The sequence below is a fragment of the Hemicordylus capensis genome, chromosome 2 (genome assembly GCF_027244095.1).
Source record: "Hemicordylus capensis ecotype Gifberg chromosome 2, rHemCap1.1.pri, whole genome shotgun sequence".
NCBI classification, from domain to species: domain Eukaryota; kingdom Metazoa; phylum Chordata; class Lepidosauria; order Squamata; family Cordylidae; genus Hemicordylus; species Hemicordylus capensis.
This window is the reverse complement of record NC_069658.1, coordinates 221,745,886-221,817,274: the sequence shown is the minus strand read 5'-3', so window position 1 is coordinate 221,817,274 and position 71,389 is coordinate 221,745,886. Positions and strand designations below refer to the sequence as shown.

Genomic DNA, 71,389 nt, shown 5'->3' with positions numbered 1-71,389 from the left:
CTCTGGAATGGAGCTGCCGCATTCACATATTGGGCAGATTTACCTCCAAGTCCCTGCGAGCTATCAGAGAGCACTTCACACATGATTCAGGTTTTTCACTGCTTCTGCAACCCGGGGGTTAAAAATAAATAAATCACTTTTTGCATTGTTTGTTTTTTAATAATATAGAGATTATATTAGGTGGTATAGAAATTAAATACATACATACATACATACATACATACATACATACGTAAGTCAGTAAATGAATGAATGAATGAATAAAGTTGAGTTCACAGTAAAGCCTCACAGCCTGCTGTGAGGAGAACTCCCAGCTGTTCCTCACAGGCACACAGTCCAGCCCAAATTCACTGGAAGTAACCTGCCTAGAGAGCAGGAGGCTGTTGGTTCGAATCCCCCTGGTGTGTTCCCCAGAATATGGGAAACTCCTATATCGGGCAGCAGTGATATAGGAAGGTGCTGAAAGGCATCATCTCATACTGCACAGGAGATGGCAATGGTAAACCCCTCCTGTATTATTCCAAGGAAACCACATGGCTCTGTGGTCGCCAGGAATCGACATCGATTTGACGGCACAACCTTTCCTTTCTCTAAATGAAACAAGGAAGTGTAGAATACAAGCTCCAGCAGCTTAACATATTTGAAGAGAAAATCCAGTGTCCTCCTGGAGTAGCAATATGAATCTGTATTGATAATTTTTAATCTGTGCTGGCAGGGGTGCATCTAGGTCATTTTAGCACCGGGACCACCTCAGGTGGGAGGGCCCCCCCCCGACACAAGCCCCCCCCCCCCCCAGCGCGAGGGCTACCAAACCTATTTTGGGGGGCCTCCTGTGCACACCCCACGCACCGAACATTCCTTTTTTAAAAAATTCCAGGCCCCGCATGGCCGAGGGGTGGCTGCCGGGTGGGGAGAGGTCTTTGCCCAGCAGTCCTTGTTTTTCAGTATGAAGACAGGAGAGCAATGCTGGACCTGCCGTTCGGCCCCGCTTCTCTTAATGAACTGCAAGCTGCACCTGCACAGTTGTGAGAACGTGTCGCAAGCCTATGGTGTCACAGGCTTCTGATAAGCTCTCACAACTGCGCAGGCAAGCCTTGCATTTTTTTAGAGATGCTGGGCCGGATGGAAAGCCCAGCGTCACTCTCCATCACTGGCAGGGGGTGTGGGAAGAAAGACTGCTGGGGGTCTGCTGCAGGCGGCTGCAGCCTGCTGCCACAATGGAGGGAGAGAGGAAGCATTCGGAGGCCCTCCCAGGCAGCAAGGACCGGGCCAGATCCCCATGGACCAGTCCTAAGAGTGCCTCTGCATGCTAGTTTTAATGTCCTGAGACTGTGCAAAACAAGGCTACCTCTTCCCTTCACGAAAAGGGGGGTGGGATGGTGATGTTATCCATCCTTTCTTAAATACATAAAATAGAATCTTGGAATTATGATTTTAGAAAGAAGCATGAAGGTTTAATTAATCCAGTCCTGTTCTCAGTGTACGGACGTTCCAAAGTATCCCTGAGAAGTGACAATCTAGCCTCTGTCTGAAAACCACCGGTGAAGGAGCAACCTCCATGGCATGAGGCAAAGAGTTCCACTGTCATACAGTGCTTGTAGTTAGTAATTCCTTCCTAACATCCTCTTTTCCTTTCCTGTAAATTCAATCCATTGGTTCTAATCCTGCCCTCAGGAGCAACAGAGAACTAGTCTGTTCCTTCTTCTATGTGGCAGTCGTTCAGAAATCTGAACAGAACTAGACTGTCTCCTCTTCTCTTCTCCAGCTGCACACATCCAACTCTTTCCACCATTTCTCATACGACTAGGTTTTCAAGCTCTTCACTATCTTTCTTGTTGTTCTCTGATCGCATCTGTTTGATCAATGCCCTTCTTAAAAGAAGGTGCCCAGAACTGAACACAGGTTTGCAAGTAAGGACTGTCCAGCATAAAATGATTATTTTCTTTTGAGCTGAATACTATGTTTATGTTAATGGAGCCCAAGATCGATTTAGCCTTTTTAGCAGCTGCATCACATTGCTGGCTCATGCTCAACTTCTTGTCCACAAAGACACCTAGGTCCCTTTCATACGTCTCCCCAATCCTAGATATTTATTTTCCCTACCTAAATTAAGGATGTTACACTTATCTTTAACTTCACCTTGTTGGCACACGACTGCCAGCTCCGTTATGGAGCTGGTGGGGGCTGGGGAGTTCGGGGGCTGTGTGGCCCCCGAAAGCTCCAGCATGCCCTGCACAAGAGCACAGGGCATGCTGGAGAAACACCTGAGCTGGGAGGCTGCATTTAGCATCCCCTCGGGGGTCTCCTCATGCTGCACCGCGGCAACTCACGATTTTAAAAAACAGGTTAGCGGAGCACTTGCTCTGCTAACCTCAGCTAAGGGGAGGGGGAATTAGTGGGTTTTGCTGCTGCAAGCAGTGTGGCTCCCGTGGCAGCACACGATCCACTAAAAGTGGGCTAGCCTCCCTTAGCCCACTTTTAGTGTATCATGAGAATCTCATTGTGTGGAAGCAAACTAGGAGGAAAAGCTACCCATGTTTCCCTCCAACTTTGCTTCCACACAATCACTGCTATCCAGGTTTTCCTCCAACCTTGCTTCCACACAACCAAAAATTGATAGGACACACAGCTCCCAAACATGGGATGAGCATAATGAGGCTATTCAACAACCCTCCAACAAGTAAGTCAGGATATACAAACACTTAGTAAGAGAACATCAAATATTGAGGAGACAGTGAAAAAATTGGCAGAACACAACAAATAATTTAAAAGAAGGGTGGAAAGCTTGGAGCAAGACGTGGGATCACTAAAAGATGACAGGGAAAAATTATTAGATCAGATGGCTTTGTTGGAACTGAGGCAAAAAGAGTGTTTCCTGAGGTTTAGAGGAATCCCAGAAAAAACTGGTCAAGATATCAAAAAAGTGCTTAGGGAGGAACTCACACTACTTTTGGGGATTTCAAGTGAAGAGATGGAACAGCAGATAGATGCAGCTTTTCGAGTGAATTCTGAATATGCCACAATAAACAAATTATCTAGGGATTGCAAGGTTCAATTCAACTCCAAATCAATTACAGAGCAGATACTGCAAGCACATTTTGCCAAAGCCTTTACCATTGAAGCTCAACAGATAAAAGTTCTGAAAGAAATACCATCCAGGATTTTAAGGAAACGTAAGGATTACAAATTTTTAACAGATGCTTGAAACGCCAATGGAATACGTTTTAGATGGGAAGTACCTGAAGGGGTCTACTTTTTCTACAAGGGGAAGAGGAATAGATTCACAGAGCTCCTCAAAGCGCAAGAATTTTGGCAGAAATACAAAAAAACTTTAACTTCTGAGCATCCAGTGCCTTCAACACATAATTCTAACTAGCCAAGATGGATTATAAAATAGCTTCATGGAATGTAATTGGATTAAATAACAAAACCAAAAGGGTAAAAGTTTTTCATTTTCTTAAAAAACAAAGCTTGGACATTGTATGCTTACAAGAGACACATATTAGAAAATAAGACAGAAAATATTTGGTTAATAAGGCCTTGGGACAAGAATTCATTTCCTCCGACAAGAAAAAAAAAGAGGGGTAGTGCTTTATGTGAAACAACAATTTGAACCCAAGTTGATTTTTAAAGATGAAGAAGGTAGGGGGCTGGCTTTGGAAATCTTAGTTTCCGGAATCAAAACGGTGATAATTGGAATTTATGCACCCAATGAAAAAAAAAGTAGAATTTTATAAATATTTAGAACAGAAGATGGCTGAGTTATCGAATGCTAATTTAGTTTTACTGGGTGATTTTAATGGGGTTTTCTCTACATCCATGGATAGAAAATCTGATACGTCTGAAAGGAATCTGCAAGGCAGGCTACCTAAAGCTTTTTTTTATTTAGTAGAACATATGGATCTCTATGACTTGTGGAGAATTAAAAACTCAAATGCAAAGGAGTATACTTATTTCTCTGAAAGATACAAATCTCATTCAAGGATAGATATGGTCTGGACATCTAAATCCATAACGCCATGTATGAAAAGAATGGATATCTTGCCCAGAATCTTTTCAGATCATAATGCAATTTGCTTTACATGGAAGAAGAAGGGAACGGTTTCCTTTCGCTGGAGACTGAATGAATACTTGCTGAAAAAAGTGGAAGTTGTGGAGAAAGCCAAAACGAAGTTAAAGGACTATTTTGAACTGAATTTAAATCAAGGAATGGACAAAAAGATAGTTTGGGATGCAGGAAAAGCGGTTATGAGAGGTTTTTTTATACAACAAAATGCATACTTTAAAAAACAAAGTAGACTGAAAAAAAGGGGATTATTGATGGAGATTTCTAAAAAAGAAAGAGAACTTCTATGGGCTAAGGACAAGAAGAAGACTATTCAAGTGATTAAAGTGCTTCAGCAGCAGCTCTCTATGTTACTATTAAATGAAGTTGAACGGAACTTAAAATATGTGAAGCAAAAGTCATTTGAATTTGCAAACAAACCAGGCAAGTTGTTGGCTTGGAAAATTAGAAGTGAGAAAAAGAATAAGTATATACCCAAGATATCAACAAAAAATGGGCTTTCCTATGATGAAAGGGAAATAAAAAGGGAATTCTTTAGATACTATTCTGAATTATATAAAGGAAACAAAGTAGAAGATATAAAAATCGACAAATTTCTCAAGACACAAAATATTCCAAAACTTTCTAAGGATCATATAGAAATTATGAATGCACCGATATCAATAATGGAAATAACAGAAGTAATAAATCAAAGCAAAGCTAATAAGGTGCCGATGGGTTACCAGCTTCATACTACAAATCTTTTAAAGATCAAATATTACAGCCTTTGCAATGGACAATGAATGATATTTTGTAAAGTGGAATTATTCCGGAGTCTTGGAAGTATGCCAATATTGCAGTAATTCTGAAACCGGATCAAGATTTAATGCAAGTCAAGAACTACAGGCCAATCTCACTCTTAAATAATGATTATAAACTTTTTGCTGCCATTTTGGCAAGGAGAATGAAGGTTGTATTAAGACTTTTTATTCATGAAGATCAAGCAGGCTTTCTGCCAAAACGGCAATTAAGAGATAATGTGAGAACAGTTCTGAATTTATTGGAGTATTACGAAAAACACAATGATAAACAGATAGCTATTATCTTTCTGGATGCAGAGAAAGCATTTGATAATGTCTCCTGGCAGTTTATGTGGAGGATACTGGATGTAATGGGAGTTGGCAATAATTTTATTAGGGCTATTAAGACAATATATTTGGAGCAATACGCTAAAATTATTATAAATTGGGAACTATCAGATAATTGTAAAATACAAAAAGGAACTAGACAAGGCTGTCCACTTTCCCCATTACTTTTTATATTAGTACTGGAAGTGCTTTGTAGAAATATTAGAGAAGATGATCAAATACAAGGCCCCAAAGTTGGAAAACAGGAGTATAAACTCAGAGCCTTTGCAGATGATGTGGGGTTTTTTCTAGAAAATTCATTAGAGAAGATCGGAAGACTCTTGCAAAAAATACAATTTGGCCAACTGGCCGGGTTTTATATAAATAAGACTAAAACGAAGGCGTTGACAAAAAATATGGACCAGAAATCTAGTGATAGATTTTTTTTAAAAAAAGTGAACTGAAAGTGGAGAAGAAAATTAAATACTTGGGTGTCTGGTTGAAAAACAAAAACTCTTTGTTGTTTTTAAATAATTATATCAAAATATGGAATACAGTAAAAACTGACTTGCAAAGATGGACTAGAATGAACTTATCTTTAATGGGAAGAATTTCAGTTGTGAAGATGAAAGTTCTACCTAAAATGTTGTTTCTTTTTCAGACTATTCCTATAATTAACACGTTAACTTGTTTCAAGCAATGGCAAAAGGACATAACCAAATTTGTTTGGCAAGGGAAAAGACCAAGAATTAAATTTAAAAATTTAACAGATGCTAAAGAAAGAGGTGGTCTTACCCTGCCTGATTTAAGGTTGTATTTTGATGCTGTTTGTTTGACATGGTTAAAAGAATGGATAACATTAAGAAATCCCAGAATACTTGATCTGGAAGGATTCGATAGAAGGTTTGGATGGCATTCATATCTGTGGTACAATAAAAGTAAAGTGCATAAAGGTTTTCTTAATCACTATGTAAGAAGGAGTCTAATGAGAGTGTGGGTAAAATATAAAAAATGATTGGAATCTAAAATTCCATTATGGCTATCCCTGATTGAAGCTTTAGCATGTAAAGAGATAAATATGCAATCTGAATGGGGTACCTACAGGGATTTGTTATGTTTCCAAGAAAAGGGCTGTAAATTAAAAAACCTAATCGAAGTACAAAATTTGGTTAGTAACTGGTTTCAGTATCATCAGTTAAATGAAATCCATAAGAAGGATCTTAAAGCTGGATTTGAGGATCAAATGTCGAGATTTGAGAAGGAGCTGTGTGAAAACGATGAAAAATTAGTTTCTAAGATGTATAAGCTGTTGCTTTTGGAGGAGACAAGAGATGAAGTGGTTAAAACAACTATGATAAAATGGGCTCAAGATGTGGGTCATAATATAGATATGGCAGCTTGGGAAAAATTATGGAAAATGGATTTAAAGTTCACTGCATGTTATACTTTAAAATAAAATTATTATAAGATGATGTACAGGTGGTATTTGACACCCAAAAAATTAGCATTAATGTATTAAAATGTTTCAAACAAATGATGGAAATGTGGACATTGTGAAGGAACTTTTTTTCATATGTGGTGGTCTTGTGGAAAGGCAAAGGCCTTTTGGGATATGATATATAATGAGTTGAAGAAAAAAATTTAAATGACATTTCCTAAGAGGCCAGAATCCTTCCTGCTGGGAATAACGCAAGGAGAGTTTTCCAGAAGAAACTTAACATTTTTTATGTATGCAACCACGGCGGCCAGAATAGTATATGCACAGAAATGGAAAGACAATAAAATGCCCTCAAAAGAAGATTGGTTGATAAAAATTTTGGAATATGCTGAGATGGCAAAACTTACAGTACTGATAAGGGATGAAAACCTGGAATGCTTTAAAGAAGATTGGAAACCATTCTTACTATACCTAAAGAACTATTTTTCTAATGTGGACCTTTCAGCAGGTTTGAAATTTAGTAATAATAGCAGGTTGGGTAGAGTAAAATTGAGTTTGCAATGTGTAGGATATATTTTTTGAATTACTGTAGCAATGGTTGATTTGTATAGTTAATGAATTGTGCAGATTGGTGAGTGGGAAGTCAATATTTACTTAATTAGATGTAACAGGATTGTTAAGATATTGTAAAAACCAATTAAAAATTTAAAAATCAAAAAGAGGCTATTCATATGTATGTGCAAAACCGGGCAAAGGGAGCCCAGCTTGGTTTTCCAAGTGTGTGGGAACCGGTGGGATGGCGCCGATCCTGGTGGCTAGACGGCAGCAAACCCAACTATTTAGCCATCCTTAAAAATGAGGAGGGAGCACTCCCTTAACCTCATATTGTTGCTTGCGTGTCAGCCACAGCTGCTTGCTAGCACACTTGGGGAGGAAGGGGGATTCCCAAAATGCACTGCACACTTGTGTGGTGCATTATCAGAGCTCCTGAGTGGGGGAGGGCTGAGTGTCGTACGGTGGTGGTGTGTCCTGGTATCCCAACACTCAGAGATGCTGGGAGAGCCATCCTTTGTCTGAGCGGGCAATCCACCCACCCAGGGAAGGGAAGACGATCATCTGTGGGGAAGGTATGTTTAACCTGTTTTCCCCGCAACCTAACAGATTGTGAGAAGAGGTTCAATTTTTGATTGTGTGGATTACCTCACTATATAGGTAAATTGCTTGTGTGTATTAACAGCACTCGATTAATTTGTACGGCATTGGCAATGACAGCATGCTGATTCGTAACACCTGCTGATTCGTAACACCTCAGAAATTGTTGCCACTGGTTGTGATTTTGCTCCATCACAGATCTATGGTAATGTGCACTTTCTATGGGCTGATAGTCTCTGTCCTTAAATTCATGCCAAATGCATTCAGTATTCCAAACCCTTTCATTCCAGATCCACGCTTCCTTGAGGAACATCCACTTCAACAACAGTGCTGGAGAGGAAGTGGGCTTTTTTGAAAAGGGGCTGAAGTATACTGGATTTGATATTCTCAACTGGGTCATCTTCCCAAATGATACTCTGACTTGATTGAAAGTTGGGAGAGTACATTTTGGGGCTTCTGCACATGAAGACTTCTCCATTAACCCAGATGCCATCATGTGGGCAAACCAGGTGGGGACCAAGTGTGGATTCCAGAGTCAGAAGTGAATGAGAGTTCCTTGAAAGCTCTTGCCATCATGCCAAGGGGATCCCCTTTGAGCAACACTGAGTCCTAAGCATCACAGAAGTTGCAGGAAAAACAACCAACCTCCAGTATTACCCCGATCACTGAATATTCTTTTCCATTTCAGACATTGCCTTTTTCTCGCTGTGTGAAGAGGTGCCTTCCAGGACAGAGCAGAATAGTACGAGAGGGAGAGGATTTATGCTGCTATGACTGTGCTGGTTGTCCAGAAGGAACCATTTCTAACCAAAAAGGCAAGTTGCACCAGAAAAAGATCCCAATCCAAAATAAAATGTGGGGGTAAGAGGAAAGTGCAGTGTGGGGGTTGGGGATGTCAGCAGGTTATGTGTAAGATAAGAGTTCACAGATTTATTGCAGAACTTGCATATGTGCTTTGCAAGTCTCTTTAGTTTTCATTTCTGACAAAATATGTAGGAGTATATGGCATTTTTAAAAATAATGATTCAACCAGGCAACTCAATGAGCCAGGTCTCACAATCCGTGAGACCCAGTTTGGGGTGGTGAGCGGGGAGGGAGCCCTGGGCGGCCGGATCGGCCGCCCACACGATTCCTGGCTCCGTGACGGAGCCGGTGGGGGCTGTGGGGAGGCCCCCGCATGCTGGCAAGACCCCCAGAGCTGGGAGGCAGCTTTTCACCTCCCCTCCAGGGGTCTCTTCTTGAGTAGGCGCGGTACGAAGCTGCACCGCGGCTACTCACGATTCTTAAAACCAGGTTTGCGGAGCGCTCGCTCTGCAAACCTGGTTTTGGGGCAAGGGTTCTTGAGCGGGTAACCCACTCTAGAACCACTGGGCTCTCCTAGCCCAATTTTTGCAGATCGTCAGAATAGCCCCTATGTAAACATGGATTTTCTGGTCAAGGAAATGGTCCTTTTAAAAAAATTGGCATTGTAACAAAAAGGGTGCACAAATATCATTTCTAAAAGCTTTTCTGAGATGTGTTTCTAGACTGAGAGAGAACCATGCCCAGGCTTAATGCAGAACCAGAAAACTGCAAAGTGAGTTGCAGAAGCTGAGAGGACAGTTTTGCCTTTGGTAATTAGTATAACCAAGTTTGCAATACGGAGCCTTCCATTTTCTTGGGTATGGGTTGAACTGGCCAAAACAGTTCTGCCATACTTGAGATGTTTGAAGGATGTTTGTTCATTCTAGATGCAGTTCACTGTATACAGTGCCCAGAAGATCAATACCCAAAGCAGAACCAAGATGAGTGTATACCCAAGAACATTCACTTCCTCTCCTATCAAGACACTTGCGGGGCAGTTTTAGTGTCTCTTGCACTTTTTCTCTTTCTGATCACATCTCTTGTGCTCACGACATTAATTAAATACAAGGACACGCCAATTGTCAAAGCCAACAACCAAGACCTCACCTACATCCTCCTCATCTCCCTCTTGCTTTGCTTCCTCTGCTCCTTCTTGTTCATTGGCTTGGGGGAGGGAACTGGGGCAGAAGGCTTGGGGGGGAGAATGGACTGGGGCAGAAGGCTTGGGGAGAGAATGGACTGGGGCAGAAGGCTTGGGGGGAGAACGGACTGGGGCTGAAGGCAGGGGGGAGAGCAGACTGGGGCTGAAGGCTGGGGGGAGTGTACTGCGGAATATAGGCTGTTCCCAGTAAAGCTGCTTTTTGTAATTGGCTGATGGTGATTTCTGTGGCCCCTATGGTGTTGAGGTGCTCTTCAAGGTCTTTTGGAACAGCACCCAGGGCGCCAATTACCACTGGGATTATTTTGGTCTTCTTCTGCCACAGCCTTTCAATTTCAATTTGTAGATCTTTGTATTTGGTGATTTTTTCTATTTCTTTTTCTTCTATTCTGCTATCCCCTGGTATTGCTATGTCGATTATTTTGACTTGTTTTTCTTTCTTCTCGACTACAGTGATATCTGGTGTATTGTGTGGCAGATGTTTGTCTGTTTGTAGTCGGAAGTCCCATAATATTTTTACATCTTCATTTTCAACTTTTTCAATTTTATGGTCCCACCAATTCTTGGCTACAAGTAGCTTGTATTTTTTGCAGATGTTCCAGTGTATCATCCCTGCTACCTTGTCATGCCTTTGTTTGTAGTCAGTCTGTGCGATCTTCTTACAACAGCTGATTAGGTGGTCCACGGTTTCATCTGCTTCTTTACAAAGGCGGCACTTGCTGTTTGTTGTGGATTTTTCTACTTTTGCTCTTATTGCATTTGTTCTTAGTGCCTGTTCTTGTGCAGCCAGTATTAAGCCCTCTGTTTCTTTCTTCAAGTTGCCATTCTTAAGCCATTGCCAGGTCTTGGTGATGTCTGATTTTCCACTTATATTGTGTAAATATTGACCATGCAGGGGCTTATTTCTCCATTTTTCTGCTCGGTTCTTGACTTGTTCTTTCTTGTAGGCCTGTTTTGTTTCATTGGTGTTGAATAGTTTCGCGTTCTTGACCATTTGAAGTGCATCTTCTTCACTGTCCCTTATATATTCTTCAAGGCCTCTTTTCTCCTCCTCTACTGTTTGATGGACTTTCAGCATTCCTCTTCCACCTGAGCTGCGAGGGAGGTATAGCCTATCTACATCACTGCAGGGGTGCAGAGCATGATTGATGGTCATGATTTTCCTGGTCTTATGATCTAGCGACTCTAGCTCTGCCTGGGTCCAGTCTATTATTCCTGCAGTGTATCTGGTAACACGTATAGCCCAGGTGTTTATGACGTGTATGGTGTTCCCGCCATTGAGTTTGGACTTTAGGATTTTTCTAACTCTCCTGATATATTCACTTCCAATTTTTCTTTTAACTTCAGTCTGTGCGATGTTATCAGCCTGGAGAATGCCCAAGTATTTGTAAGGTTCTTTCTCTTCCAGGTTCTTGATGTTGCTTCCATTGGGCAGTTCTATTCCTTCTGTTTTTATTATTTTCCCTCTGTTCATTATTAATGCAGCACACTTGTCTAGTCCAAACTCCATTGCTATATCGCTCCTGATTATACGGACAGTGTTTAGCAGTGATTCGATTTCTGACTGGGACTTTCCATACAACTTCAGATCGTCCATGTACAGCAGATGGTTGATTTTACTGGATGTTTTAGATGTTTGGTATCCGAGGCTTGTTTTGTTTAGTATTTGTGAAAGTGGGGTCATGGTGATTACAAACAATAGAGGGGATAGTGAGTCCCCTTGGAAAATGCCTCTTCTAATGCTAACCTGTCCAAGTGCCTCGCCATTGATTGTTAACTGTGTACTCCACATGCTCATTGCTTTTTAAATAAATATCTGAATGTTTTTGCTGACACCAGTTGTTTCTAAACATTTTAGTATCCATGTGTGAGGCAATGAATCGAAGGCTTTCTTGTAGTCAATCCATGCAACACTTACATTTGTTTTTCTTCTCTTGCAGTTTTCTAAAATCATTTTGTCAATCAGCAGCTGGTCTTTTGTGCCTCTGGTGTTCGGGCAATTTCCTTTCTGTTCAGCTGGAAGCTGTTTGTTAGTTAATAAGTGTTGCATCACTTCATCTGCTATTATTATATTATATTATATTATATTATATTATATTATATTATAATAATAATTATTATTATTATTAATTTGATTTCTATACCGCCATTCCAAAAATGGCTCAGGGTGGTTTATACAGAGAAATAACAAATAAATAAGATGGATCCCTGTCCCCAAAGCGCTCACAATCTAAAAAGAAATACAAGATAAGACACCAGCAACAGTCACTGGAGGTACTGTGTTGGGAATGGATAGGGCCAGTTACTCTCTCCCTGCTAAATAAAGAGAATCACCACTTTAAAAGGTGTCTCTTTCCCAAGTTAGCAGATGTGCCACTGTTGCCACACACAACACGGAGGTTCAGGGCTGGGGTGCATTGTCCCAGACCTCAGAAATCCCACAATGCATGCGAGTGCACTGGGTATTGTGAGGATCCCTCCCCACCCTGGTGACTGCAGGGAGCCCACTCATGCTCTTAACCTCAGCTAATTGGTGGGCTCCATAGATGGGTTTGCTTCTACGGCACTGCCAGGAACCCTTCTCATATTGCCTTAGTCCGGTCTTGGCTGCTCATGAGAACAGCCTCAACGTGTATCAGACAAAGTGGGTTCTGACCCATGAAGGCATAGTCCACAATAATTTAGGGGTTGGAGTGGAGTTTCAACTGCTACAGAGCAATTACAATGTCTTCTGTATGCTTTCTTTGTTTGTGTATGTGTTTGTTTGTTTAACATATTTATATACTGCCCCAAACCTGCGTCTCTGGGCAGTGTACAACAAAATCAATACAAATTAAACAAAACAAAAATGATTAAAACATTAAAATCATTTACAACCCAACATTAAAAACTATTAATGCTATAAAACAAGTGAACAAATGTGTCTTCAGTGCCTTTTAAAAAGTTGCCAGAGCTGGGGAGGCTCTTATTTCAGCAGGCAGCTCATTCCAGAGCATCGGGGCAGCAACAGAGAAGGCCCTTTCCCAAGCAGCCACTAGACAAGCTGGTGGCAGCTGTAGAAGAACCTCTCCAGTTGTTCTCAATGGGTGATGGGGCTCATGGCAAAGAAGATGTTCTCTTATATACCCAGGGCCTAAGCTGTTTAGGGCTCTATAGGTAATAACCAGGGCGCATTCCAGATTGCACGCTATCACAGTGTCACAATGTATCCCTTAAGTGTGCTTCTACACTACCTGTGCTGTTCCTGCACTATAAGTAAGATGCTGTTCACATTTCCGATGCTGCCTTTCGGATTTTGTTGCTGCATTGTAGCCCTATAACATCACATATATATGTCACAGAAAAATAGCTGTATTTTCCCATTGTTGCTTAAAATGGATTTCAACTGCGGTTTGACTTCAGCACACAAAACGTTGCAATTTACACCACTTTTTGTGTTGTAAGGTTCGCTATCTGGAAACCACCCAACACCTTGTATTTTGCCTGGAAACTTATGCGCAGCCAGTGTAGCTCATTCAACACAGAAGTAATATGGTCTCTCTGTGCTGACCCAGAGACCAACCTGGCTGCTGCATTCTGGACCAACTGCAGTTTGCTGACCTGAAAACTATACCCAGCGCCTTCTGGTGTTGCCGCCCCTTGACCGCCTTCTCCCACAAAGTGCCTGCAGAGCCTTAGAGCCTTCTTGTGGATTACTGGTCCACTCAGAGGAACATTCTTCTGTGTCTCATCCTCAATCCAGAGGCTGAGTATTTGAGAATGCTCCTCTCCAAGGAGATAATACACATTTCAAAACAGAGTTCTTGACTGACTCAATAGGGGAGAGCTCTTCCTCTTCAGTGAACTCCTCTTCCTCACTAAAATCCTCCTCCTCTTCACTAAACCTGTCATCTAAGAGATCCTTTCTGTGAAGGATCTGTTGTTGTCCTTCAAGTTGAACAGGACAGATCGTGAGCACAGGCTGCCGTCACTGTGAGTCACAGCTTAAAGTCATCCAAATTCAACCAGAGCTGGCACAACAGATTCTGAATGGCCACTGGTACACTTGGCTGGCCCAGATACTATCATGAATGGGGGGAGCAATGGGGAAGGTTGGGGAAGGATGTTGGATGGGGGCATGCTGAGTTCAGATGTAAAGGGCCAACACCTCAAGCAGTTCTGCTACCAGAAGACTGCTACCAGGAGCCCTAGGGGGGTTGTAGCAGACTCCATGACATTTGTTGTCAGTGTCTCAAACCAGAATGATACAAACTCTCTCTCTCTCTCTCTCTCTCTCTCTCTCTCACACACACACACACACACACTGTACTGGGTGATCCTGGAGCAGTTCTTGGCTGTCCTGCCTCTGGAGAGGGAGAGCTAAAGCAGAGGCCTGTTGCCTGGCTCAGGAGGAAGCCTTCTGCCAGGTCCACTGCCTGGCAAAGGGCAAGAAGAGCAGTAGAGGTGGTTAGAATAAGTGACTGCTGACTTCTTTGAAGCAGGGAAGGCTCTTGCAACCTCCAACCAGTATCTGATTTTCCCAGGCAGTCTCTTAAGAGGGTTCTGGAGACGCCACCTTGCTGGGCTATCGAATACTGTGTGCAGGGACATCTCCCCTTTGTGGAGGTGGAGAATTGGCTTCTATACAACCCAACTGCTTTGGTCAACACCAGATTCAGTGCATGAGCTGTGCACTGTCTGCCCATGAATCTGGTGTCATGCACCTCCCTCACAATATTGGCTTCCTTATTGGTGATCATCAAGTTGCTGGTCACATGAGGCAGCCTGTGGAACCACTCATCGCCGGAGGCCCGGTCTACCCAGCCCTTTCCTGGCGGGTAGACCGGGCCTCTGGCGTCCTTTGTGGCATGCGCATGCGCGTGCGCGCGCGCAAAGCGCCTTCATTCTGTATCAGGCCTTTCTAACGAGAGGAGCTCTGTCCGGGAGCTCCTCTCGTTTACTACTCCAGCTTTGGGTAAGGACTTGGGCGGGCGGGCAGGCGGGCAGCTGGGAGGGAGGGAGGGAGGGAGGGAGACGGCGGCAGGGGTATGGCGGCACCTTTCTATGTGCATCTGCTGGGGGGGGCGGCAGCGGGGGCGGCTGGTTTCCAGCGCCCCGTTATTTGGTTAAATACGGGCGCTGGAGGGGGTGAAGAGGCGGGAGGGGTAAGAAAGCCCTCCCGCCCTTAAAGTTATACCCCCCCCACCCGGACCCGGACCAGCAAGGGCCAAACCGGTCCGGCAGTTCAGCCATTCCTTAGAATGGCCGCCGGACCGGTTCGGACTCACCCCTAGTATGGGCGGTCCACCTGTACCCATCCTGCTGATTGTAAAGGATTTTTTTTTAAAGGATTTCCTTTTTCAGATTGTGAGCCCTTTGAGGACAGGGATCCATCTTATTTATTTATTATTTCTCTTTATAAACTGCTTTGGAACTTTCTGTTGAGAAGCGGTATATAAATATTTGTTGTTGTTGTTTTGTTGAAGATGCACATTGCCAATCATGCCACCAGCAGTAGCAGCACTGCCATTGCTTCCCCCACCAGGGGAGGGTGAGGGGAGAAATAAGAGTGCTCTCCACCCTGGTCTGCCCACATATATGGGGTAGAGTGCATCACAGTCTGGCTGTGCCCTCACCTTCTCCCTGCATCCCAAATAAGACAAGGGGCTAAATGGGGTCCATGAGGGGACTTGCTATTGGGGATTTTCCAGGTTCATCACACACTTGAACCCAGCAGGATCATCCAAATGCCAGCTGTTTTGGGCAGGGCCAGTTAGTCTTTAAATGATACTCCAGACAAATGAGCCGCTGAGGATGCATAGGCATGGGTGGAGTGTTCCCTTGTGTGTGTGTATGTGTGGATCTATTTTTTTAGTTTTATAAGCCAAACGTAATTCATAATTTGAGGTCATTACTGTCCTTCAGGAGAGGCCTTAAGACCTATCTGTTTGGCCTGGCCTTCCAGGGTTTTAAATGATTGACAAACTGTTTTAAATTGTTTTAAATTGCTGCCCTGATTTCCAGGGTTTTTAAAAGCTTTTTAATTGGTTTTATTGTGTTTTAATAGTTTGATTTTAACTGTTAACTTGTTTTAATTGTTTTTATCATGTTGTAAAGGGAGCCATTTTGGAAGGGTGATATATAAATCTAAATAAATAAATAAATAAATAAGTTCCACCAACCAGTGGGACACGCATTATCTAGACACGCACTGTTCCTTCGAAGATCACTTGTTAATAAGGAAAAGGTGTTCTGTTAGTCTGGATTTCTTTGTATGGTCAAGGTAATATAAAAGGGTTCTGCAAACATCTAGGGACTGCATGGCTTTCTCCAGGGGCGAAGCTGGCTCACTGAAGAATGTTGGTAAGACAATATCCTGATTTAGATTAAAATCTGAAACTATTTTTGGTATCAGTTCTTTATCCAGGTAGAAACACGTGAATGGTGTATCTATGTGAAGTGCCCAGGGGCATAACTAGGGGAGAGGGGGCCGTGTTCACTCCTCTCCCTGATGGCCCCTCGGAGTGAGGGTGATAATGCAGAAAATAGGAAGATGGAGATGGGGGGCCCTTAGGAGCCGAGGGGCACAGGTTCTTTGAACCCCTCCGCTCAATTATAGCTACACCCCTGGAAGTGCTGTTGGCTCACTCATTCTTCTTGCAGAACCATGTGGATTCTTGGTAGATTACAGGAGGGATTTACCATAGCCTCCTCCCACACAGTATAAGATGATGCCTTTCAACACCTTCCTATATCACTGCTGCCTGATATAGGTGTTTCCCATAGTCTAGAAAACATACCAGCAGCAATTTGAACTGACAGCCTCTTGCTCCCTAGGCAAGTTACTTCCCCACTGCACCATTAGGTGGTTGATAGGACAAGTGAAATACTCCACTGCTCCACAGATTGCCTAATAGTAAGGATCTGCATGAATCAATTTTTTCAATTTGATTTGTACCTGAATCAAATCACCTTGATTTGTTTTGGTTCCAAATCTGTCCCCCCGAATCACCCCAGATTTGATTTGGATCCAAATCAATCCAAATCTGAATCGATTTGGGAAGGAAGCTACCACCCAAATTTCAAAGAAACTTGGCAAAGGGGTGATGTTTAACACATTTTTGAAGTTTGCTCATCTTTAAGCTTTTCCCCATAAGGAATAATGGGGATTTCAGCAGCCACATAATTCCACGTGGGTGGCACCAGGGTTGCCCAGAGCAAGTTGTCGTGGTTGGTAGTGCCCAATGTGTGAAAAGAAGCTACCACCCAAATTTCAAAGAAATTGGCCCAAGGGCTGATTTTTAACAATTTTCTGAGGTTTGCACATCTTTAAGCTTTTCCCCATAGGGAGTGATGGGGATTTCAGCAGCCCCATAACTCCATGAAGGGGGCACCAGGGTGGCCCAAAGCAGGTTGTGGTGTAGTGCAATTGTGCAGTTGTGGTGTAGTGCACGTGGTGCCAACCACCCCCAAAACCACAAGCCCAGGGGGTACTGGGTTTTGATGTTACAAAATCCACTATTTTGTTGATAGTGGATTCTCTGGTCATTCATAATTTTGCACCAAAGACGATGAATGAACAAAGATGTTCATTCATCATCTTTGGTGCAAAATTATGAATAAACTAAGAATCCACTATCATTGTTCATCTTTGATCATCTATCATCTTTGGTGCAAAATGATAAATGACCAGAGAATCCACTATCATTTTGCACCAAAGAATGCACTCTCAGAACACTTCAAAAATTGAAAATAACAACCAAAACCATTACCCCATATGCTTGTGGTTATATATCCAACTCTCCCTCCAAGTAATTTCAGGTCAGATCGTAGGAACATAGGAAGCGGCCATATACTGAGTAGGCCATAGGTCCATCTAGCTCAGTATTGTCTACACAGACTGACAGCAGCTTCTCCAAGGTTGCAGGCAGGAATCTCTCTCAGCCCTATCTTAGCATTTAAGGAGGTTGAGCAGGGAGGCCTAGCTCTACCAGCCCTGCAACCCTATTTTGTGACTGAATTCATGTCCTACAGTTTGGGAAACTGGATTTTCATTAATGTCCGTAACATGTCCAACCTCCTGCAAAAAACCTGGGTTTCGCTTTTCACTCTACGTTGGCGAAAGTCAACATGGGGCATAGCATGGTGGAGGAAAGGTTCTTTCAATGGTAATATCACACAAGTATTGAAAAGAGACCACCCGGACTACTTGAGAGATTTGTTATTCACACTAAAAAAAATGGAAGGTTGAACCAGATCTATTTAAAGGATCCCCCTCGGTTAAGCAGCTAAGGAAAACAATTTATTGAGAGATTCAAGAAGTGGCCTTTTTTAGACCTGATTTAAAACTTAAGCGCTACCAACACTGCACTTCACAGTACTTGTTGCAAGCTGATCACCATATCACTCTCTTTAAGGAGAAAAAGGTCCCTTTTCATTTATGGGAAATGAGGTGGCGTTTATACCACCAAGTACTGCCACTTAATGTGGCTAAGCTATGGCTCGCAGAGGACCAGCAAGAGTGTCCCAAAATCACCTGCCAACAGAACGCTAGTGAGCTAGGCACGACATAGGCATGACCACAAGGATACCAAAACCACGTGTGTAAATCTTTGTATATATGATGTACAAACAACCACTTTGTAGGGAACTTGGAATCTTCTGCTCTTCACAGAACAGCTCCATCCCATGAGGGGAATATCTTACAGTGCTCACACATCTAGTCTCCCATTCATATGCAACCAGGGTGGACCCTGCTTAGCTAAGGGGACAAGTCATGCTTGCTACCAAAAGACCAGCTCTCTTCATGAGATGGAGACCTGACACTGCAGAGGAAAAGGAAGCAGACACGTAAAATAGCAATTATATGTGGACAGTTCACTATCTCTAGCTCTCTTTGTTTCAAAGGACCATCACACAGTAAAGGTGGTTCTGAATTTCCCTTTGCTTGTGCAACATGACAGGTCAAGCACTTGGAATCAAGCCCCCTCACTTTTTTTTTTTCAATGGGAAGGAAAATGTGCTTTCAGCTTGCAATTGGGCAGTCTAGTCCTAATGGCCTGCTTTAACTGCTGCCATGGCAAAAGAGGTTTTGCACTGCAACTAAGCCACGCTGGGCATTTAGAACTACTGGGGGTCTTTTCAGCTGCCTTGATGATCAGAAAAAAGGCACGGGGTGGGAAGCAAACCCAATTAACCAAGCAAGGAGAAGGGTGGGGATGTGGCAAAAGGGGAGGCAGGATGAAGTGGAAGGGCCTTGAGGCAGATTAGGCAGAAGCATGGCCAATGCGCAAAGCAGTGCATTGCAAACTAGCTCCAGTTCAGGACCTCCTCATGTCCTTTGTGACTTTATTTTTATTTATTTTTTCTGTTTCTATACCACCCTTCCCAAAATGGCTCAGGGTGGTTTACACAGAGAAATAACAAATAAATAAGATGGCTCCCTGTCCCCAAAGGGCTCACTCACAATCTAAAAAGAAACTTGAGACCAGCAACAGCCAATGGAGGGGTACTGTGCTGGGGGTGCAGAAAACCAGTTGCTCTCCACCTGCTAAATATAGAGAATCACCACATTAAAAAGGCGCTTCTTTGCCAAGTTGGCAGGGGTATTTTAAATTCGAGAGACATGAGGAAAACTGGTGGGGAATGAATGGGAGGCGTGTGAGTGGGAGGGTAAGTGCCATGCACAATAACCCGGCCCAGTGTAGCATAATTTTCTCTTTTCTATCAGATTTGTGTCCGGGGTACAACTCCGCCGGACAGCCGCTTCTCCGCAGGAGTGGTTGAGGCTTTCGAAGCTCGTGGGGATGGGTTTTCCAGACCTCCGCTGTGTGCGGGTTGGCTGTTGAAAGGAACCCACCCACGGGCCCCAGAAAACCCACCTTGGTCCTGTTATGAGGGGGGAAGCTGCCCGTGGCTTTAATTGGGCAAAAGGCGCAAATGACGTCCCCTGTGCTGCTGTTTACCGGGCCAGTAAGAAGACATAGGGAAGAAGAAGGGGAGTCTCTGCCTGTGCCTGCTAAGCGGGCGGTGCTATGCATACTAAGCCCGTTGATTGGCTGTTGGACGGAGAAGTCTCCCTTTTTCGGACGAGAAAGAGCATTGATTGGCTCGCTGAGCTTGCCGGCAACTCTGGGAAGAGCGCACTCTCCATTGGCTCTCCCTGGGATGGAGGAGGAGCGCGGCTGAAAGGGCTGCTTCCCTCCGCTCTATAAAGGGGTGGGGGGTGGGGGCGCCTCCTGCTGCAGCACTTTTCGCTCGCCTGCGCGGGAGGCTGTGAACGCTCACACCGGCAGACCACCGGCTCAGCGCTGAAAGGGACGGGGTCTCCCGGAGCTCCGGCTGGCCATGTGAGTAGGCAGGGAAGGAGGCAGCCGGGTCCTGCCTGGTTCCCGCTCTGCGCTGCCGCTTCCCCGGCATGGTGGAGGCACCTGCTGAGTGGCGCATTGCAGCACTGTCTCCCCCCGCCCCCTTCCTTGTTCTCTCCATCATCTGCCCCTGTGACCGGCGGTGTCGGAGTGAACACGGAGTAGGGACGGATCGCGCACCGTTCCCTCTCATATCTCCTCCGCGATGTCCCATCGGCCAGTCTCGAGCTTGCTGCAGTTCTCCCACTCGGTGTCCTTATGTGGGCTCTTCCTTACTCTTGTTTCTCTGCTCCAGCCCCCGGCCACAGAAGCGCTCTCCTCGAAAGCACTGATTGTCCGTAGGGCAGCCACGAGTGGGTCCCCGTGCTGCCACCAGGGTGGGATTGGGGAGTTTTATTGTTAGATTTAGATTGGGCCGCGAGAGCTCATTCACACATGATGCTAAAGTCTCTTAAGTTGTGGCTGTTTGTGTGTGTGATTGATTGTCGCTAATGTCTGGTAGAAAACTAAAAGGAGCTGTTCCTAACCAATGCAGGTGTATTGGTCCTGGAGAATACCCTTGTGTCCAGGGATGGCAGGAATCATGTGTGACTACTTCTCCAGCGAACTCTGTTTCGCATGTTTTATGAGCAGGGTGTGGATATTCCCCTTTGCTTGACGTGCAGAGACGGGATCCTCTCGAAGGCGGTCGTACTGCTTGTGGAGCAGACGCGAGGAGAGAGGTTCCTGTGGGGGAGAGTTGCTCCCTTAGCTAGTTGAGCCAGAACTGAGCTTTTCTGCTCGGTTTCTTATAGAGGAATAATAGGAGTCTGAGCTTTTTTGCCGTCCCCAGCGAAGGCATCCATTTGTTTTGCATTCTCAGTGGATTGGCCCTGGGTGCTGGTGACATGTCCTGAAGCATCCCGTATACAAAGGCTTGTGTTGGACTGGCTGTTGGTCTGATGCATTCTGGTACACACTGCCAATGTTGTTCTTCCATCTTCCCTGATGCCATGTTAGAGGAATGGCCTTGTTCTCTGAACTGGTTCTTAAAAATGCTGGTTTCTGATCTGTTTTGCCGGAGGCAGCAAAACAGCAACATATCCCACCAGGGAAAGTAGCTTTACCTGGTGGAATATGTTCCTGCCTTGTGACACAGCAGTTCCTTCATCTTTGCTTAAACCTTGGAATTCCTGGGATCTCTCCCAATTTCCCCTTAGTGATGATGCAGGAGGAGTATCCTTGTGACCTTGTTTCCTGCAAAACTTGCCTCCATGGTATAATTGCAGCCATGATGCTTAGCATGTATGTAGCACATGCATTTTTATAATAATCCTTATAATAACTCTGTCTGGTGGTAAGTCAATATTCTTTCCATTGCAGATATGGGGAGAGTAGTTAAGGCCAACTGAGGCAGCTGTAGGCAAGCAGAAACCTGAGCTGGGTGACTTCCTGGTCCATATTTGCTCATAATTCCCCTTGGGCTACTGTGCCAGAGTGGAGAGATCCTTGCACAAGATAAAATGGGTAGGAAACTATCATGATCCTTGACATCTGTTTCTGTCTTCTGGATCACTATTGTCCTATTTAGCTGCTGTTGCAATCTCTCTCTGTGCTGCTGTTTGTGTACTAAAGGGCCCTCTGGTCTCCAGGGTCCAGCCAGGTCCTTCCTGGAAGCCCACCAGCTAGTCATGAAGGCAAAAAACCCCACCCTTGCTTGTCCCCTAGCAACTCGTGTTGAGAGAGACCTTACTGGCATTGAGATGTCACCTCTGAACCCAAGTCCCTTGTGTTATCGGCACTCATAGCTGTTGAGACCTTCTCTTCGAAGCTAGAAGTGCTTCCTGTTTAGCTGTAGATTTGGGACAAGTTCATTGGATGATCCTAACTTCCTGTACTGAGTGGGGAGAGAGCTTTTTCCAGACTAAGCAGAGCTTTATTGTTGCTTCCCTTAGTAGTTTATTCTTAAACTTAAGTCTTAAATGCTTCAGGTTTTTACCTTGTAGGGAAGGTGGAGCAACCCTTCTGATTCTAGCTGCTCTAGACAGTACCAAGTCTAGTCTGAAGTCTACACTGTAACATTTGAGGTAGCCTCTTCCCGGTTTATATCTGTATTGACATGGACGTGAGTTGTCTGTCTCCACAGGTCTGATCCAGCTCAGCAAGCTGCCCCTGGGGCAGGCCCAGAAGGAGAAAATGCTGGGGGACCCCCTGGAGCACCACCAAACTTGACCAGCAATCGTCGGCTGCAACAGACTCAAGCGCAAGTGGAAGAGGTGAGTTGGTAACCGTCTCTGCTGTTTGTGATGGGCTTGAGCTTTTCTCTCTGTGGGTGAGTTAGCTGTCCTCTCTCTCCAGGTGGTGGACATCATGCGTGTGAATGTGGACAAAGTCTTGGAGCGAGATCAGAAGCTATCAGAGCTAGATGAACGAGCAGACGCACTCCAGGCTGGTGCCCAAGTATTTGAAAGCAGCGCAGCCGCACTCAAGAGGAAGTACTGGTGGAAGAACTGTAAGGTGAGCATCTAATGGTTGTGTGCTGGTGTACAGCTACCGTTGAGCATAGAGAGCATAGGCCCCTGTGGCAATGAAGCAACTGCTTGTGTCCTGAACTGGGATAAGGGTCTGCATCGAGCAGGGTCGAGTGTATCCTAACGGCAGGTATAGCATCCTTCAGAGGTGCCAGGCCAGCAGGACTGAAAGAGGGAGTCTTTGCAGAGACCTTGAAGTGCTGTCTGCTGGAGGAGACAGGACTGGACTGGTTGGACCAGTGGTCTGACACTGTGTCGGAGAGCTACAATGGCAATTACAGGGACACCCTAACAAACAAAACGTCCAAACTACAAACCAAGCTCCACAATACAGAAATCCTGGCATACGGACACCAACCCGCATATATAAACGGGAACGGGACAACAGCATGGCAACGTCTCGGCTGTTCTTTCTTAACAGACCCGCCTCCTGCCTTAGCTTTAAATACCTCTTTCTCGGCGGCAGCGACTGCTTTGTTTAAGAGAGAATGCACCTGGCTAAGCTGATGCTCAGTACATTATGCCCCTTCCATAATGGTTAGCAGCTTGCTCTCTGCAAACAGGCGGCTTGTGCACACTGGTCCAAGCTGCTAGTCAGTCATGCCTCGCCTCACTGCTGGTGCCTCCTCTGCTTTTGGATCTTTCTTCCTGTTCTTGCAGCCACGTGTCCATGGGTGATTTGGCAGCAGCACGTGGAAAGCAAGGTCTCTCGGCGTACGAGCCTCTGCAGCGACCAGAAAGCAGTCCACTTTGCTGCTGGGAAGCAGTGTTCAGAAAGAGTTTGGCTTGGGGCCCCACAAAATGCTCTAGCCCCCTTCAGTCTCTATCTACCTACATACAGAAGAGCACCTGCATGCTTGCATGCAAAAGGTCCCAGGTTCCCACCCTGGTAGGGATGTGTGAATCAATTTGGGTGCAAATTTGGGTGCTGATTCAGGTGATTTGAAGACAGAACGAATTGCCCTTGTGGTTCATTGTCTAGATTCGGCTACAAATCAAATCATGCCAGATTCGAATCAATTTGAGATTCGGATTCCTCAATTTCCCCAGATTCCCAGATTTCTTTTTTTTTTTTTTAAAGCTAATCTGTAGCCCTTGTAGAAGTGGAGTTATGGAGTGCAATGTGTGTTCACTATTTTTCAAGTCTTTGGATTCTTTTGTGTATAATAACCTTTCCTCAATGAATCCCTATCAAGATTCATTACACACTTTCATTTCTTCTATTCATTTTGACTGTCATCGGACAGTGCCAACTGTCAACTGCCATTTGCCCCACACACACACCCACATTCTGCAAGGCAGTGGGGTGCTACTCAGAGGAGAGCTGGTCATGTGGTAGCAAGCATGACTAGTCCCCTTAGCTAAGCAGGGTCTGCTCTAGTTGCATATGAATGGGAGACTTGATGTGTGGGCATTGTAAGATATTCCCCTTAGGGGATGGAGCCACTCTGGAAGAGCAGAAGGTTCCAAGTTCTCTCCCTGGCAGGATCACCAAGATAGGGCTGAGAGACTTTCCTGCCTGTAGCCTTGAAGAATCCACTGCCCGTCTCACAACACTGAGCTAGATGGACCTGTGGTCTGACTCATATATGTCAGCTTCCTATGTTCAGTTAGTTCTAGGATTTTTTCAAGTGTTTACTCTTTGGTGTCTAATAACCTTTCCTCATAATGAATCCCATGAGGATTCATTATACACCAAAGAGTCTAAACACCTCAAAAATTCCTAAAATAGAAACTGAATACCCAGTGGCTTGCGGGTTGGGGGCTAGTTGGCACATGAGATGCCACTAATTCCCTATCCCACTCGCAAAGCATTAGGGTCAAAATGAACAGACGAAATGAAGGTGTGTAATGAATCATCATAGGGATTCATTATGAGGAAAAGAGATTGTACACCAAAGAATCCAAAGACTTGAAAAATAGTGACCGCACATTTTGCTCCATAACACCACTTCTACAAGGGCTAGAGCTTAGCTATTTAAAACAAATTAAAGCTGAGGGTCCATGTTAGGATTAGGATAGGGGAACTTCGAATTCCCATTATTTCTTTTGGCGGAAATATACAAAATAAACAAACTTTTTAAAAAGATTAAAAATCAAGCAAGTGCCCCACTGCCTTGAAATCTGGGTGGTGAGTGGCACGCATGGAGACATAACCACCACCCAAACATGGTGCCCCTAAGACCTTTATAAGTGGTCCAAATCGATCTGAATCCAAATCAAATCCAAACTGAATCTGGGGTGATTCAGAGGGACAGATTCGGACACAAAACAAATCACGGGTGATTCGATTTGGGCACAAATCGAATCAAAATATCGATTCATGCACATCCCTACTCCCTGGCATCTCCAAGACAAGGCTGAGAAACATTCCTGCCTGCACCCTTGGAGCAGCCACTGCCAGTCTGTAGACAATACTGGACCAATGGTCTGACTTCGTATATGGCAGCTTCCTATGTTCCCACTGTACTCTTCCTACCCGCCACTACCTGGCAGCTCAAATTATTGTGGCTTTCTGCCCAACACCAGCATTCATAGTAGGTTTTTAAAAAACACTGTTCGTTTCATAATTACTCTGTTTTCTAATATTGCAACAGTACTGTTTTCTATTATTTTTAATTGCAAATGGATAGAATTTCAGCTACGTTGTGGTTTAAATCATCTTCTGTGCGCTAGCCTGGGGACCTGACCACCATTTCTAAGACTGTTTCTAGGGGAAAATGCGTTCCAAACACCTCACTTAGGACAGACCTTTGGAACACAAGCTGTTTACGTTGGGACTTCCTGTACTTTCAGCAGCCCATCTTGGTGAGAGACTCTGGTGTGTCCTGTCTGAGGCAGTGGAGGAGTGTGTGTGTGTCTACAGATAGTCTCTTTGTAACTTTCTTTGCAGATGATGATCATGCTGGGAGTGATTTGTGCCATTGTGGTGATCGCAATTGCACGTAAGTACCACAGGAGGCGCAGGATAACTGGGTTTGTGAGCTGCAAGCACTGGATACAGAGCACCATCTGCCTGCCCGTTACTGGTGCGGAGGAAAAGGGTTATCTGCTAACTCTCTCTCCTGCGAGTGATGGCAAAGACCAACGACGTTGTGAACCTGGTGCCCTTTGGGATAGTGGGGTGCCTTGCCTGTTGGATGAGGGATGGGAGGCCCTTCTTGGATGCTCAGCAGCCTTTGTCCTTGAGCGTGGGATTCTTTGGTGTGTAACATGCCCTCTTGTTTTCTCCTCCTTTTCTTTTCCTTCTGTTGCTTCTGTCCCCAGTCTACTTTTTTACCTGAGAACGTGGTCCCCTTCCCCCTCCCCCTGTCTGCAGCCTCCCTCCCTTCCCTCTCTCCTCCCTTCACCTTCTTTCCTTTTTCATTCTGGCTTTGCCATCAAAACTTTTCCTTTAGTTTTCTTTACTGTCCATACAAGACTAATACAGTGTTTCCAGATTTGAGCTGAACCCCCTCCCTGCTGCTGCAGCTCCTGAGGGAGTACTCTTGGAGGGAGGCTGTGGGTCTAGAGCGGCGGGCTGATGCCCTCAAAGACACCCTTGGGCTTCACTTACTACTACTACTACTACTACTTTTATTTATTTATTTATCTATTTATTTATTTATTTATTTGATTTGATTTGATTTCTATACCGCCCTTCCAAAAATGGCTCAGGGTGGTTTACAAAGAGAAATAACAAACAAATAAGATGGCTCCCTGTCCCCAAAGGTCTCACATTCTAAAAAGAAACATAAGACACACACCAGCAACAGTCACTGGAAGTACTGTGCTGGGGGTGGATAAGGCCAGTTACTCTCCCCCTGCTAAACAAAGAGAATCACCACGGTAAAAGGTGCCTCTTTGCCCAGTTAGCAGTTTTTGTGTGTTGTGACATTGTTGCAAGGAATCTGCTGTGGCATGGCCAGTGTTACGGAAAGGACAGGAGCAGCAGGAGGAGACTGAAGGTTGGTCCCAGCACTGTTGCCAGCGAGAGGATTTGGGTATTGTGACCCTAGAGTTGGTGTGGGTTTTTCTCCAGCTGTGAGGTCTGAGCTCACGATAGCTGATCTGCCCACACAAGATCTGGTTTGGGAACGAGCAGCATGTTCTCTTACTGGCCTTGAAGCAGCACTCGACTTGGTGACAGGAAGTCCAAAATGCATTGGTCTGATTCATCCCCTAGTTGATTTGTTTTATTTATTTATTTAACGGATTTTTATACCCCCCCCCAAACCCTGCATCTCTGTCGCACTTCCACTAACTAGATGAGGAGCCCTGAATTCGTAGTCAGAATTGGAGATGGGTTAAAAGGTGTATGGGAGCCTACCATTCAGGTAGCAATTCCCACACTGCTTGCTCTTCCACTGGATAGCATGCGCAGCCGCTCAGCATCGGGGGGGGGGGGTGTATCTGGGACCTCTTGTCTTCCTCTCCTTTCCTATTCACAGGAGTAATGGGAGGATTTGCTCTTGGAGGCAGTTGCTCTGTCACAGGGCCTGCATTCTTGTCTGATCTTAAGAGGTCTCTTGGGAACTCTGGCACCAGAGTTCCGACTTACACCCCCCTCCAGCACTCCTATTAGGAGTTGGTCTTCAACCTGAAGTTCGTCACTTGATAGTGCTGTCAGAGTGGTGAGCATGCGTGTATGAATTTGTGCTTGTTTGCTGCCTAACAAGCTATGGAAGCTGTTTTACTTCTAGCTGAAGGGAGTTGAGAGCAAAGGGCCTGAGCTTGTGTATGATGCTTCTGAGTGGGTGCCGTTGTGTCTGCCAAACAAGGCAGTGGCACAGCTGTGAAGTATGGCCTGAGACTATACATCTCTCTAGCTATAGTTCCATCAGGATTTGACCAGAGAGGAGCTGTTGGAAGAATAACTGAGGTCAGGATGTTCCAGGGCAGGGAGGTTCAACTGGTGGCCAATGGGCTGAATATAGCCCTCCAAGGGGCTTTACCTGGCCCTCTCCCAAATTCTTACACCAGGTGTGCTAGGAATGTACTACCCCGCTACCATAGCATGCTGCGAAAGTGCTGATTTTTTTTTTTGGCATGCTCACTGCCATGCACCAGCATTTCATTTGCAGAGCCCATCTCTTTGCAAATCCCCATCTTTCTCCACCTTGGGGGACAATGGAGAACAAGAATGGAGCCTTGATCTTCGAACCAGCGTCTCCCATCTTGGTGGAACTGTGCTCCTGGAAGTACAACAGCCAATGAGGAGTCGAGGCCTGCTCATGATGCTGCTGTCAGTGTGAGAAGAAGTACAGTAAAGTGTGCAGCCCCCCTCTGCCCCCCACCGATCTCTCCTGGACAAGACTTTGGTTTGATCTGCTGCCGTCTTTATTGAGAGGAGGCCTCTTGGCTGCTTTCTTCTGCTTTTCCTGTCCGTTCCCATGGATGTTTGTATGTTGCGTCTCTTTCCCTTCCCTACTATTCCATCTCTTTACGCATGGGCAAAAAGTACACCCCCCGCCCCCCCGATGCCCTCTGTGCCTAAAGCAAGGGACGACTTCCGCTATGCACAGGACTTCAGCCGCTTTCTCACGCCCGTGTGGTTTCTGTCTTTGTGAGGAACGCAGCCGTAACCTTTCCTCTGGCATGTATAACTTCCAGCTCATGTACTCCAACGATCTCTGCTAACACTTCTCGACCACCCGAATGAGTCTGTTCCGTCTGTCTGAGTACTGGAGGCGAGGGTGGTTCTCCGTGCAGTTGATAAGGCAAAAGAAGCCCAGCTGAAAGGGTGGGTCCTAGCTACAGCCTGTATCATTGCCATGGAGGTGTGCAGTCTGTGGGTGGGCGGTAAAGCACAGGTGCTGTAAGTGCCACAGGCAGCGGGAGTCCGTGGCATACCTGGGCAGGAGCAAGGCTACCGGCAGGCATGGCTGTAGTATAGACCCAGTGATGTTCCTTGCCGCATCTCTAATGCACTGCTGCTCATTTCCTAGTGCCATAGATGGCAAGCAAAGCTGCCCTGGCAGAAAGGGCTTCGGATGCATTCTAGCACCTAGCGGCAATACTGGATGTGGGCTACACTTGTTTAAAATTGCTGGCTGTGCTTGTGGCTCGTGGTGGCGGAAAGCTCGGTCCTCTGAGAAATGGCCTGAACTAGGGAAGCCCCGGCTAGGATCTCACGTCTCCACATCCTACATCGCTCCTACTTGTCCAGTGTATCCCTGTCTTAGAGGCATAATGCATTTTCTGGAGGCTTTTTATTTTTGCTTTACATAAACAACCACATTAACTGAAATCCTCACTGTAAGTAGAATAAACTGTCAAGAAAACCCAATACTTGGATATGTAATTTTCCTAACTTCACTTGAACAAATGTATAAACTAGCCTTTCAGATACTGCCTTTGAGAGTACATGAGTCAATTTATAAGTAAGTTGGTCAAATTTGCTTCTGCCATCTATATTGAGGGGAAGAATGGGGGTCTCTGTGGAAAATGGGCATCTATGCCCTCTAATGTGACGTAGGCCGGCATAGAAACCACATCTGCATGAGAAGAATCCCAAGACAAGTGTGATCACACAAGTGCTAGAATGTAACGGGAAGGAATGGAAGGAGCTCATTCATGTCTAGGCATGATTGAACTTGCCTTTTGTATTGCTTTTGATTAGGTGATCCAGGCGGCCCTACGCAGGTGCTATTAACATAATAGCGCATACATCCAGAGACGGCAACATCAGAGCAATACTCTCTCTTTGCCATGTGTGGATGACGTGGCCAATGAAATAAGACCACATGTGTGTACTTGTGATGCCCGTGTTCACACCAAGGACTGTTCCCCAGGATCACAAGTTGCTAAAGGCTCTCTCTTTCCCTGTTGTACGATGTATTCATTTTCTCCACAGTAATATGTCCTGTGCTGTTTGAAAAGCAAGGAGAGTGTGTTTGTTTTTTGCTACAGATATACTGGAAAAGCATAACTGTCCTATAAATATATTAAACAGTTCAACAGGTTCATCCCTAGCTGCACTGTGTGACATGACAGACTGTACTACTGTGTGTGTGTGTGTGTGTGTGTGTGTGTGTGTGTGTGTGTGTCTTTACATCTATGCAGACTGGAGGCAAGAGCTGGCTCCCCCTTGCTCTCTTGACTTCAGGAGGCTGCACCCTGGAAAATAACTCATGCTAACCATATCTGTGTCTTTTGCAAAGGCATCTTCACAAGATCAGCTAGCAATGACGACATACCATAGGCAGGTGTCGGGGAAATGTGGAGTATCTCTGTGTCAATAAGACCTGAGTGAGTGTGTAGAGTACTCGGATATCTGATACAAAAGATATATGCTCTTAAATTAGAAAACAGGCTATAAAAAAAAATGCACAGGAGAAGCTGAATCCTGCTGAATGAAATCAACTCCCGCCATTCTACTTTGAGAAGGGGTTATGACCCGCCTGTCATGAGTGCCTTGGCTGTTGGAGGGAGGGCTCACCAGCTGCCCATATGCATTTGGCTGTATCTGATGCTGTGTTGCCTCTGTAGTAAAGAGGTGAGGTAGTGCATATCCAAGACCACCAGATGGAGCCATTGGAGAAGAACAGGACATGAGCACCAAGGGCTGCTCGATTGCTGATCCTTGCCAACATACAAATTCCATGTTAACCACTGAATTAACTTGCCTCTTTCTGTAACCTGCATCCGTTGAGCAGTACAGTTTTCTCTGAGGAGGAAGACTGAGATTATGCTCTTCTTGGGGAAACAGTTGAAATTAGAGGGGTTGTCCCAGGCAACTCTTGCTTTGTTTTCCTTTCCTAACTCTGGAAGACAAATAAAGAGAGCTCAGCCAAGGCTGCTGGAGCACTGATGGTAGATGCATAAGCTCTTATGCTGTAAAGGTGCTTGTCCTCCTCCATAGGTAAGTGGTTCCTCCAACTCTCTGTATGCCTAATGCCTCACATCAGCCCTTGCAATCCCTGCTGATCTCAAAACTAGAAATGAAATGGGGGCGTTGAAGCTTACTTCTGCAGTTTGGGGCATCCTTGCTTTCATGAAAACAAACGATGAGAAATGGTCATATTGTCACTGGGAGGGTCAGACAGATTAGGAATCGCTGTTCTAAAAATACTGCCAGAGTGCCCATACTAGAAACTTGCATGCTTCTGCTTGTTTAATCTCCATTGCGAGCTGTGATCATGTGTGATCACTCAATGTAAAATGAAAAGAATCTCTAAAGCTACCTACCTTTTTGAATAAGAGAAAAGCAAGTGGGCTAAGGTGTGGGTGGATGTTGATACCTAGCTCTATATCCCCCCACTCTGCTGAATTTCACTTTCATTCTAGGTTTTTGCCCATTATGCATTGCAGGTGGGTAAAGGAAGCCATCTTGCCCTTTGGTGGTACACACAGCTGTATCTTTAACCTGCTCCTTTTTTTCAGATTACAGTGATTGGGTATAATAATGGTAATCCATATCGGGGTGGGGTGCTCCTTAGTCACATGGTTCTGTACCTGCTGTAACTTCTTTTTGTCCATAACATTATGGAGACATTTCAGTTCCCGTGGCCTGTGGTAGTGTCTACAGCTTGCTGACTGGTTCTATAAGCTGAGTAAAGTGCACCTTCATGCTGAAGAGCATAAGCAGTCCATCCCTCATTCTGTTCTCCTGAAGGAAATGCTCTGCAGGGCTAGTGATTCCAAGCTGTTGTAGGATGGTTTAAAAGTCCCACTCCAAATTACTTCGGCTCTCTTAGCTGCAGAATGACAACATACTGTACTTTTGAGACCTGCAAACCTGTCAGTCCTCTCAAAACAGAAACCTTTGCTTGTGGGAAGATGGCTGAATTTCTACACAACAACTTACACCAGTGTAGCTCTCCAAGCTAGTTATCTAGAAAGACTCTAAGTTAAAGGGTGGTGGTGGTGCTTTGGTGTTGGAGAGCAGTGCTTCAGTCAGTGTCAATGTGTGATGATGAATATAATACCTACTGTGAAAGCAGGAGACTCCCCATTGCTTGTATAACTCTACTCCCTGAAAAATTGATTTACTTTGGCAATTCCATTCCTGGCAATGAAACAGAGATTGAGGAAACTGCAGAAAAAAGTATTTTATCATTGTCTGAGCTCTACAGCAGGTCTACAGCAGTTTTCAAGCCTACAGGTATTCATCTCCTCCACAGTTAATGTTATCCTAATTTTATCTTATGAGCTCTGACTTAGCTGTGAAGACTGTACCATAAGAGTTCAGACATTTGGAAGCAATGCAAGCATCAATGTAGAAACCATAAATGTTTTCTTTGATATTTTTCCTGTAATCTCTGGAATGTTTCACTTGAATTCATCTGTATTATGGGTTCCCCTGAATCATCAGTCCTCGTGTTCCAACATCCCTTTCCATCAGATGGCAATCATGTGGCCTAATCCCTTGTCCCCATACATTCCTCAGAGTAGGGGCAGAGCCAATTCAAATAGGAAGGCAGACTCATGGTGCACTCCTCCATAGCACAATCAGCTCTAGAATGCCCATGGGGGAAATCACTAGAAAGCACATCTACATCAGTGTCCCTGCACAGACAGCTCATTAATCAGCATGTCTCAGCTAGGCCAGAAGATGCATGTGCTTAGAGGTGGTAAAATGTGTGCACGCTGTTGAGTTGGTATCGACTCCTGGCGACCACAGAGCCCTGTGGTTGTCTTTGGTAGAATACAGGAGGGGTTTTACCATTGCCATCTCAGTATGAGATGATGCCTTTCAGCACCTTTCTATATCACTGCTACCCGATATAGGTGTTTCCCATAGTCTGGGAAACATCCTTTTCCCATAGTCTGGGAAACATATGAGCAGGGATTTGAAATGGCAACCTCTGGCTTGCTAGTCAAGTCATTTCCTGCTGCACCATTAAGTGGCACCACATATGAATTGGTTTATATGACTTGTTTAATCCAGTCATGTGGTAATCACATGAGAGTATTATTCCCATTTACAGCCTCAACATCTGGTGGGGGGGGAAAGCTTTATGGTGAGTCATCATGAAAAATGTCATCACCCGCTGACTAACATGGTTACCTGAACCCACAATTAATCAACGTGGGTACCAGACCTCCTGTTTCACCATGAGCAGGACAGAGTATGGCTTATCACTGGTCTTATAATTTTTCTGCCATGAGATTCTGATCCAAATGCTGTTTGGACAGTTAATAGATTTTTGGCCCCAGTCCAGTTCTATCTGCTACTTGTCCTGAATACGGTCCACACACCCAGCAACAGTGGACGCACACCTAGCCAATCCCGTGGGTCTTGTGTTGCCAGTGGGGTGCAAATATTTTGTTAAATATTTCAGTGTAAAAAATATCCATGGTACTCATCTGTTGCAGTCTAGCTAGCTAAAACAAATGGCTGACATGCCTAAGTTGTCCTTTTAATTTCAATGGGACTACTTTGAGTATTCTTCACCATGTCAGCCACTAATCTTAATAATTAGATAACTCTCAAGTCCTCAGCTGTATGTATCTCACTTTACATGCATGATCCAAAGTTGGTTCTCTTGGGCCACTCAACAATCTGTGGTTGCTGATGAAAAGCAACATTCTGTGGGAGAATGTATTGCTTCTTGCAGTGGAGATAAGACCACAGAATAACAGCCCTGCTGGATCAGGCCCAAGGCCCATCTAGTCCAACATCCTGTTTCACACAGTGGCCCACCAGATGCCACAGGAAGCCTACAGGCAGGAGTTTGAGGGTATACCCTCTCTCTTGCTGTTACTCCCCTGCAACTGGTACTCAGAGGCATCCTACCTTGGAGGCTAGAGGTGGCCTATAGCCTTCAGACTAGTAGCCGTTGATAGACCTCTCCTCCATGAAGTTCTCCAAGCCCCTCTTAAAGCCATCCAGGTTGTTGGCTACCACCAGATCTTGTGGCAGAGAATTCCACAAGTTGATTATGCGTTGTGTGAAAAAGTACTTCCGTTTGTTGGTCCTAGATTTCCTGGCAGTCAATTTCATGGGATGACCCCTGGTTCTAGTGTTACGGGAGAGGGAGAGAAATTTCTCTCTAACCACTTTTTCCCACACCATGCATGATTTTATAGACCTCTATCATGTCTCCACACAGTCATCTTTTTCACTAAACTAAAAAGCTCCAGGTCTTGCCTCATAAGGAAGGTGCTCTAGGCCCCTCATCATCTTGGTTGCCCTCTTCTCCACCTTTTCCAGTTCTATAATGTCCTTCTTTAGATGTGGTGACCAGAATTGTATGCAGTTCTCCAGGTATGGCCACACCATAGTTTTGTATAAGGGCATTATAATATTAGCCATTTTATTTTCCCTAGCATGGAATTGGCCTTTTTCACAGCTGCCACTCATTGAGTCGACACTTTCAATGAGCTGTCCACCATGACCCCAAGATACCTCACCTGGTCAGTCACCGACAGCTCAGATACCATCAGCATATCCTGGAAGTTGGGGTTTTTTGCCCCAATATGCATCACTTTACACTTGCTTGCATTGAAGCACATTTGCCATTTTGTCGCCCACTCCTCTAGTTTGGAGAGATCCTTTTGGAGCTCCTCACAATCAGTTTTGGATATCATTACCCAAAAGAGTTGGGTAATGCAAATTTGACCACCTCACCACTTACCCCTGCTTCTAGATCATATGTGAATAAATTAAAAAGCACCAGTCCCAGTACCGATCCCTGGGGGATCCCACTTCTTACTTCCCTCCATTGTGAAAACTCTCCATTTATACCTACCCTCGGTTTCCTTCAACCAGTTAGCAATCCACACAGGTACTTGTCCCCTTATCCCATGGCTGCTAAGTTTCCTCAGGAGTCTTTGATGAGGAACTTTGTCAAAAGCTTTTTGGAAGTCCAGGTATACTTTATCCACCTTTTCCCACACACCTGTTGACACTCAAAGAACTCCAAAAGGTTTGTGAGGCAAGATTTACCTTTGTGGAAGCCATGCTGGTTCTCTCCCAGCGGGGCCTATTCTTCTATGTGCTTTACAATTTTATCCTTGAGGATGCTTTCCATCAATTTGCCTGAAACGAACGTTAAGCTAACTGGCCTGTAATTTCCTGGATCCCTTTTTGAAAATTGGTATTACATTGGCTACTTTCCAGTCCTTCGGTACAAAGCCTGATTGCAGGGATAAGTTATATTTTAACACGGAGGTCAGCAATTTCACATTTGAGTTCTTTGAGAACTTAGGATGGATGGCTTCTGGCCCAGGCAATTTATTCTTTTTCAGTTTTTCCAGTTTAGAGCATCATCTCTAGTCACTTCTATCTGACACAGTTCTTCAGCCTCCATCCCCCAAAAGCCTGCTTCAGGAACAATTATATTCTCAGTATCCTCTTTCGTGAAGACAGATGCATATAACTCATTCAGCTTCTCTGCAACCTCCATATCCTCCTTAATAATCCCTTTCACTCCCTCATTTTCTAATTAGAGATGGGCCCGGACCGGTCCGGAGGCCATAGAAGAAGCCTCCGGACCAGTCCGGACCTGGGCGGTCCGGCACTGGGTGGAGGGGGTACCTTTATGAGCGGCGGGAGGGTTTACTTACCCCTCCCGCTGCTCTCTCGCTTGCCGCCATAATTTTTCAATTAATTGGGGCGGCAGGACACCGGCCGGCCCCGCTGCCCCCCCGCGACCTGATTAGGGGCCAAATCGGCCCAAACTACTGCCGCGGCCGCCGCCGCCAATCACCCACCCAACCGCCCAACACAAGACCCGATATCGGGCCAAGGTAGCCACGGGGGGGCAACCTGATTAGGGGCCAAATCAGCCCAAACAACAGCCGCCGCGGCCGCCGGCCGCCCACCCGCCCTCCCAACCGCTCAAGTCCTCACCCCAAGAAGGCCCGCGTCAGTCGAGCCAATCAGGGCCCCACAATCCGAGAAGGAGAGGAGCTCGCAAACAGAGCTCCTCTCTCTGCAAAGTCTTGGCCCGAACTGGGGCTTTGGGCGCAAAGGACGCCTGGGAGTTCCGACGCTCTTCGGAACTCCCAGGCGTCCTTTGCGCCCAAAGCCCCAGTTCGGGCCAAGACTTTGCAGAGAGAGGAGCTCTGTTTGTGAGCTCCTCTCCTTCTCGGATTGTGGGGCCCTGATCAGCCTGACTAACACGGGCCTTCTTGGGGTGAGGACTCGGGCAGCTGGGAGGGCAGGTCGGCGGCGGCTGTAGTTTGGGCCGATTTGGCCCCTAATCAGGTCATGGGGGGGGCGGCAGGGGCGGCTGGTGTCCTGCCGCCCCAATTAATTGAAAAATTACAGCGGCAAGCGAGAGAGTGGCGGGAGGGGTAAGTAAACGCTCCCGCTGCTCTTAAAGGTACCCCCCCACCCAGTGCCGGACTGCAGTTGGCGGTTCCGTGCACACCCCTATTTCTAATGGTCCAACCACCTCCCTGGCAGGTCTCCTGTTTCTAATGTATTGAAAGAAGTTTTTGTTATCCCCTGATGCTTTTAGCTAAATGTTCCTCAAACTCTCTTTTTGCCTTTCTTATTGTCATCTTGCATTTGGATCTTGGATCCTCTCCAAGAGAATGCACCTCAATTCCAGCAATCCAACTTAAATTCTTGACCGTAGAATCCACTACCCACATCTCCCACTCTAGGTTATCACAGAGTTGGGTGCTCTGTTACATTTTACCCCGTTTCACCCTCTTTTTTCAATGTTTGCATCTATGCCTCTCTGTATCCTCTCGCAGGTCAGAATTTGGCCAACCACTGGATTTCTCTCCAGCCCTACATTCTCATTTTGACTGTAGGTGGAGCTCTTATCTTTGGGATGTGATGTTGTACATAATGTGAAACATCTACTCCTGGAAGGAGTGTAACGTAGAGTTGGTGTCGACTCCTGGACACCACAGAGCCATGTGATTTTCTTTGATAGAATACAGGAGGAGTTTAACATTGCCTCCTCCCGTGCAGTGTGAGATGATACCTTTCAGCATCTTCCTATATCACTGCTGCCCAATGTAGCTGTTCCCCATAGTATGGGAAATATACCAGCGGGGATTCGTACCAGCAACCTAGTCACTTTCCCGCTGCGCCATTAGGTGGCTTTGGAAGGACAGTACAGAGTTACAAAAAAATGGTCAATGCACAAAGCTAACTAAATGCGTGCAGATTCAATTTTTTTAAAAATGGAAGCCACTTTAGAAGAGTGAAAGGAATGGCATTTACTTTATTTCTTCCACTCATAGTACCTTTGCTCCAAATTGGCTGCCCCCCCCCGTAGTATTTTCCCTGTTTTTGTTTTTGTTTTACAAAAAGTGGCTTTCCCCCTGCTAACTGAACAAAGAGGTACCTTTTAATAGTGGTGATTTTATTTAGCATGGGGAGAGCAACTGGCCCTATCCATCCGCATCATTAGCACATCATTCCTCCAGTGGCTGTTGCTGTTATCTATGTGATCTTTCTTTTTCAGATTGTGAGCCCTTTGAGAACAGGGAGTCATTTAATTAATTAATTAATTAATTACTTTCTATGTAAACCACTTTGGGAACTTTTGTTGGAAAGTGGTATATAAATATTCATCGTATTCATATCCATATTTTCCTTTTTTTAAAAAAGAAAATGGTTTTGGGACTCAGTTACATGCACTTATCCTAAACATACTTAGCCCTCAGTAGCTCCCAGATGTGCATGTATATATGCAACCAGAAACACATCTCTCTACCTCAGAGACAGCAGAAGGCCAATGTGAGTAGCCAGCTGACAGGTGCTATTCAATCACCCTAAAGAAAGATGTATGAGAAATTTAGAGCCACAGTGCTCTAGGAACCTCTGCAGGTCTGTCTGGAATTCTTCCTGCCCAAATCCTTATACCAGTGTTAGTCTGTTGACACCATAGATTTAATTCTGCCCAGTCTCTGTGGCCTGATTGAGTTAAGCTAAGAGTGGCACAAGTATCTTCTGAGATAGGAGTGGCTTAATATTCACAACATAACATTGACTGCATTGGGACTAGAATGACTAGCTGGTGATACAACCACTAAAAAGGGGAATTGATGAACCTTGTATTGTTGGGTTTATAGAGGATGCTTAGCCACCTAATGGTGCAGCAGGGAAGTAACTTGCCTAGGGAGCAAGAGGTTGCTGGTTCGAATCCCTGCTGGTATGTTTCCCGTAGTCTGGGAAACATCTATATCAGACAGCAGCAATATAGGAAGATGCTGAAAGGAATCATCTCATACTGCGTGGGAGATGGCAATGGTAAACCCCTCCTGTATTCTACCAAAGACAACCACAGGGCTCTTTGGTCACCAGGAGTCAAAACTGACTCGACAGCACAACTTTACTTTAGAAGATGCTTGGGAGCGCACTCCTACAGTCAGAGTCAGGGAGGCAAAGCTGGAACAATGTGCTGGGTACAAATCCTGTTTTGTTCCATTTTGCTGAATATTTTCTATTGCCAAGCAAGTTCGGTGAAATTTGACCAGCTCCAGGAATGAAACTCCACAAGTTTTGAAACCTACTTACTTGCAAGGTTTCCGACACTTGATGAAACAGTCCAGGAAGCCTGCTTTGAATTCAGCCTGGAGTTTGTAATAACCTCAACAGGAGAAAGATACGATTAATTAATTCTGGAAGAAGTGTGCATGGGAAGGGAGCCCAAGCATTGTGTACCCATGCAAGTAAGGAATTAGGGAGAAATGTGAAGGAAAGGGTGGGCTGCTTGTGGACTCCTCCCTGCCTCCCCACTGTGCTTACTCCAGGCGACATGTTTAGTGTAATCACAGTAAACTGCTCCAGGGGGCAAGATATAGGAGTAATGGCCACAACCATACCGTTCCACCATATTGCTCTGAAAACAGGAACAAATGCAGACTTAACAGAGGGGAAAGAACCTTGTCTGCATTAACAGTACCCTAAGAAACCAATTGTGACAGGTTTCTAATGGGAATAAACCCAACATGGGGATAAGGTTTGGGTTGGTACCTGGCATGGGGTAAGGATGGGTTGGATGAAGGTACTTGCTCAGAATAACGGGAGAGGTAGAGGTTCTTCTTTGGCACATCACTCCCATTTTCTGTGCAAACGCTGTAGCTGCCCACAAGACGGATTGTTGTTTCCTCATGGTCAGTGTGCCTGACTATCATGCATCAAGTTAATGCAGCTTTCTTCCCTCTCCCATTTGGTGAATATATTGCTTGAACTGGGAACCTCTTTGCCTGAGGTGGGGCCTAGCCTAGGAAACTTCCTAGATGTGACTGCTTGGAGCTCTCTTCAGGCACAGAAGCTAACAGGGGTAAGGCAACATCAGCGCCTGGCACTAGTAGGGAGCTTGATGCCTCTGGATTGGCTGGACCTGGTATAAATGTTGGAAGCCTGGCCTCTTGTCTGGTCAAGAGTACCATATTTACCCAACTAGAAGATGACTCTGAATTTAGGATAACCCCCTTAATAATAATGGTTAAATATAGGTTGCATTGGTATTTACCCAAAAGGAAGAGGACTCTGAATTTAAGATGAACGAACAGACCCACCCTGCACCACTTCTAACATAAAAGAACTTGGGGAAATGTAATATTGGATTCCGGTTTCTTCTGTCTGTTCCTCAAAGGGTTCCAGCACGACTCTCCTCTTCCTTTCCATGCCTTTGCTGGCTCACTACTGTGACACAGTCAGCCATTCAAGCTAAGGGCCTTTCCAGGCCTCACTTTAAAGTATCCAGCAGCCTGCTCTTGCCAAGCACAAGACACTACTCTTGCTGCCGCACAGGTTAGTCTACATGATTGGGGCCTGGCAAAGAAGTGGACTAATAGATGCTCCAAAGCGAGAATCGGGAAGGCCTCAGCTTGAAGGCCTACAGCCTGCTGTAGGGTAGTGCTAACTGGGCAAAGAGGCACTTTTAGAAGTGGCAGTTCTCTTATTAAGCAGAGGGAGAGCAACTGGCCCAATCCACTAGGCTTGAGCCCGAAATGGCTCAGCCTCATTTTGGCGGCTCCTTAAGGAGTGTGCACTTACCCCTCACGCCACTTTCCCCCCATTGGTGCTCCATTTTTACGGAAACCCTTGGGGTGGCAGCATACTTCCCTGCTGCCCCTTCCCCCTTTTGTCGCCATAAGTTGCTGGAAGTACTGGCTGCGTGTGCAACTTATGGTTTGGGGGTGGGGAATTAGTGGCAAGCCACTGGGTACTCAGTTTATATTTTAGGAATTGAGGATTCTTTGGTGTGGAATGAATCCTTATAGGAATTCATTATGAGGAAAGGTTATTAGACAACAAAGAATCTAAACACTTGAAAAATAGTGACCACACATTTTGCTCCATAACTCCACTACTACAAGGCCTAGAGCTCAGCTTAAAAAAATAATAATAATGAGGAAATTAACAGGAGGAATCCAAATCTCAAATCGATTCGAATCAAATCTAGCATGATTCAATTTGGACCCAAATCTAGTCAATAAACCACAGGGGTTATTTGTTCTGTCTCCAAATCACTCTAATCAGCTAGATTTGAGTACAAACCAATTTGTACCCAAATCGATTCATACATCCAGTGTTTTATGGTTTTTACTGTTTAACTGATTTTAAGGTTCCAAATGTGATTTTTATGCATTTTTCTAGTTTTTAACTTTTGTAAGCCACCTTGGGATGCCTTATGAAAAGTGGTATAAAAATTGAATAAATAAAAAATATACATATTCCCTCCTAGGATGTAATCATGATCCCTTCCCAGAGTAACAGAACAATAGTGCTCCTCTCCATCCCTGCATTGCCAGTAATTAGGAACATAGGAAACTGCCATATACTGAGTCAGATCATTGGTCTATCTAGCTCAGTATTGTCTTCACAGACTGGCAGTGGCTTCTCCAAGGTTGCAGGCAAGAATCTCTCTCAGCCCTATCTTGGAGAAGCCAGGGAGGGAACTTGGAACCTTCTGCTCTTCCCAGAGCGGCTTCATCCCCTGAGGGGAATATCTTACAGTGCTCACACATCAAGTCTCCCATTCATATGCAACCAGGGCAGACCCTGCTTAGCTATGGGGACAAGTCATGCTTGCTATTGAATGAGGAATAGCTCCTCATAGGGCTCAAGTATAATTTTGCCTCTCTCCCTTCCACTGCCTCTATGCTCAGTGAGCTACTACTTTGAATGCACACCATTACTACTACAAATATTTATATACATATTTGTAAATACTGATACAACGTATATTTTAAAAAGTTACAACATGTACAAAACCATGTGACTGAGGATCACACACACCCCGTATGGATACTGGTACCCAACCACTATAATCTAACAAGTTGTTCTAGTAAAATCAACCTACATTCCTTTCTCTGTCTACAACTGGACTACATTTGGTTCAAATTGAGGTCCACAAGCTATATCTCTTGCACCTGAAATGTTCATGTGTCTGCCATATTGAAGCAGGGTGGATGACATCATTACAAACATCACTGCAGCTGTACCAAATTTGGTCCAAATCAGTTAGACAGTCCTCAAGTTAGTGCACTTGCGCCTCAGAAGTTCACACATTCACCATCTTGGATCAGTGTGGTTGAGATCATCACAAACTAGATTGCCCATGTACCCCTACAGCTGTAGTAAATTTGGTTCAAATCAGTTAAGTGGTGCATAAGCTAGCCCATTTGCACCTCAAAAGTTCACACGTCCATCATCTTGAATCAGGGTGGATGGCATCAAACTATGCCACTAAGGTGTCCATGTGTGCCACTCAATACAACTGTACCTCATTTGGTTCAAATTGGTTAGACAGAACACAAATTAGCCAGGTTTCGCCACAGATGTTCCCATGGCCACCATCTTGAACTGGAGTGAATGACATCACAAACCACACTATTAGAGAAACCCTCATTTCTAGTTTTGAGATCAGCAGGGATTGCAAGGGCTGGTGTGAGGCATTAGGCATACAGAGAGTTGGAGGAACTACTTACCTATGGAGGAGGACAAGCACCTTTACAGCATAAGAGCTTATGCATCTACCATCAGTGCTCCAGCAGCCTTGGCTGAGCTCTCTTTATTTGTCTTCCAGAGTTAGGAAAGGAAAACAAAGCAAGAGTTGCCTGGGACAACCCCTCTAATTTCAACTGTTTCCCCAAGAAGAGCATAATCTCAGTCTTCCTCCTCAGAGAAAACTGTACTGCTCAACGGATGCAGGTTACAGAAAGAGGCAAGTTAATTCAGTGGTTAACATGGAATTTGTATGTTGGCAAGGATCAGCAATCGAGCAGCCCTTGGTGCTCATGTCCTGTTCTTCTCCAATGGCTCCATCTGGTGGTCTTGGATATGCACTACCTCACCTCTTTACTACAGAGGCAACACAGCATCAGATACAGCCAAATGCATATGGGCAGCTGGTGAGCCCTCCCTCCAACAGCCAAGGCACTCATGACAGGCGGGTCATAACCCCTTCTCAAAGTAGAATGGCGGGAGTTGATTTCATTCAGCAGGATTCAGCTTCTCCTGTGCATTTTTTTTTATAGCCTGTTTTCTAATTTAAGAGCATATATCTTTTGTATCAGATATCCGAGTACTCTACACACTCACTCAGGTCTTATTGACACAGAGATACTCCACATTTCCCCGACACCTGCCTATGGTATGTCGTCATTGCTAGCTGATCTTGTGAAGATGCCTTTGCAAAAGACACAGATATGGTTAGCATGAGTTATTTTCCAGGGTGCAGCCTCCTGAAGTCAAGAGAGCAAGGGGGAGCCAGCTCTTGCCTCCAGTCTGCATAGATGTAAAGACACACACACACACACACACACACACACACACACACACACAGTAGTACAGTCTGTCATGTCACACAGTGCAGCTAGGGATGAACCTGTTGAACTGTTTAATATATTTATAGGACAGTTATGCTTTTCCAGTATATCCGTAGCAAAAAACAAACACACTCTCCTTGCTTTTCAAACAGCACAGGACATATTACTGTGGAGAAAATGAATACATCGTACAACAGGGAAAGAGAGAGCCTTTAGCAACTTGTGATCCTGGGGAACAGTCCTTGGTGTGAACACGGGCATCACAAGTACACACATGTGGTCTTATTTCATTGGCCACGTCATCCACACATGGCAAAGAGAGAGTATTGCTCTGATGTTGCCGTCTCTGGATGTATGCGCTATTATGTTAATAGCACCTGCGTAGGGCCGCCTGGATCACCTAATCAAAAGCAATACAAAAGGCAAGTTCAATCATGCCTAGACATGAATGAGCTCCTTCCATTCCTTCCCGTTACATTCTAGCACTTGTGTGATCACACTTGTCTTGGGATTCTTCTCATGCAGATGTGGTTTCTATGCCGGCCTACGTCACATTAGAGGGCATAGATGCCCATTTTCCACAGAGACCCCCATTCTTCCCCTCAATATAGATGGCAGAAGCAAATTTGACCAACTTACTTATAAATTGACTCATGTACTCTCAAAGGCAGTATCTGAAAGGCTAGTTTATACATTTGTTCAAGTGAAGTTAGGAAAATTACATATCCAAGTATTGGGTTTTCTTGACAGTTTATTCTACTTACAGTGAGGATTTCAGTTAATGTGGTTGTTTATGTAAAGCAAAAATAAAAAGCCTCCAGAAAATGCATTATGCCTCTAAGACAGGGATACACTGGACAAGTAGGAGCGATGTAGGATGTGGAGACGTGAGATCCTAGCCGGGGCTTCCCTAGTTCAGGCCATTTCTCAGAGGACCGAGCTTTCCGCCACCACGAGCCACAAGCACAGCCAGCAATTTTAAACAAGTGTAGCCCACATCCAGTATTGCCGCTAGGTGCTAGAATGCATCCGAAGCCCTTTCTGCCAGGGCAGCTTTGCTTGCCATCTATGGCACTAGGAAATGAGCAGCAGTGCATTAGAGATGCGGCAAGGAACATCACTGGGTCTATACTACAGCCATGCCTGCCGGTAGCCTTGCTCCTGCCCAGGTATGCCACGGACTCCCGCTGCCTGTGGCACTTACAGCACCTGTGCTTTACCGCCCACCCACAGACTGCACACCTCCATGGCAATGATACAGGCTGTAGCTAGGACCCACCCTTTCAGCTGGGCTTCTTTTGCCTTATCAACTGCACGGAGAACCACCCTCGCCTCCAGTACTCAGACAGACGGAACAGACTCATTCGGGTGGTCGAGAAGTGTTAGCAGAGATCGTTGGAGTACATGAGCTGGAAGTTATACATGCCAGAGGAAAGGTTACGGCTGCGTTCCTCACAAAGACAGAAACCACACGGGCGTGAGAAAGCGGCTGAAGTCCTGTGCATAGCGGAAGTCGTCCCTTGCTTTAGGCACAGAGGGCATCGGGGGGGCGGGGGGTGTACTTTTTGCCCATGCGTAAAGAGATGGAATAGTAGGGAAGGGAAAGAGACGCAACATACAAACATCCATGGGAACGGACAGGAAAAGCAGAAGAAAGCAGCCAAGAGGCCTCCTCTCAATAAAGACGGCAGCAGATCAAACCAAAGTCTTGTCCAGGAGAGATCGGTGGGGGGCAGAGGGGGGCTGCACACTTTACTGTACTTCTTCTCACACTGACAGCAGCATCATGAGCAGGCCTCGACTCCTCATTGGCTGTTGTACTTCCAGGAGCACAGTTCCACCAAGATGGGAGACGCTGGTTCGAAGATCAAGGCTCCATTCTTGTTCTCCATTGTCCCCCAAGGTGGAGAAAGATGGGGATTTGCAAAGAGATGGGCTCTGCAAATGAAATGCTGGTGCATGGCAGTGAGCATGCCAAAAAAAAAAATCAGCACTTTCGCAGCATGCTATGGTAGCGGGGTAGTACATTCCTAGCACACCTGGTGTAAGAATTTGGGAGAGGGCCAGGTAAAGCCCCTTGGAGGGCTATATTCAGCCCATTGGCCACCAGTTGAACCTCCCTGCCCTGGAACATCCTGACCTCAGTTATTCTTCCAACAGCTCCTCTCTGGTCAAATCCTGATGGAACTATAGCTAGAGAGATGTATAGTCTCAGGCCATACTTCACAGCTGTGCCACTGCCTTGTTTGGCAGACACAACGGCACCCACTCAGAAGCATCATACACAAGCTCAGGCCCTTTGCTCTCAACTCCCTTCAGCTAGAAGTAAAACAGCTTCCATAGCTTGTTAGGCAGCAAACAAGCACAAATTCATACACGCATGCTCACCACTCTGACAGCACTATCAAGTGACGAACTTCAGGTTGAAGACCAACTCCTAATAGGAGTGCTGGAGGGGGGTGTAAGTCGGAACTCTGGTGCCAGAGTTCCCAAGAGACCTCTTAAGATCAGACAAGAATGCAGGCCCTGTGACAGAGCAACTGCCTCCAAGAGCAAATCCTCCCATTACTCCTGTGAATAGGAAAGGAGAGGAAGACAAGAGGTCCCAGATACACCCCCCCCCCGATGCTGAGCGGCTGCGCATGCTATCCAGTGGAAGAGCAAGCAGTGTGGGAATTGCTACCTGAATGGTAGGCTCCCATACACCTTTTAACCCATCTCCAATTCTGACTACGAATTCAGGGCTCCTCATCTAGTTAGTGGAAGTGCGACAGAGATGCAGGGTTTGGGGGGGGGTATAAAAATCCGTTAAATAAATAAATAAAACAAATCAACTAGGGGATGAATCAGACCAATGCATTTTGGACTTCCTGTCACCAAGTCGAGTGCTGCTTCAAGGCCAGTAAGAGAACATGCTGCTCGTTCCCAAACCAGATCTTGTGTGGGCAGATCAGCTATCGTGAGCTCAGACCTCACAGCTGGAGAAAAACCCACACCAACTCTAGGGTCACAATACCCAAATCCTCTCGCTGGCAACAGTGCTGGGACCAACCTTCAGTCTCCTCCTGCTGCTCCTGTCCTTTCCGTAACACTGGCCATGCCACAGCAGATTCCTTGCAACAATGTCACAACACACAAAAACTGCTAACTGGGCAAAGAGGCACCTTTTACCGTGGTGATTCTCTTTGTTTAGCAGGGGGAGAGTAACTGGCCTTATCCACCCCCAGCACAGTACTTCCAGTGACTGTTGCTGGTGTGTGTCTTATGTTTCTTTTTAGAATGTGAGACCTTTGGGGACAGGGAGCCATCTTATTTGTTTGTTATTTCTCTTTGTAAACCACCCTGAGCCATTTTTGGAAGGGCGGTATAGAAATCAAATCAAATCAAATAAATAAATAAATAAATAGATAAATAAATAAATAAAAGTAGTAGTAGTAGTAGTAGTAAGTGAAGCCCAAGGGTGTCTTTGAGGGCATCAGCCCGCCGCTCTAGACCCACAGCCTCCCTCCAAGAGTACTCCCTCAGGAGCTGCAGCAGCAGGGAGGGGGTTCAGCTCAAATCTGGAAACACTGTATTAGTCTTGTATGGACAGTAAAGAAAACTAAAGGAAAAGTTTTGATGGCAAAGCCAGAATGAAAAAGGAAAGAAGGTGAAGGGAGGAGAGAGGGAAGGGAGGGAGGCTGCAGACAGGGGGAGGGGGAAGGGGACCACGTTCTCAGGTAAAAAAGTAGACTGGGGACAGAAGCAACAGAAGGAAAAGAAAAGGAGGAGAAAACAAGAGGGCATGTTACACACCAAAGAATCCCACGCTCAAGGACAAAGGCTGCTGAGCATCCAAGAAGGGCCTCCCATCCCTCATCCAACAGGCAAGGCACCCCACTATCCCAAAGGGCACCAGGTTCACAACGTCGTTGGTCTTTGCCATCACTCGCAGGAGAGAGAGTTAGCAGATAACCCTTTTCCTCCGCACCAGTAACGGGCAGGCAGATGGTGCTCTGTATCCAGTGCTTGCAGCTCACAAACCCAGTTATCCTGCGCCTCCTGTGGTACTTACGTGCAATTGCGATCACCACAATGGCACAAATCACTCCCAGCATGATCATCATCTGCAAAGAAAGTTACAAAGAGACTATCTGTAGACACACACACACTCCTCCACTGCCTCAGACAGGACACACCAGAGTCTCTCACCAAGATGGGCTGCTGAAAGTACAGGAAGTCCCAACGTAAACAGCTTGTGTTCCAAAGGTCTGTCCTAAGTGAGGTGTTTGGAACGCATTTTCCCCTAGAAACAGTCTTAGAAATGGTGGTCAGGTCCCCAGGCTAGCGCACAGAAGATGATTTAAACCACAACGTAGCTGAAATTCTATCCATTTGCAATTAAAAATAATAGAAAACAGTACTGTTGCAATATTAGAAAACAGAGTAATTATGAAACGAACAGTGTTTTTTAAAAACCTACTATGAATGCTGGTGTTGGGCAGAAAGCCACAATAATTTGAGCTGCCAGGTAGTGGCGGGTAGGAAGAGTACAGTGGGAACATAGGAAGCTGCCATATACGAAGTCAGACCATTGGTCCAGTATTGTCTACAGACTGGCAGTGGCTGCTCCAAGGGTGCAGGCAGGAATGTTTCTCAGCCTTGTCTTGGAGATGCCAGGGAGTAGGGATGTGCATGAATCGATATTTTGATTCGATTTGTGCCCAAATCGAATCACCCGTGATTTGTTTTGTGTCCGAATCTGTCCCTCTGAATCACCCCAGATTCAGTTTGGATTTGATTTGGATTCAGATCGATTTGGACCACTTATAAAGGTCTTAGGGGCACCATGTTTGGGTGGTGGTTATGTCTCCATGCGTGCCACTCACCACCCAGATTTCAAGGCAGTGGGGCACTTGCTTGATTTTTAATCTTTTTAAAAAGTTTGTTTATTTTGTATATTTCCGCCAAAAGAAATAATGGGAATTCGAAGTTCCCCTATCCTAATCCTAACATGGACCCTCAGCTTTAATTTGTTTTAAATAGCTAAGCTCTAGCCCTTGTAGAAGTGGTGTTATGGAGCAAAATGTGCGGTCACTATTTTTCAAGTCTTTGGATTCTTTGGTGTACAATCTCTTTTCCTCATAATGAATCCCTATGATGATTCATTACACACCTTCATTTCGTCTGTTCATTTTGACCCTAATGCTTTGCGAGTGGGATAGGGAATTAGTGGCATCTCATGTGCCAACTAGCCCCCAACCCGCAAGCCACTGGGTATTCAGTTTCTATTTTAGGAATTTTTGAGGTGTTTAGACTCTTTGGTGTATAATGAATCCTCATGGGATTCATTATGAGGAAAGGTTATTAGACACCAAAGAGTAAACACTTGAAAAAATCCTAGAACTAACTGAACATAGGAAGCTGACATATATGAGTCAGACCACAGGTCCATCTAGCTCAGTGTTGTGAGACGGGCAGTGGATTCTTCAAGGCTACAGGCAGGAAAGTCTCTCAGCCCTATCTTGGTGATCCTGCCAGGGAGAGAACTTGGAACCTTCTGCTCTTCCAGAGTGGCTCCATCCCCTAAGGGGAATATCTTACAATGCCCACACATCAAGTCTCCCATTCATATGCAACTAGAGCAGACCCTGCTTAGCTAAGGGGACTAGTCATGCTTGCTACCACATGACCAGCTCTCCTCTGAGTAGCACCCCACTGCCTTGCAGAATGTGGGTGTGTGTGTGGGGCAAATGGCAGTTGACAGTTGGCACTGTCCGATGACAGTCAAAATGAATAGAAGAAATGAAAGTGTGTAATGAATCTTGATAGGGATTCATTGAGGAAAGGTTATTATACACAAAAGAATCCAAAGACTTGAAAAATAGTGAACACACATTGCACTCCATAACTCCACTTCTACAAGGGCTACAGATTAGCTTTAAAAAAAAAAAAAAGAAATCTGGGAATCTGGGGAAATTGAGGAATCCGAATCTCAAATTGATTCGAATCTGGCATGATTTGATTTGTAGCCGAATCTAGACAATGAACCACAAGGGCAATTCGTTCTGTCTTCAAATCACCTGAATCAGCACCCAAATTTGCACCCAAATTGATTCACACATCCCTACCAGGGTGGGAACCTGGGACCTTTTGCATGCAAGCATGCAGGTGCTCTTCTGTATGTAGGTAGATAGAGACTGAAGGGGGCTAGAGCATTTTGTGGGGCCCCAAGCCAAACTCTTTCTGAACACTGCTTCCCAGCAGCAAAGTGGACTGCTTTCTGGTCGCTGCAGAGGCTCGTACGCCGAGAGACCTTGCTTTCCACGTGCTGCTGCCAAATCACCCATGGACACGTGGCTGCAAGAACAGGAAGAAAGATCCAAAAGCAGAGGAGGCACCAGCAGTGAGGCGAGGCATGACTGACTAGCAGCTTGGACCAGTGTGCACAAGCCGCCTGTTTGCAGAGAGCAAGCTGCTAACCATTATGGAAGGGGCATAATGTACTGAGCATCAGCTTAGCCAGGTGCATTCTCTCTTAAACAAAGCAGTCGCTGCCGCCGAGAAAGAGGTATTTAAAGCTAAGGCAGGAGGCGGGTCTGTTAAGAAAGAACAGCCGAGACGTTGCCATGCTGTTGTCCCGTTCCCGTTTATATATGCGGGTTGGTGTCCGTATGCCAGGATTTCTGTATTGTGGAGCTTGGTTTGTAGTTTGGACGTTTTGTTTGTTAGGGTGTCCCTGTAATTGCCATTGTAGCTCTCCGACACAGTGTCAGACCACTGGTCCAACCAGTCCAGTCCTGTCTCCTCCAGCAGACAGCACTTCAAGGTCTCTGCAAAGACTCCCTCTTTCAGTCCTGCTGGCCTGGCACCTCTGAAGGATGCTATACCTGCCGTTAGGATACACTCGACCCTGCTCGATGCAGACCCTTATCCCAGTTCAGGACACAAGCAGTTGCTTCATTGCCACAGGGGCCTATGCTCTCTATGCTCAACGGTAGCTGTACACCAGCACACAACCATTAGATGCTCACCTTACAGTTCTTCCACCAGTACTTCCTCTTGAGTGCGGCTGCGCTGCTTTCAAATACTTGGGCACCAGCCTGGAGTGCGTCTGCTCGTTCATCTAGCTCTGATAGCTTCTGATCTCGCTCCAAGACTTTGTCCACATTCACACGCATGATGTCCACCACCTGGAGAGAGAGGACAGCTAACTCACCCACAGAGAGAAAAGCTCAAGCCCATCACAAACAGCAGAGACGGTTACCAACTCACCTCTTCCACTTGCGCTTGAGTCTGTTGCAGCCGACGATTGCTGGTCAAGTTTGGTGGTGCTCCAGGGGGTCCCCCAGCATTTTCTCCTTCTGGGCCTGCCCCAGGGGCAGCTTGCTGAGCTGGATCAGACCTGTGGAGACAGACAACTCACGTCCATGTCAATACAGATATAAACCGGGAAGAGGCTACCTCAAATGTTACAGTGTAGACTTCAGACTAGACTTGGTACTGTCTAGAGCAGCTAGAATCAGAAGGGTTGCTCCACCTTCCCTACAAGGTAAAAACCTGAAGCATTTAAGACTTAAGTTTAAGAATAAACTACTAAGGGAAGCAACAATAAAGCTCTGCTTAGTCTGGAAAAAGCTCTCTCCCCACTCAGTACAGGAAGTTAGGATCATCCAATGAACTTGTCCCAAATCTACAGCTAAACAGGAAGCACTTCTAGCTTCGAAGAGAAGGTCTCAACAGCTATGAGTGCCGATAACACAAGGGACTTGGGTTCAGAGGTGACATCTCAATGCCAGTAAGGTCTCTCTCAACACGAGTTGCTAGGGGACAAGCAAGGGTGGGGTTTTTTGCCTTCATGACTAGCTGGTGGGCTTCCAGGAAGGACCTGGCTGGACCCTGGAGACCAGAGGGCCCTTTAGTACACAAACAGCAGCACAGAGAGAGATTGCAACAGCAGCTAAATAGGACAATAGTGATCCAGAAGACAGAAACAGATGTCAAGGATCTTGATAGTTTCCTACCCATTTTATCTTGTGCAAGGATCTCTCCACTCTGGCACAGTAGCCCAAGGGGAATTATGAGCAAATATGGACCAGGAAGTCACCCAGCTCAGGTTTCTGCTTGCCTACAGCTGCCTCAGTTGGCCTTAACTACTCTCCCCATATCTGCAATGGAAAGAATATTGTCTTACCAGACAGAGTTATTATAAGGATTATTATAAAAATGCATGTGCTACATACATGCTAAGCATCATGGCTGCAATTATACCATGGAGGCAAGTTCTGCAGGAAACAAGGTCACAAGGATACTCCTCCTGCATCATCACTAAGGGGAAATTGGGAGAGATCCCAGGAATTCCAAGGTTTAAGCAAAGATGAAGGAACTGCTGTGTCACAAGGCAGGAACATATCCCACCAGGGAAAGGTACCAATATCGTTGCTGTTTTGCTGCCTCCAGCAGAACAGATCAGAAGCCAGCATTTAAGCAACCAGTTCAGAGAACAAGGCCATTCCTCTAGCATGGTAACAGGGAAGATGGAAGAACAACATTGGCAGTGTGTACCAGAAACGGGTCAGCCCAACAGCCAGTCCAACACAAGCTTTATCTTTGTATACAGGATGCTTCAGCACCCAGGGCCAGTCCATCAAGAATATAAATGGATGCATTCAATGAGGATGGCAAATAGCTCAGACTTCTAATACCCTCTATAGGAAAACAAGCAGAAAAGCTCAGTTCTGGCTCAACTAGCTAAGGGAGCGACTCTCCCCCACAGGAGCATCTCGACCGCTCTCCTCCTATGTCTGCTTTCAAGAACGACCGCCTTCGAGAAGATCCCTTCACACACACACTCTGCATGCCAAGCAAAGGGGAATACCCGCACCCTGCTCATAAGACAGGCGAAACAGAGTTTGAGAAGTAGTCACTCACACATGATTCCTGCCATCCCTTGGCACAAGGGTATTCTCCGGGATCAATACACCTGTCTTGGTTAACAGCTCCCTTCAGGTTTCTACCAGACATTGACAATCACACACACACACACACACACACACACACACACACACACACACAGCATTTCAAAGGCTTTTATCATCACGTGTGAATGAGCTCTCGGGGGCCCAACTCCCCACCCCCGCCACCCCGGTGCCGGCACTGGGACCCACTCGCAGCCTCCCTATGGACAGCCAGTGCTGGGAAGAGCCCACATCGGGACCGAAAGGGACAACTGCAGCAAGCTTGAGACTGGCCAATGGGGCATCGCGGAGGAGATATGAGAGGGAATGGTTCGTGATCTGTCCCTACTCCGTCTTCACTCCGACACCCGCCGGTCACAGGGGCAGATGATGGAGAGAACAACGGAGGTGGGGGGGGGGGGAGACAGTGCTGCAATGCGCCACTCAGCAGGTGCCTCCACCGTGCTGGGGAAGCGGCAGCGCAGAGCGGGAACCAGGCAGGACCCGGCTGCCTCCTTCCCTGCCTACTCACATGGCCGGCCGGAGGGAGACCCCGTCCCTTTCAGCGCTGAGCCGGTGGTCCCCGGTGTGAGTGTTCACAGCCTCCCTCGCAGGCGAGCGAAAACTGCTGCAGCAGGAGGCGCCCCCACACACCCCACCCCTTTATAGAGCGGAGGGAAGCAGCCCTTTCAGCCGCGCTCCTCCTCCGTCCCAGGGAGAGCCAATGGAGAGTGAGCTCTTCCCAGAGTTGCCGGCAAGCTCAGCGAGCCAATCAACGCTTGTTCTCCGCCCTTCTCTTCGGAAAACCGGAGACTTCTCCGTTCAACAACCAACGGGGCAGGCGGGCTTAGTTTGCATCATACCGCCCGCTTAGCAGCAGGCACAGGCAGAGACTCTCCTTCTTCTTCCCGATTGCAGCTACGGGGTGGGGACGTTTGCGCCTTTTGTCCAATTAAAGCCACGAGCAGCTTCCCTCGTAGCAGGAGCAGTGAGGTGGATTTTCTAGGGCCGATGGGTGGGTTTAAACAGCTAACCCACACACAGCGGCGGAACGACCCCCGCCCCGCCACGTGCTTCGAAAGCCTCTCCCACTTCTGTGGAGAAGTGGCGGAACGGTACCGGGCGGGAACACAAATCTAATAGAAAAGAGAAAATTATGCTACACCGGCCGGGTTATTGTGCATGGCACCTACCCTCCCACTTACACGCCTCCCATTCATTCCCCACCGGTTTTCTTCATGTCTCTCAAATTTAAAATACACCTGCTAACTTGGTGATTCTCTTTATTTAGCAGGGGGAGAGTAACTGGCCCTATCCACCCGCAGCACAGCATCCCTCCAGTGACTGTTGCTGGTGACTATCTTATGCTTCTTTTTAGACTGTGAGCCCTTTGAGGACAGGGATCCATCCATCTTATTTATTTGTTATTTCTCTGTGTAAACCGCCCTGAGCCATTTTTGGAAGGGCAGTATAGAAATCAATCAATCAGTATAGAAATCAATCAATCAAATAAATCAATAAATATAAAGTCACAAAAGCAGAGGCATTCTGTGGCGCTGAAGAACTGGGGACATGAGGAGGCCCTGAACTGGAGCTAGTTTGCAACGCACTGCTGCAAGTGTTGCTGCCTAATCTGCCTCAAGGCCCTTCCACTTCATCCTGCCTCCCCTTTTGCCACGTCCCCACCCTTCTCCTTCCTTGGTTAATTGTGTTTGCCTCCCACCCCGCACCTTTTTTCTGACCATTAAGGCAGCTGAAAAGACCCCCAGTAGTTCTAAATGCCCAGCGTGGCTTAGTTGCAGTGCAAAACCTCTTTTGCCATGGCAGCAGTTAAAGCAGCCTTTTAGGACTGGACTGCCCAATTGCAAGCTGAAAGCACATTTTCCTTGACGTTCCCATTGAAATAAAAAGTGAGGGGGCTTGATTCCAAGTGCTTGACCTGTCATGTTGCACAAGCAAAGGGAAATTCAGAACCACCTTTAATGTGTGACGGGCCTTTGAAACAAAGAGAGCTAGAGATAGTGTCCGTGAAATAATCAACTTGGCTTAGCTACAAATATACAAGTCGGGCAGTTATTACTGGAATGTCCAGACACACACAGGGGCAGTACCAGATTCTTGGGAACTTCAGGTCAACTGTCAACATATAATTGCTATTTTCTAAGGTGTCTGCTTTCTCTTCCTCTGTTGTGCCAGGCAGGGGCGTATCTAGGGAGGAGGGGGCCCGTGTTCATCCCTCTCTCTGGCTGCCCCCCAGAGTGAGGGAGCTAATGAAGAAATTAGGGAGGGATGGAGCTGGGGGCCCGTGTTCTTTGAACCCTTTCGCTCAATTATAGCTACGCCCCTGGTGCCAGGTCTCCATCTCATGACTTGTCTTGAAACTTGGAGGAAGAGCCTGGATATCTATCTATCTATCTATCTATCTATCTATCTATCTATCAGCCATCAGAACTCACAGCTATTTTCATTAACTATCAGCTCTGCAGCCATTGGAAGTGGTATTCAATATTGTGTATCCTGCAAATTCGATGTAAAATAATCTTTGGACTTTTATATTTATCTCTCAAGAGACTTACCAAACAAGATTTAGACCTATTATTATACATTGTTAGTGTCTTACAAACTTCGTAATGCATTACTACATAGTTTCATAGACTGAAAGATGTTATATATATAACAGTCTATGAAACAGTCTTTCAGTCTATGAAACTATGTAGTAATGCATTACGAAGTTTGTAAGACACTAACAATGTATAATAATAGGTCTCTCTCTCTCTCTCTCTCTCTCTCTCTCTCTCTCTCTCTCTCTCTATATATATATACTGGTTACGTTACACCATGTGTACAGCAGTATCTGGTTCCCTCCCCCCTTTTTTGTTCTGTGTTTTAAGATACTGCCCCGCCTTTATACCCCAGAACCCACCAAATTTCACCATTGTATCCATCTGCTCAAAATGCAGCCAAGTGAAAGCTTTTTGGTGCTTCATTTTCATATTGATTGTCAGGTAATTTTCCATTGAAAACTGGAGTTTCACACTTGCTAACCAGCCTAGAGTTCTTGAGGCTGTAGGGGCAGGGCAGCTATATCAGTTTGGACACTCATATCTAAAGCTCTTTGTTTAAATACTTCTCTAGCTCTGAAGACCAGAAACCTGAAGCAGAAAATACCACTCCAAGGTAGCAATAGGATTTTTCCTGTTTTATATCCTTATTGCCCATGCACAATTTTTATGTAAGGCTTTTCTTGCTAAAACCCACAACCCTAGATATTTTAATTGCCAAATTGTTTTCTTTACAGTAGGTCCTAAGCGTTTTTAGGAGTTTTCTCAAACCCACCTATGAGGTTGACATTAAAATCATGTAATGACCATAGAGAAGGATATTTAGAAGTCTTTCCAGAGCCTTGGGCATATTATTTATGTTTGTTTGTTTAATTAATGTATATACTGTCAGACTCCATAGCTCTAAGTGGTTCACAACAATAAATATAATAAAAACACAGTAAAACTATTAAAACCACAATGATTTAAAATAATTTACAATATTCAAGATCATGAAAAGCCAGGCTAAAAGAGTGTCTTAAGGGCTCTTTTAAAGGCTGATACAGATGTTAAACCATGGATTTTTATAGGGAGCACATTCCACAGCCCAGGAGTGACTACAGAGAAGGCCCACTCCCAAGTCGCCACCAGATGAGCTGGTGGCACCCGGAAATGGACCTCTCTCCGTCATCTTAATGTGCGGTGGGGATTATGCAGAAGAAGGCATTTTCCGAGGTAACCTGGTCCTAAGCCATTTAGGGCTTTAAAGGTAATTACCAGCACTTTGTATTTTGCCTGGAAACCTAATGGCAGCCGATACAGTTGTTTTAAAACAGGCATAGTATGGTCTCTCTGAGAAACCCCAGAGACCAATCTAGCTGCTGCATTTTGGACCAAATGAAGTTTCCAAACAACATTCGAAGGCAGCCCCACATAGAGCGCATTGCAATAGTCAAGCCTAGAGGTTACAAGAGTGCACCACAGTTCTTCTGAGATCATTATCTTCAAGGAACGAAAGCAGTTGTCATATCAACTGAAGTTGATAGAAAGCACTCCTGGCCATAGCCTCAACCTGAGAAACCAGAGTGAGGCCTGGGTCCAGAAGCACTCCCAAGCTACATACATCTTCCTTCGAAGGGAGTGAAACCCCACCCATCCAGAACAGGAAGATTGATTACGTTCCTCAAAGTATGACCCCTTACCATGAGTACCTCTGTCTTGTTTGGAATCATTTTAATTTATTGTCCCTCATCCAATTCATTATTGCCTGTAGGCAAGCATTTAGGGGGGTTATGCCATTTCCTGACGATGATGTCATGGAGAAATTGATTTGGGTGTCATCAGCATGCTGATAATACCCTGCTCCAAATCTCCTGATGATCTCACCCCGCGGTTTCATGTAGACGTTAAAAAACATCCGAGATTGGATGAAGCCCTGAGGGACACCATACAATAGCTCTCATTTCAGAGAGCAACTATCTTCTAGCGATACCATCTGTAATCTACCATTGCTGCCATGCTATCCATCAGCAGCCATTCCCCAAGCCCTGAGGCAACATCTCCCCCCAACCATGGCAACCTCTGCTCAAACTGTAGCTTCTCCATGGCCTGGGCACAAAACCCACCCCACCTGACAGCCATTTGGCAATAGATAGAGGAACGGCATTACTGTACAAGATGAATCTGAGGGAGGTCAGCACCTAGAGGGGAAAGCCCAGCAAAGGGGTTTAGAAATCTAATTTAGATGTCAGAGCAGATACTTTTCTCACAAGGTTTCCATGTTTCTTGCTTCTACCATAGCAAACTGCAATAATTTCGCTTTTGATTATTTGGATACATACATCCAAATGTTTTGTGTTTTGTGCAAAAAGGTTATTTCAGAAGCTTACAAGTAATTATGACTTTGAGATAGATTGTGGTGTACAAAGAAAGGGCTTAGGGTTACAAAGGCAAGCTCCCCCCTCCCACTCAAAAATTTCTGGCCACAGAACCCAACTGTTTTAATAAGCTGCAACCTAGCAATGGTGAGGGGCCACCTCATGTGAGTAACTAAAAGCAGCAGCCTCTGCAAAATAAATAAATAAGAACCACATCTGGAATTATTTATAGTGCCAGATGCTGCCTGCCTGCCTGCCCGCCTCCCTCCTTCCCTGCATACACACAGAATCCCAAAAGTGACGTTCTCCTTTGTACGGAGGCCACAAACCTCATACCCGCCCCGCCTCCCCCCGCCCCCCCATGATTTCCTGAAAGGCCCCAACCATTTTCCAGACTGGATTCAGCTGCAGACCTTGCCACGTCAGAGGAGACAAAGTGGATTTGTTTTCATGAAACTGCTCTTCCTGTAAAAGCTAGGAAAGGGGAACAAAATTGGATTACATGGAAAGGAAGCTTCTGGACTCCAGCCCTGCCTGCCCAGTGTTCGGACTACCTGTTCAGGAGGTTACAAAGGTGTACAGTAGTCTGCACATTGGTTAGACTGGGCTTGGATGAGCAGCACTTTAGGGGTGCAGGCTGTTCAGGTAAAGTACTGCTTCTGCTTGGAGGGAAGCGGCTTATTCTGAGTTTTGATGTGACTGGGTCCTTAGAGCTAATTACCCCTGCTCACGGGGCAAAGAGGCACCTTTTAAAAGTGGCGATTCTCTTTATTTAGCAGGGGGAGAGTAACTGGCCCTATCCATCCCCAGCACAGTACCTCCAGGGACTGTTGCTGGTGTCTATAATATTTCTTTTTTAGATTGTGAGCTCTTTGGGGACAGGGATCCATCTTATTCATTTATTATTTCTCTGTGTAAACCATTTTGGAAACTTTTGCTGAAAAGCGGTAGATAAATATCTGTTGTTGATGATGGAAAATTAGTTAATTGCATGCAAGGACTGTCACAGGGGGGCAGACACAAGAGAAGACAGACTTGAGCGTCAAGCTTTAAATGTAGATTGCTTTCATAACTAAATGTGCTTCTTAATCCCATCTTCATTCTAGGAACAGGACTGAAGGTGCATTTGTCAGGAGTGGACTCCTGCAAACTCATTGCAACCAGCAGTTCACTTCTATAGGCTTTGTCTTTCCTGAATAGAGAATCTCATTCATGCTGGCCCTGCTGGTTCTCATTTTCCAGACAAGTTCTCTCTGCATCTCACTCCCACCCACCCTGCAAGAGGGGCCTCCCCCCAGGAAATGGGTTGCTTGGAATTTGGGGGTGGAGGGCAGGGAAAGAGATTGTCATCTCAGTTATGTTTCCTTCTCTTTTAGGGCATATATGTCTGTCTCTAACTATGAAGCATCCCCGCTGAGGGGATATCAGCCCACAGCCTTCCTTGGAAAGTAAAGGAAATCTGGGTCTATAACATAGAAGCACTGGTGGCAGCTGTGGGGTATTGTGTAGGAAATGCTCGATAGAAGAACAAAGAGATTGATAGAATAAATGCTTCGCATTTCAGTAGCTCAACGGAGCCTGCTGCCATTTCTGGATTATAGGAACCAAGTAAGTAAACCATCTCCGAATCTTGGTGAGCTCTGCCCAAAGGGTTAGGGTGACATAGCAGAATAAGACAAACTGCAAGAGCGGAAGTGCTGATTTGCTTACAGGCACTTTAAGGGTCGTGTGTGTGTGTGTGTGTGTGTGTGTGAGAGAGAGAGAGAGAGAGAGAGAGAGAGAGAGAGAGAGAGAGGCAGAGGCAGACACTAACTAGAGTAAGGCAGACACTAACTAGAGTAAAATAGAAGGTGGTATTGGTCACCAAAGGCAACCAGGTATTCCCTGTAATGTGTGTCTAAAACCAACTGCATGTATTTATTTTTCTATGTAAACTGCTTTGTGGATTTTGGTTGAAGAGCAGTATATAAATATCCATAGTAGTAGTTTAAAAAAACAAGATGGCCTGGTTGACAGTGATCATTGCCCACACTCAAAACCTTGGCATGCTTTAAGATTTCTGAAATGAGCAGAAAAACCTTAAGTTCTTATGTCATCTGGCCCTGGCGATTTGCTAGTTTTCAGTTTTTCCAGACAGTCTAGAACATCATCTCTTGTCACTTCTATCTGACTCAGTTCTTTAGCCGCCATCCCCGCAAAGCCTGTTTCAGGAACAGGTATATGCTCAGTATCCTCTGCCATGAGGACAGACACATAGAACTCATTTAGCTTTTCTGCATATCTCACTCCATATTCTCACTTCATATCCTCCTTAATAATCCTTTTCACTCCCTCATTATCCAACGGTCCAACCATCTCCCTGGCAGGTTTTCTGCATCTGGTGTATTTAAAGAAGTTTTTGTTATCCCCCTTGATGCTTTTAGCTAAATGTTCCTCAAACTCTCTTTTCACCTCCCTTATTGTCACCTTGCATTTCTTTTGCCAGAGTTTGTGTTTCTTTCTGTTCTCCTCATTTGGCCAGGCCTTCCAATTTTGGAAGGAAGTCTTCTTCCCTTTTATGGCTTCTTGACGTTACCTGTTAGCTATGCTGGCAACCTCCTGGACTTAGTGGTACCTTTCCTCCTTTTGGGTACACAGTCTAACTGGGCTTCTAGTATTGTGGTTTTGAGTAAACTCTATGCACTCTGGAGCAAAGTGACTCTCCTGATTTTCCCTTTCAGCTTTCTTTTCACCATACTCCTAATTTTGGAGAAGTTTCCTCTTCTGAAATTCAAAGTGTCTGTGTTAGACTTCCTTGGTGATTCTCTCCCCTCATGTATGCTGAATTTGATGGCACTATGGTCACTGTTCCCTAAAGGGTCGATGACACTGACATCATGCACCAGGTCCTGGGTGCCACTCAGAATTAAGTCCAAGATTGCCTCCTCTCTGGTTGGTTCCAAGACCAGCTGTTCTATGGCACAGTCATTCAGCGTATCTAGAAATTTGAACACTTTGTCAGGACCTGACTGTGAATTTACTCAGTCACCCATTGAAGTCACCCATTATTACTGCCCAGCCTCTCTTTGAAGCCTCCCTGATTTCCTCCTGCAACTCCCAGTCACTGTCAGCGTTTTGATCAGGAGGGCGATAGCACATCCCCAGTAGCACACTTCCTTTCAGGCCTTGTATTGTCACCCACAGGGTTTCTGTGGAGGACTCCGGTCCACCTAGGTTTTCTACTTTGTTAGATTCTATCCCTTCTCTAACATACAGTGCTACTCCATCTCCAAGGCACCCCTCCTTGTACTTTCTATCGAGTTTATATCCAGGGATAACAGTGTCCCACTGGTTCTCATTGTTCCACCATGTTTCAGTTATGCCCACTCTGGCATTGGCATATAAGCATCTATACACTGAATCTCTTCCCTGGTGTCTGCTATCTTTCTTTTGACTCTTTGACCAGCTGTCACAGCCTTCTGCCTGCTCTTTATGTGCTTCTGCTCTGTCTCCTTCTGTTTTATCTGAATCTTTTACACCCTCACACTTAAAGGATGGCATTTGCCAAACTGGATACTGTCCAGCTCCCATCAGCTATTCCACAGGTGTCATTTTAAAAGCTGCTCTGCAGCCTTTTTGATTTTAAGCAGCAGCAGTCTGGTTCCATCTTGGTTCAAGTGCAGCCCGTCCCTTTTGTACAGGTCTTGCTTGCTCCAAAATGTATCCCAGTGCCTAACAAATCTAAACCCCTCCTCCCGGCACCAATGTCTCATCCACGCATTGGGTAATATGGTCTCTCTGAGATGACCCAGAGACCAACTTGTCCGCGGCATTCTGTACCAACTGCAGTTTCTGGACTACATACAAAGGCAGCCATACACAGAGTGCATTGCAGTAATCAAAGGTTACCAACATATGTAACACTGTTCTGAGGTCATTCATCTCAAAAAATGGATGCAGCTATCGTATCAGCCGAAGTTGATATAAAGCACCTCTGGCCACCCTGTGGCTTTCACCTGGAGCAGCAGAACAGATGGCTTGGCTCACTTTTTTGATCCATCAGCCCTGTAAACATAATCTTTTTAAGTTGCAGAACCACTGCAGCATGTCCCAATTTCCATCCTCAAGGTGGGAAAGTAATGGACAATTGCTCTGACTGGAGGAAAAGAGCAAATGAGTAAATCAAACAGAAAGGCCAATTTGGGGGATGTGATGGCCCCCAAGTCAGCAGGAAGCAACTAATGAAAGGGCCAGTAGCTAAGAAGCAGCTTTAAAAGTAAGGGGCAAAGAGGAAACCACTAATTTAAGGGAAACGATTAGGGGAAAACAGGAGCCGTCTTCAGACATTAAGGGAAACGGTGCAGTACAGGCGTAAATGCCCAAGCCCCACCAATCATGGATGTTCTCACCATAACAGAGACAGCATTTGCCTCTTTAGACATATGCCAGTGTATCTGTGAGTGGCACAGAGACGGCAGTAAGTGATGGGCCAGGGTGGGACTTCCAAGGTGCTTTCAGCATGCCGGAAAAGAGAATTGGTGTCCCAATAATCAGAATTTCTCTGAATGTCTGAAGAGGGCTAGGAGGATCTTTGCTGAAGGCAGCCCTGCTTCTGCCAATTTTTCAAAGCAGATGGCAGCAACCAAAAAATAAAAGGGGAAAGGGGATTTTGTCCTCCCACCCCCTGCTTTTGCATGCCATAATCAGGATCCACACCTGAGCCCTGATGAACTGGAGAGCTGGTCTTGTGGTAGCAAGCATGACTTGTCCCCATAGCTAAGCAGGGTCCACCCTGGTTGCATATGAATGGGAGACTAGAAGTGTGAGCACTGTAAGATATTCCCCTCAGGGGATGGAGCCGCTCTGGGAAGAGCAGAAGGTTTCAAGTTCCCTCCCTGGCTTCTCCAAGATAGGGCTGAGAGAGATTCCTGCCTGCAACCTTGGAGAAGCCGCTGCCAGTCTGTGAAGACAATACTGAACTAGATGGACCAATGGTCTGACTCAGTATATGGCAGCTTCCTATGTCCCTAACTGCCGTCTTCTACTCCTGACACTTCGTGGTAGGAAAAATAGGCTTTGGGGGTGGGGGGAACTATCTGAAAACCTGGGCGCTTTCCAGACTAGACCCTACAATGGGGTCAGGACATATCTCGGAAGTGTGCTTCCACACTTCCTGCGTTGGGACACCGCAGTCCCTACGGGGGCAGCAGGGTGCCGATCACATTTCCAATAGCTTGCTGCGAATTTAATTGCTGCGATATAGAGCAAGGATGTCGTACATCCGGTGTGGGCAAGTTGATGGTTTTTTCGGGTTGTTAGTTGCTGCAAGACTGCTCCTCCTGCTGTTTACGTTTCAAAAGCGACTTGCCCCGACGGAGGCATTTTGCTGCTGTTCCCGCAGCTAGTCTGGAAAGCGCCCTGGAGAGCTGCTGCTAGTCAGCACTGGCACTCTTGACTTAGCTGATCTGACAAAGTTGATTTGACAAAGATCTGACAAAGCTGATTTGACAAAGATCTGACTTGGCAGAAGGCGGCTTCCTATGTTCATTTCTTAATTGCTGATGGTGACTTGAGAAGTCTCACATGAGAACTTGGGCTCAGAATTAATTAAATGCTGTGTGGAAAAGCCATCACTGTTTTAATTCCACTTCCTGCTTATTGAGGAGCAAAAGCAGCTGAGCAGTGCTGAAGGGCCTCATGCAGAAGCAGGCAGAAGCTTTCCAGAATTTGACCACTAGATGGCAGTGAAGAGATAGGTTCTTCAAGACTTGCTTTTAAAAACTGTGATTCTGTAGTGTAGAGAGATGTTCAATTCGAACTGATCTTTAAAAAAAACAAACAAACAACCACCACCATCAATTAAGAAATGAACGTAGGAAGCTGCTTCTATTGAGTCTGTCCATCTAGGTCACTATTGTCTACACCAGGGATTCTCAGTGTTGGGTCCCCAGATGTTATTGGACTTCAACTTCCATAATCCCCAGAGGCCTTTGGTTGGGGATTATGGGAGTTGAAGTCCAATAACATTTGGGGTTGTGGATTATGGGAGTTGAAGTCCAATAACATTTGGGGACCCAACACTGAGAATCCCTAGTCCATACAGACTGGCAGTTGCTCTCCAGGGTTTCAGATGGGTCTTTCCCAGGCCTATCTGGAGATGTTGCCAGGAACTGGACCTTCTTCATGCATAGCAGGGGCTCCATCACTGAGCTTTAGCCTCAAATGGGTGGCTGATATTAGCAAGGACATAGACATTTTCATAGAGGGTGATAGGCAGGGGATGATGTTTGCAAGAGTGAAATGAGCTTATAAATTTGCCTTTTGCATTTTCCCCACTGGAAATTGCATTTCCCCCTCTCTTCCACCACATGTACCCTACTAAAGTAGTAGACTGTTTTGCTAGTGATCAACAGATGCTTCCACCTGGGAGTTTTTGGAGTGTTTAGGAAAGACTCACCCTTATCTGAGATGCTTCTAGTCACTGTAGACAGTACTGAACTAGATGGACCAATAGTCTGACTCAGGATAAGGAAGCTTTGTATATATGGTCCTATACTCTGGGAAGGATTTGTTGTGTATATTGGTCCCTGCTGGCTCTTTACTAGCTTTTTTTGGCTATATTATTACTTTAGACTTTTTAATTGTTTGTTCTTAATTGTATTATTTGATGTTGTCTGTTTTTCATTTTGACTGTAAACCACCCTGAGGGCATTGCTCTGTTTGTTTGTTTGTTTGAGTTATTTATTTATTTATTTATTTATCAATCAATCCTATTTTTATGCCACCCGATATGTACATCTCTAGGCAGTGTACAAAATTTAAGATATTAAAAAACTGATTAAAATAATGAAACAATAAAAAACAATTAAAACACATTAAAATTGTTACAATTAATTCTAATTAAAAGCTTACGAGAACAGGAGAGTCTTGAGAGTCTTCCTGAAAACAAACAGAAAAAGAGATGCTCTTATTTCAGCAGGAAGCATATTCCAAAGCCCTGGGGCAGCCAGCCACAAAGAAAGCCCAGTCCTGAGTTGCCACCAGGCAAGCTGGTGGCAACAGTAACCTGACCTCTCCAGAATATCATAACAGGCGGCAGGGTTCATGACAAAGGAGGCACACTCTTAAATAGCCTGGACCCAAGCCTTTAAGGGCTTCATAGGTGATAACCAGCACTTTGTATTTCACCTGGAAACTTACTGGCAGCCAGTGCAATTCTTTCAAAATCGGTTTTATAAGGTCCCTTTGTGTTGTACGAGAGACCAATCTGGCTGCCTCATTCTGTATCAATTGTAGTTTCCGGACTACTTACAAAGGCAGCCCCACATAGAGTGCATTACAGTAGTCAAGTCTGGAGGTTACCAGCATATGTACCACTGTTTTAAAGTTATTTATCTCTAGGAATGGACATAGCTGACATATCAGCCGAAGGTGATAAAAAGCGCTCCTGGCCACTGCCTCAACCTGAGAAAGCAGGGAGAGCTTTGGGTCCAGGAGCACTCCCAAGCTATGTACCTGATCTTTCAGAGGGAGTGTAACCCCATCCAGAACAGGCAGATCAATAAACCATCTCCCAGGTCCCGACCCCCTACAGTCAGTACCTCCATCTAATTTGGATTCAACTTCAGTTTGTTATCCCTCATCCAGCCCATTGCCACCTCCAAGCAGGCATTTAGGGAAGATATGCCATTTCCTGATGAGGATGACATGAATAAGTAGATCTGAGTGTCATCAGCTTACTGATAACACCCAGCACCAAACCCGCTGATTATCTCTCCCAGCGGTTTCATGTAGATGTTAAAGAACACTGGAGACAGTATGGAGCCTTGTGGAACTTAATCAGTTGAGCTGTATAAAAATTTAATAAATAAAATGTGTACCTGGGAACAAGAGAGGAAGTGTCTTACTGAACATGCATTGAACATATTGTGCCTACAGATCCATAGAGATTAACAGCCCTTTTTAACTTAATCATTTACTTCACCGTTTCTCTAGACATGTGTAGCAACACTTCAAACCAAAGATAGATTGTCAAAACAGGTGTTGTTGTTTTTGGTGAGACTGGAGGTAAACTGAAAAGGGGAAATGGAAATATCAAGAGAAAAAAGAACTATGTGCTGATCCCTGAAATGTTGGGGTCCTTCCTTATACAAGGAGATGGGGTTCTAGCTCCGTAGTAGAGCATCTGCTTTTCATGCAGTAGATCCCCTGTTCAATTTCTAGCAGCTTCCCCGGGAAAGACCTTTTGTGGGATGCTGCCAGTCAGTGTTGACAATACTAAGCTAGATGGACCAAGAATCTGACTTTGTCAACTTTGTTGACTTTGACTTCTTCTGGTGCACATTACATGCTCTGCCGTGTGACTGTTTTGCTTCGCAAATTTCTGTAATCAAACTACGTAGCAAATCAAGGGGGAATCTTTTTGCTCAAAGGCTGGCGAAGCTATTGTGGGATCTCAAGCCAGCTGCCTGCCACAGGAGCTTTGACGCCCTTTACAGTAGCAAGGGGAGGCTGAGTCATGCTGCTGGGTGGAGGCAAACGTTGGGCAATCTGATCCTCCTCTCCTTCTCTCCTGAGGTGCTGACCTTTTAGCTCACATACCTGGAAGCAGCCACAGAAATGTCACCAAAATCTCTACAGTGCGCTCAAGGGAATTTGCCCACCTGCTGAAGGCCACCAGAAACACCCTTCCTGTCCACGTTGAGAGATCTGCAGATAATTCCAAAGAATGTTACTAATCTTATCAGGAAGATTTCAAGCTCATGTTAGAATTCCTCACACACCGTTTCCAGGTTTAGAAACAAAACAAAACAATTTATTTTCCACATAAAGCTAACAAAACATTACTAACAATGTATCACATGAAACAAAGAACTACCAACAAAATCCAGCATTGTTAACCTTATAAAGGGCACATAAAATACCCACATTTTAAACTTAAATATTCCACATAATAAATATCTTTTACCACTCTGGCCTGGAATAAGTATTTGATTGATTTTTCAAATCTGTAGACCACCCCAACTTTCTGTTTCCGGGCGTTCACATTTCCACCTGAAGTGGAATCTCCAAATTAAATTTCAATTTTGCTGCAGGTGATATGTCAGCTGTTCAGCTTTAGTTAAAAAAATTAAAAAATAAAACAAGCCCTGTGGAATCATTGAATTGCTGGAGGGCTTCTACTTGGCTGTTATACATTTCTTAAATTGCTGTGACATGAGCCAACAATTCTCTTCATCACTAGCAAAAGAGAGATTGCGGAGGAATGTTGTACTTGAGACTGGCATGAAAGAGCAGCACTGAGAAAGGGTGAAAAACATATCTATTTGCCAGTGGTGTCGTGCTGCAGAGATGGGTAGGGACACAATCCCGGTACTTCCCCCCTCCAGGGTCTCCGCAGGGACTCAAAACCCTTGCCTTTCTACATGGAAACCATGTGCTGCTCTTGCTATTCCAACCATTTATTACCATGCTTCCTGCCTTGGGAACAAAGGAAGCTGCCATGCTGAGTCAGACCATTGGTTCATCTAGCTCATCACTGTCTACACTGACTGGCAGAGGCTCTCCATGGTTTCAGGCAGGAATCTCTTCTACTTGGAGATGCTGCCCAGGACTCAACCTGGGACTGTCAGCTTGCAAGTCCTACACTGGCCTAGTGTCAGGACATTCTAAAACCAATGACAGGGAATGCCAACTAAAATGCACGGGTTCCTGCCAAATGGCCATTGAATGCAAAGAATTTCCAAATGGCCAATAGCCATTTGGAAATTCCATGCTTTCCTATGGCCATTTGGGAGGAACCCGTGCATTTCAGTGGGCCTTCTGTGGCATTCCTTTTAGTACATTCCCTAGAGTATTTTACATGATCCTTGACTTCTTGTAAGAGAACCCCACAAATTATTGCATCTAAGTGAGGGGTGGGGCTGTCAGGGAGAATCACTTAACTTCTCAATTTGGGACTACATCACTGGTATCTGCTTCCTCCAGCACTGTGTATAAATTGTATAAACTGTTCAAATGCCCCCTTTATCTGCATTCCCCACCCCAAGCTAAAAAGCTCTAAAGTCTGCAGTCCTATGGAGACTGGGTTCTGTACTTTAATGGGGCAGATTTAGGCTTTTCACATTTGCACAGATACATTCCATAATTCGGGGATTCCCAAACTTGAGTCCTCAGATGTGTTGGACTACAACTCCCATCATCCCCCCCCCTTCAGCCACTGTGGCAGGGCTTGATGGGAGTTATTCTATCTATCTATCTATATCTTTGTTCGATTTCTAGACCGCCCTTACAGAATAGCTCAGGGCGGTTCACAAATATCACAAAACGGTTAAAATCAATCAATGATCAGGAATAACAATTTTAAAATACAATAAAGCAGCTAAAAATAAAACAATTCAAAACCTTATTAAAACCCAATACATTAAAAACCCTTTAAAACAATTTTAAAACCCTGGAAGGCCAGGCCAGACAGGTAGGTCTTTAGGGCTCTCCTAAATGCCAATAAAGAATTCAAATTACGGATTTATAGTCCAACAATGTCTGGGGACTCAAGGTTGGGAACCCTTAGCATAGTCAGATTGCCTTGCTAACTTTATCCACCAAGTCCTGAGGGTACCTGTGCTAACCTGTTGCAGCAAAAATGACCAAAGGTCTCCCTGTGGCACAACTAAGAAAAAATACTTGTTCTGTAATCAGATTGCTAGTCTTTAAGGTGCAACAGGTCTCTGTCATATTCTTAAAATATTTAAAGCCTGCCTTTCAAGAAGAACAGTTCTCAAAGCGGTCGCATATAGCAAAGAAATGGAAATCTATATCGCCACCAAGTGCATGAAAAGTGCTCTAGGTGACAGTAACTGCATGCAACAAGTCCAAAAATGTGTTCTATGATCAAATTGTTAGTCTTTAAGGTGTGACAGGTCTCTTTGTCATATTCTTAAAATATTTAAATCCTGCTTTTCAAGAAGAAAGCAGTCTCAAAGCGGTCGCAGATAGCAAAGAAACAGAAATCTATGTCTCCACCAAGGGCATGAAAAGTGATCTCCAGCAGGTGACAGTAACCGCATGCAGCAGAATATGCAAAGGAGATGGGTTTCTGGAGTGCCCCCTCCTTGTCCAAAAGATTGACTTTTCTTGTCTGCAGCAGGTCATCCAGGGTCTTGTGGCCCTCTGCATATCTCCCCAGAAATGGTTCTCTTGGGGTGGGGAGGCGATATTACACACCCTTAGCTGACTTCTTCAGCAGCGGACTGGCTCAGCACCCTCCAGCCGGCTAAGACCAGAAATTTCTGGCCAGCTGCCAGCTTCCTGAACCTTTAACCAAAGTTGGGAAGGAGGGAAACCAGATGGCTTCTTACTATTAATAGCGTCTGGATTTGGCTCCCCTTCCCCACCTTTGCAGAGCCACTACAAAATCCGCTCCCATGAGAGGGATTGCTCGGGAACGTTTGGTACAAGGAACTCAAGTGAACCACGATCTATCCCCCCCTAAGAAAAGCCACAAAGCAATAAAATAGGTTTTTTAAATTGTGTATGAAGAGCTTAAAGGCAGTGCACAAACAGATATTGGACTGACTGAGTCAGAACCGGACTACTGCAATATTCATATAATCACAGAGTTTTAGAATGGAAAGGGACCTTGGAGGTGCTCTAGTCCACCTCCCACCCTGCTCAGTACAGGAATCTGCTGCAGCACCCCTGACAGATGGCCATCCAAGCTCTGTTGGGAAGCCTCCAATGAAGGAGAGCCCATGACTCTGAGAGGCAGACTGTTTCAGTGTTGAACAGTTCTTACATCTGGGAAATTCCTCCCACTGTTTCACCTGAATCTGCTTCCTTGCTATTTTGGCCCCTTGGTTCTAGTCTGCAGGAGCAACAGCAACAAGTCTGCTCCTTCTATGTAACAGTCCATACTGTCTCCCTGCTTAGTCTTCTCTCCCCAGGCTAAACATACCTAGCTACTCTTTACATGGTGCTTCCCACTGAAGACAGATCAGAAACACCAGCTAGTGCAAAATGCTATTGCTTAGGTGTTGGTGGGTGTGGGAAGTCATCTGCAGTGTATACCAATTGTATAGGTTGCCAGTCTGCTGTGGATTCCATGCAAAGTTCCGATTTATTTATATACCGCTTTTCAACGAAATGTTCCCAGAGCAGTTTACATAGAGATAGATCGATAGATAGATCGATAGATAGATAGATAGATAGATAGATAGATCGATCGATAGATAGATCGATAGATCGATCAATAGAGAAAGAGAGAGAGAGAGAGAACAAATGGCTCCCTATCCCTCACAATCTGAAAGGAAACATAAGATAGACACCAGCAACAGCCACTGGAGGGATGCTGTGCTGGGAATGGATAAGGTCAGTTGCTCTCCCCCTGCTCAATAAAGTTTGTAAAGCTCTAGCCAGCCTGGGATCAGTTCAGGAGTTCTCAGACTTGGTCCCCCAGATGTTGTTGTACTACAACTATCATAATCCCTTTTGGTCATTGTAGTTGGGAATGATGGGAGTTGTAGTCCTACATTAGGAGGCCATAATCTTGAGAACCTTTCTTTTACAAATATTCTGGTAGTGTGGTAGCAAGCATGAATTGTCCCCTTTGCTAAGCAAAGGAAAATCATCTTTGAGAAGCTGCTGCCAGTTTGTGATTGTAGACAATACTGAGCTAGATGGACCAATGGTCTTACTCAGTATAAGGTAGCTTCCTATGTAAAGGGCCTTTTAAGTGTTGGTTGTTGTTGGGCTTTTTAAAATCAGCAAATTGGTACTTTGTCTGCATCTGTTTGCTGCTTTTACTTTATTTTATTTTTACATTTATACCCTGCTCTTCCTCCAAGGAACCCAGAGCAGTGTACATTATTATGTTTATCATCACAATAGGCCTGTGAGGTAGGTTAGGCTATTTAATGTCATTTTATGGATTTCTGTTTTGCATTTTAAAGGATTTTGCTTTATATGGCAACTGTAATTTGTTGTACAGTATATGCTGTTAGCTCAAATATGGAAAGCGATGTTAGCTTTCTGATATTTCCAAATATGGATTTTGAAAGATGCAATACAAATCCATGAATAAACACCAAGCCAGCAATCAAACTGGTGTAGAATCGTGGTTTGAAGGAGCAACTTCAAACCAAAGTGTGGCAATTGTATGTAGTGACCATAGTTTGACACAGAAGGAAAAGAACACAGACCCAGGGGCGTATCTAGGGGTTTGGCAGGCAGGGCACGTACCCTGGGTGCCACTTGAAGGGGGGCGCCATTTTGTAAAATTATTTTATTTTTTAAAAATGGCTGCCAAAAACAAAATGGCCACCGTGCATGCTCAAATGGCCTCCGTGAGGCCCTAGGTCTTGCCAAGCCTTGCAGAGGCCATTTGAGCATGTGTGGTGGCCATTTTGTTTTCAGTGGCCATTTTTTAAAAAAAAGATTTTTAAAAATGGCCACTGCACATGCTCAAATGGTCCCTGCGAGGCCCTAGAGGCCAGTGGGGGAAGGGAACTTTGCAAAAAAAACACAACCCCAGCCTTTAGGAAGCCCCCCGAAGGGGCTACAGGTAAAAAAATAATAATATATAATATAAGTGACTGTACACATATTCAGATTGGCACTATGTACAGAGAATCAGGGCTTGTGAATACTGAGCTGATGCTTATGAGCTAGGATTGTATTCATTTGCTCTTACTTTGCTTCTTGTGATAAGTGAGTTAAATGTGATGTCTTGCTAATATGGCTATTAATGGTGAATTTGTCTTTGAATCAGTGTGAAATCCTTAATATTAAGGCCCACTGGGAGTTTCTTGCTCTCTTTCTCTCATTTTAACTGTCTTTCTGAAAGACTAGAATATATTCCAAGCAGTGACACAGTTTACTCTGCATATCCTTTAATTATTTACAGAGTATCTGGGAAAAGTCAAATCCTCCATTTATTTTTAAAACTTATGTAATGGTGATGCTACAATACATAGTAGAGAATTAGACAGGCACTTCTGTTTAGTTTTCCAAGTACACCTCCACATAGTATTTGGGTATTTCATGAGCCCCAGCATACTGAAATGTGTAGTTTTCCAGCATTTTTTGGTCTGGCTAAGTCCACTGCTAAAATAGTTTTTGAAATATTAAAAGATTAACGAGCCTGACTTGTATTTTTCAGCTGATATTATGGTAAAATTATCTCAAAGATGGGTGTCAGATGCTTGGACAGGGGGCGCAATTTCAGTGTTTGCCCTAGGCGCTATTTTCCCTAGATATGCCTCTGCACACATCCAAAGCTCACTGTCCATACTGAGCCATAAACATACTATCTAATAATTAACAGAAAATAAGGCAGAAACACAAGGGATGGGATGGGAGGAAATCTGGTGGATGTAGAAACTGAGCCAACTGGAGGGAGGGAGGCGGGCAGGCAGCCAGGCGGGCAAGGCACCCAATAAAATCAAACAGGGATCAAGCTGTAATATAGGGCAAGGGCTGCAGTTCAGGGTTAGAGAGAGCCGATTTTGCATGAAGAAGGTTCTGCTACTGTGGCTGCTGCTGCTACTATGAATATTTATATACTGCTCTTCAATGAAAGTTCTCAAAGCGGTTTACATAGAAAAATAAATACATACATAATTAAGATGGTCCCCTGTCCCCAAAGGGCTCACAATCTAAAAAAGAAACATATTTATATACCGCTTTTCAGTGAAAAGTTCAAAGAGTGGCTTACAAACAAACAAACAAACAAATAGCATCACCACTTTAAAAGGTGTTTCTTTGCACAGTTAGTAGGGGTAATGCTCAGTTAGCAAGGGGGAAACTTCAGGTTTAGTTGCTGGCAGCATCTCCAGTTAGGGCTGGGGAAGACCCTTCTCTGTCTGAAACCCTGTAAAGCTGCTGCCAGTCAGAGTAGCCAATACTAAGCTAGATGGATAAAGGGACAGACTCAGTAGAAGGCAGCTTGATATATTCACCCATAGCTCAGTGACAGAGCATCTACTCTGCATGCAGAAGATTTCCAAGTTCAATCCCTGGCATCTCTCACCAAGGCTGACTCACAATACAATAGGGCAGGGAAAGACACCAGTTTGAACTCCTGGAGAGCTCCTGCCAGTCAGAGCAGACAACTCTGAGCCATATGAGCTAAGCATGCAACTCAGTACAAGGCAGCTTCATACAGCAACACTGAATCAGGAAGTACCAGAATGAATAATTGCATTTTCAGGCTCCTATTAGGGATGTGCACGAACCTGTTCGGAGGCCCTTTTAAGGGCCTCCGAAC

The 71,389-nt window shown here is 45.2% G+C and overlaps 2 protein-coding genes and 1 long non-coding RNA gene across 9 annotated transcripts; 2 read left to right on the top strand and 1 right to left on the bottom strand.

Annotated features, from left to right (window-relative positions):
* Positions 1-19,925: 19,925 nt before the first annotated feature.
* On the top strand, positions 19,926-29,567 carry LOC128345560 (vesicle-associated membrane protein 1-like). Of its 4 annotated transcripts, none has more exons than XM_053297689.1 (5): positions 19,926-20,092; positions 22,236-22,365; positions 22,448-22,606; positions 25,514-25,565; positions 27,684-29,567. In XM_053297689.1, coding segments are annotated over exons 1-5 (414 nt in total). In that variant the 5' UTR covers positions 19,926-20,090; the 3' UTR covers positions 27,755-29,567. The 4 variants fall into 4 exon arrangements, with proteins under 4 accessions (XP_053153664.1, XP_053153663.1, XP_053153665.1 ...); XM_053297688.1 differs by having other exon boundaries at positions 27,670-29,567; XM_053297690.1 differs by having other exon boundaries at positions 19,929-20,092; positions 29,222-29,567.
* A 12,781-nt stretch (positions 29,568-42,348) lies between these two features.
* On the bottom strand, positions 42,349-51,915 carry LOC128345522 (vesicle-associated membrane protein 1-like). 4 transcript variants are annotated; one of them, XM_053297570.1, is made up of 5 exons: positions 51,763-51,915; positions 49,549-49,678; positions 49,308-49,466; positions 46,349-46,400; positions 42,349-44,246 (listed from the first exon to the last, which is right to left on the bottom strand). In XM_053297570.1, coding segments are annotated over exons 1-5 (528 nt in total). In that variant the 5' UTR covers positions 51,765-51,915; the 3' UTR covers positions 42,349-44,061. The 4 variants fall into 4 exon arrangements, with proteins under 4 accessions (XP_053153545.1, XP_053153546.1, XP_053153547.1 ...); XM_053297571.1 differs by having other exon boundaries at positions 42,349-44,232; XM_053297572.1 differs by having other exon boundaries at positions 42,349-42,694.
* A 4,802-nt stretch (positions 51,916-56,717) lies between these two features.
* Positions 56,718-65,143, top strand: LOC128342456 (uncharacterized). The gene is made up of 3 exons (XR_008314987.1): positions 56,718-56,793; positions 57,525-57,756; positions 64,705-65,143. It is a non-coding gene; the product is annotated as an uncharacterized LOC128342456 (long non-coding RNA).
* The last annotated feature ends 6,246 nt before the right edge of the window (positions 65,144-71,389 follow it).

Bases quoted from the DNA above. Each gene is read 5' to 3' on its own strand.
- LOC128345560 (XM_053297688.1), top strand. The intron at 22,366-22,447 runs GTGAGTTGGTAA...CTCTCTCTCCAG, and splicing joins CTCAAGCGCAAGTGGAAGAG to GTGGTGGACATCATGCGTGT. The intron at 22,607-25,513 runs GTGAGCATCTAA...CTTTCTTTGCAG, and splicing joins ACTGGTGGAAGAACTGTAAG to ATGATGATCATGCTGGGAGT.
- LOC128345522 (XM_053297570.1), bottom strand. The intron at 46,401-49,307 runs GTGAGCATCTAA...CTTTCTTTGCAG, and splicing joins ACTGGTGGAAGAACTGTAAG to ATGATGATCATGCTGGGAGT. The intron at 44,247-46,348 runs GTAAGTACCACA...GCCATGCACCAG, and splicing joins TGTGGTGATCGCAATTGCAC to CATTTCATTTGCAGAGCCCA.